Source organism: Acomys russatus, chromosome 16, assembly GCF_903995435.1.
Source record: "Acomys russatus chromosome 16, mAcoRus1.1, whole genome shotgun sequence".
Taxonomy (NCBI): Eukaryota; Metazoa; Chordata; class Mammalia; order Rodentia; family Muridae; genus Acomys; species Acomys russatus.
Window position 1 is genome coordinate 22,259,660 of NC_067152.1, and position 60,948 is coordinate 22,320,607.

The window sequence follows — 60,948 nt, forward strand, 5'->3', positions numbered from 1 at the left end:
TCCCTTGTGTGTGTGTGTGGGAGGTGCTGATGGCCCCAGCAAGGTATGGAGGGTAGGGGCAGAAGACGAGGTTCAGGGCCTGGAAGGCTGTAAGTATGACAGAGATCAAACACCCTGGGAACCACTTCAGGAGCAAGTTCAACTTTACTCAGGGAGAGCAAAGGCCATAGAGCCAAGGGGAGTGTTTCAGGATGGGTGTGCATATGAGTTGGAACCAGGCCCTTTAAGGATGCTTGTTTTGTATTTGGCAGCACACTCCTATCATATGAACCAGAACAAAGACCTAATTATCCTAGCAGGGAACTGTGTCAAGAGCTATATATCAGGTGTCGTTGGGCATCTATGTCTTAAAGACTCTCCAGATGGAGTCAGGCAAACACTGCTGGATGCCCTGCTCAGGGGAGGGAGTCCTACAACCTCAAACAGCAGGGTTCTTCCATCAAGGTTTTCTTTTTCTTTTTTCTGAGACAGGGTGTCTCTGTGTAGCCTTGGCTGTCCTGAACTTGCTTTGTAGACCAGGCTGGCCTCAAACTCACATCAATCCGCCTGCCTCTGCCTCCCGAGTGCTGGGATTACAGGCGTGAGCCACCGCGCCCAAACCTCCAAGGTTTTCTGTTTTGTGGAGTAAGCCAACCCAACCTGGAGCTTCTATTAGAGGTTGCTGTCCTTCAGGGCTGAGCCTGAACACCAGGCATCTCTAGACCTCAGTTTTCCTAATTGTTTCATTCTTACAAAGGCCCTATGAGCTGGTCGTGGTGGCACAAGCCTTTAATCCCAGCACTATGGGGGCACAGGCAGGCTGATCTCTGTGAGCCCCTCCCCAACGACATGGTCCAATGACTCACACAGGATACAGCATATCTCTGTGTCTTCTCTCCTCACCAAGGTTTCACTCTGTAGCCCCCGGCCCCCATACCCCTAACTTGCTATGTAGACCAGAGATCAAAGGCGTTGTCACCATGACTGGCCTGGTTTCTCAAGAGCCACTAGGTCAGGATTATATCCCTTCTGTGTTTATATTTATAAATATTGTATATGAGTGCTCTATTTGCATGCACATCTGTATGCCAGAAGAGGGCATCAGATCACATTATAGATGGTTGTGAGCCACCATGTCGTTGCCAGGAATTGAACTCAGGACCTCTGGAAGGGCAGACAGTGCTCTTTTTTTTTTTTTTTTTTTTCCCCCCGAGACAGGGTTTCTCTGTGTAGCCTTGGCCATCCTGGACTCACTTTGTAGACCAGGCTGGCCTCGAACTCACAGCGATCCGCCTGCCTCTGCCTCCCGAATTCTGGTTTAATGTCTCTCTCTCTCTCTTTTTTTTTTTTTAGTGTGTTTTTTTAGTGTTTTTATTATGTGTTCTGCTTGCATGAATGCCTGCAGGCCAGGAGGAGGCATCAGATCTCATTGTTAGGAACCACCATGTGGTTGCTGGGAATTGAACTCACAATCTCTGGAAGAACAGCCAGTGCTCTTCCCGCCCCCCTCCCCCAAGACAGGCTTTCTCTGTGTAGCCTTGGCTGTCCTGGTTTCGCTTTTGTCGACCAAGCTGGCCTCGAACTCAAGATCCACCTGCCTCTACATCCTGAGTTCTGGGATTCAAGGTGTGCACCACCACAGCAGCTGTTGCTCTTAACCTCTGAGACATCTCTCCAGCCCAATTAATCAATATCTTAATCTCACTGACTGACACCCTCACTGAAACCCTCCTTCTTGCATTCCTCGGTGGCGTTAAAGGATGGTTCCCCTTGTCTTTGCTTGCTGCACTTCTGAGTTAACAGGAAATGGGGGGGGGGTGTCAGTTTTTTCCCACTCACTCTCACTCCATTTGGTGTGGCTTGGAATTCTCAGAGTAGGCCCTGGAGTTAACAGGAGCTTGCTGATCTTTAAATGTGGCTGGTGTCTTACCAGACTCTGTCACTGAATCACTTGCTAGGGACATAGCACCCCAAGGAGGAAATGTTCCACCTTTGTGCTCAGAGACTCTTAATATCACACTGTCATGTGACACTACCCTTGGGGAGATGTGAACAAGCATCTACTCCAATTAGGGATCTAATGACAGACCAAAGTAAGGACACCACCCAAGTCCATTGTAGTGGACCAATTAGTTTTTTTTTTTTTTAAGATTGGTTTATCTGTTTGTTTGTTTGTTTATTTAATTAATGTATATAACCGTTTTACCTGCAGGCCAGAAGAGGGCATCAGATCACATTATAGATGGTTGTGAGCCACCATGTGGTTGCTGGGAATTGAACTCGGGACCTTTGGAAGAGCAGACGGTGCTCTTAACCTCTGAGCCATCTCTCCAGCCCCAAGACCAATGAGTTTTATTGGGGTTACTTACAGAAGTATGGGTGAGGGATTACCACAGGAGCAGATATGACTGGAAAGATAGCTGTACCACAAGAGCTCACCATACCACAAAAGCAGTTAACTTGAAGCCCTTCGCTCAACTTGCAGGCCGCCTGACAGGCTGGAGAGTATGTCTGTTTCAGGGAGCTCAGCTTGAGAGTACAGCTCAGCAGCCCTTACGGCTTATTTATACCTAGGAGGGAGGGGCCTAGTGTGTCTGGTGGGTTTCAGGACCTTCCTGAAGCTTTTGAGTTGAATGGAATGCTTCACACTCCCTTTAGAACATTCCTGCGTTCCTGGAGGAAAGAGGGATTACTGGATCATAGCAAACTCCCTACCAAAACTCCTGGAGAGATGGTTCCAGATCTTGAAGTCAAAAGGACTTGAGCATGCTGATGGTAAGCCTGTCAAGATGGAGGGCACTACAGTTGCTGTGAGAGTGCCTGGAGTTACAGACTGACAGCCACGCCTGGCTTTGTGTTCTGGGAATCTGAGTAGCAAGCACTTTCGCTTCTGCACCATTTCCCCAGCCCCTGATTTGGGTTGGGTTTGGTTTGGGGGTGGAGAGGAGAGCTCATTGTATAGCCCTGGCTGGTGGATCTCAGGAAGTGAAAAATAAAGTGCAAGTGTGTTCAGGGTGTCCAAATTTGCCCCAAGGGTAAACTGGAGTAAATGAAAACTTTTTAAGTTTTTTGAGATAGGGTTTCTCTGTGTGTAGCTTTGGCTACCCTGGAATCACTCTGTAGACCAGGCTGGCCTCAAACTCACAGAGTTCTGCCTACCTCTGGTTCCCAAGTGGTGGTATTAAGGGCATGTACCATTACTTTTCTTTTCTTTTTTTTTTTTTTTTTTTTTTTTTTTTTTTTTTTTTTTTTTTGGTTTTTCGAGACAGGGTTTCAGCCTTGGCCATCCTGGACTCACTTTGTAGACCAGGCTGGCTTTGAACTCACAGCGATCCGCCTGCCTCTGCCTCCCGAGTGCTGGGATTAAAGGCTTGCGCCACCACGCCCGGCTATTTTTTTTTTTTTTCTTTTTTTGGTCTTTTGGTCTTTTCTTTTTAAAAATTTATTATGTATAGTGTTCTGCCACCATGTAATGTCTGCATGCTAGAAGAGGGCACCAGGTCTCCTTATAGATGGTTGTGAGCCATCATGTGGTTGCTAGGAATTGAACTCAGGACCTTTGGAAGAACAGCCAGTGCTCTTAACCTTTGAGCCAACCCTCCAGCCCCTAAATGTAAACTTTAAAGTTAGCATTACTTTTCATGATCTTAAGAAGTTATTTTTATTCTAGAACATTCTATAATATTAATATTTATTTTAAAATCCAATTAAAAATATGAAAACTATAGTGAACAAGTATCTTATTTTTTATTTTATTTTATTTATTTTATTTACTTTTGGTTTTTGGAGACAGGGTTTTCTCTGTGTAGCCTTGGCTGACCTGACTCACTTTGTAGACCAGGCTGGCCTTAAACTTATAGAGATCCGCTTGCCTCTGCCTCCCAGAGTGCTGGCATTACAGGTATGCGACACCACACTTGGCGAACAAGTATCATATTTAAAAATCAAAGTTTCAAAGCTAGGAATGGTGACTCATACCTGATCTCTCAGCACTGACAGATGGAGGCAGGAGGATTGAAGCCAGCCTGTTCTACACAGTAAGTTCTTAGCCAGGCCATCTTGACAAAATAAAATCAGAATTATTTGGTTAACATTTATTCATTCACTCATTCCTTTGTTTATTTACTTTAAACTTATTTTATTTTGTGTGCATATGTATGTGCCTGCGTGTGTGTCCGTGCACCATGTGTATGCAGGAATGTAGACAGTAAGGCGCCTGCGTGTGTGTCTGTGCACCATGTGTGTGCAGGAGTGTTGGAGGTGAGGCGCCTGCGTGTGTGTCCGTGCACCATGTGTGTGCAGGAGTGTTGGAGGTGAGGCGCCTGCGTGTGTGTCCGTGCACCATGTGTGTGCAGGAGTGTTGGAGGTGAGGTGCCTGCGTGTGTGTCCGTGCACCATGTGTGTGCAGGAGTGTTGGAGGTAAGGCGCCTGCGTGTGTGTCCGTGCACCATGTGTGTGCAGGAGTGTTGGAGGTGAGGCGCCTGCGTGTGTGTCCGTGCACCATGTGTGTGCAGGAGTGTTGGAGGTGAGGCGCCTGCGTGTGTGTCCGTGCACCATGTGTGTGCAGGAGTGTTGGAGGTGAGGCGCCTGCGTGTGTGTCCGTGCACCATGTGTGTGCAGGAGTGTTGGAGGTGAGGCGCCTGCGTGTGTGTCCGTGCACCATGTGTGTGCAGGAGTGTTGGAGGTGAGGCGCCTGCGTGTGTGTCCGTGCACCATGTGTGTGCAGGAGCTGTTGGAGGTGAGGCGCCTGCGTGTGTGTCCGTGCACCATGTGTGCCCAGGAGCTGTTGGAGGTGAGGCGCCTGCGTGTGTGTCCGTGCACCATGTGTGTGCAGGAGTGTTGGAGGTGAGGTGCCTGCGTGTGTGTCCGTGCACCATGTGTGTGCAGGAGCTGTTGGAGGTGAGGCGCCTGCGTGTGTGTCCGTGCACCATGTGTGCCCAGGAGTGTTGGAGGTGAGGTGCCTGCGTGTGTGTCCGTGCACCATGTGTGCCCAGGAGTGTTGGAGGTGAGGCGCCTGCGTGTGTGTCCGTGCACCATGTGTGCCCAGGAGTGTTGCAGTAAGATGATGTTTCCAATCCCTTGGAACTGGAGTTGCTGGAGTGAGTTACAGACAGTTGCGACTCATCATGTGGGTGCTGAGAACCAAGTCCTCTGCAAGAGTAGTACTTAGCACTGAGATGTAGCTATTCATTTACAGACAGCCTTCCACATAGGCCATGCTGGCCCTGAACTCTTAATTCCCCTACCTCCACTTCTTGAGTTCTGGGATTACACCTGTCCACATAACATCTGGCTTCTAATAAACATTATTTTAAATCGTCTTTTTGTGTGTTGGCTTGTTTGTTTGTTTTTTCAAGACAGGGTTTCTCTGTGTAGCCTTGGCGGTCCTGGAACTAGTTCTGTAGACCAGGCTGGCCTCGAACTCACAGACATCCGCCTGCTTCTGCCTCCCCAGTGCCTGGGTTACAGGCATGCACTGCCATACCCAGCTTCCTGTCTTTGTGTCTTATTCCCTGCCCTTTGTCCCTCTCAGGCAAATAAATCTTTGTGTTTAAAAACTTGGTCTTGGGAGTGTCTCGAGCCAACTTCGAGGTCCCTACAACAGCTCCAGCTACCAACTAGTTTGTTTCCTGTTCCACTTGTTCGGAGGCTGCTTCTGGTGTCCCTAATGACCAGTCCTACTATTTTTTTTTTTGCTGTCTAAAGCCAATCCATTTATTGGGTTTCCTGTTCCTTGCGCCTTTACGTGGCGCACTGGAGATGATTCTTGAAGTAGTGGAGAGCTAGCTTGAAATGGACCTGAGAATTGGTGTTGGTACGGTATTTGTTATAAGACTTCTCCAAGGCAGCCAGTTCTGGATCATTCGATGGTGTCCGTGGTTGGTGCTGTACAGTCACACCCTTGCACGAGCCCACCAACAGGCTCCCCAGCCCATCAATAAAGAACTCTGCAGAGACAAAAAGGATCTGCAGTCAGCCAGCCAGGCTTCCTCGCCCTTCCCTGAGGAGAACACCTGGTCCCTAGCCTCAGGGAAATCCAGCCACACACTTGGCTCCAGGGAGACCTGGAGTCGCTTCTCAGATTGGAGTGTGGGCATCAGTGTCATTGGGTTCCACTAAACGGGGCTGTGGGCTCTGGAGTGGGAGGGGTAAAAGGGGGAGAGGGAGGGGCAGTCCCTCAGTGCAGTCTTAGGTGGAAAAGACTTTCTGAAAGAAGAATGTGAGGGGGGCAGGCAAGGTAAAGGCTGGAATTGCAGGGAGGGGAGGAAGGAGTGGGGTGTCTTAAATGGGCAGAGGCATCCTAGGGGAGTCACAGAGGTGAAAGGAGGAAGGAAATCCCTGAGGTAGCAAGAAGGGGCTCCCAAGGAGGACCCACTTCCCCACTCCCTGCCTCACCCCTCCAAGCCTCCCACCTGAGTGAGCCACCCGTTGCAGGATGGGATCAAAACCAACTCTCCGGAGTTGTTCCGTGTGAGCCAAGAAGAAGTTTGTAACACCACTGGCCACTGTGCATCCAGGGAAGCCGTCCAGGGCCTGGAACCCTCCCCACCTCTGGTGGAGACAGTCCCCATTCTCGCTTTGTTCCAACAGCAGCTTGAACTGGAACACATTTCCCTGTACGCTGCCGCCCACCTAGTCAGCAAACAGGAACAGAGATCTGAGGTCAGTATTCTTCCCTCAGCTGACTACACTTCAGAGATGCTGTACTCTCTGGATCTAGCCCCCAGAGGATCCTCAGTGGCTCTGCCATGTGGCCACAGCTCTTCCCATATTCCTACTAGGTCCTTTGGAGCATTGAATCCCTATCTCCACATGCAGGCAGGCACACACAGATGTGTATACACATACATACACACTTGCCTTGGTGGCTGAGGCTGGCTTGGAACTCCCACCATTGTGATTCCACAGGCGTTCACCACCCACACAGTGTTTATATCTTTAGGGGTTGGGGTTTTGTTGTTGGCTTTGAAATAGGGGTGTATTCTATAGACCAGGCTATCCTTGAACTCACAGAGATCCTCCTGCCCCTGCCTCCCAAGTGCTGGGATTAAAGGTGTATTTCACCATGTCCAACTGTATTTTTATATTTAAATAAATGTTACGGGGGTGGAGAGTGGTTAAAAGCACTTGTTCCTGCATAGGACTTGAATTCTGTCCCCACCCAGCACCCACATAGCAGCTCACAGCCATCTGTAACTCCAGTTCCAGGGGACCCAACACCATGAGTGCACAGATGTATAGGCAAGCAAAATTAAAATTTTTTTAAAAATCTGTAACAAGAATAAATTAATAAAAAAAAACTTTTTAAATTTTTTTAATCTAAAGAATCTTTTAAGTCTTCTGACCAAACGAGAGCACAGTTCTCTTCAATGTCATACAATCCAAGGACAGAACTACAGGTGATGTGCAAACATGCTGCTTTAAAAATAGAACAACTGAGCCGGGCGTGGTGGCACACACCTTTAATCCCAGCACTCAGGAGGCAGAGGCAGGCGGATCGCTGTGGGTTCAAGCCCAGCCTGGTCTACAAAGCAAGTCCAGGACAGCCAGGGCTACACAGAGAAATCGTGTCTCAAAAAAACACAACAACAACAAAACAAAACCAACTGTAAAGTTTTTAGTGTGGGGTATAAAATGTGCTCAAAGTGAGCAATCAGGGCGTCAGGAGCAGCCGTGTCACTGCTCTCTAGCCTCTCTGTGAGCGCCTCTCCGGCCTTGCCCTTCCCCCTGCTCCTCCCTCAGACACCGCCATGCCTTTTTCTCTTTTTCCACCCTCCCTCAACACCACGGATCACAGCTGGCTGAACTTGGCCGCTGCCCCTTACCACATCCAGCTCAGTTTTCTCCAGGACGTCCACTAGGACCTCAATCTTGGTCTCGTGGTTGAAGAGAAAGTCATCATCCACCCAGAGGACATACTTAGTGGTCACCTGTGAGATGGCCAGGTTCCTACCAGCAAACCAGCCCTGCAGATGGCACGGGATCTGATCAGCAGGCAGGCGGCACCCGGGTTGGGGAGGGGAGTGGGACTCCCTGAATTCTCAGTGGCCAGGCTGCCTCCCACCACGGACAGAGTTGGAATCTGTGGGATTCCATAGTTCAGACAAGGCTGGCAACTGCCGGGTCAAAGGAGTCTGCCTCGGAGAAACATGTTAGGGAGAGCGACTTTCTGGCTCAGAGGCTGAGACAAAGACTGGAACGTCCTTTTTTGGTCCAGTGGCCTCCTTGAATAGACTGCAGTCCTTTCTCACAGTTTCCTTCTACCTGCTGGGAGCTGTTGGTTTGGGGACCATCTGCTATCAATGGTATCTTTCCCTCTTCTATCCTCGGTGGAAGATGGGAGGGAGTGAAGGAGGAAAGGAGCCGGGCAAGGAGGAAGAAACGGAGAGCCTAGCTTGGGCACAATCACAGACTACAAAAGGCTGCCGGTCCCCACACATCACAATCAGATGGCAGCTCCCTGAAGTCACTTCTAAGAACCCCTGTCAATTTCCACATCAAACAGGGATGAAGATGCAATAAACTAACGTTTCATTAATAATGGAAAGAGGCGATCAATCCGATTTCCCTCTGCGTCTGAACTAGAGAGACCCCGATCCCTCTCTCACCACAGGACTCTGCTCCCTAGAGCAGACCATGCAAGCAACTGACTCTGGGTCCCTCCTGTTTTGGGAGCTAGGCATCCCCAGTCTGAGGGGGATGTACCTTCCCAAAGGGCATGCGGTAATACTCCACGTAGTCATCTTTAATTTCCAGCGGCTGCTTGCTGTCATCGGCCACAATCACGGTTAGGTCCGGATAATATTCTCGAATACTCTGAAGCAGGATCTTGAATTTGTGGGGACGGAGAAAAGTCTTGGTGGCAATGGTCACCAGGTTCCTGAGCTTCCGCCCTAGAGAAAAAACATAAAAGTGAGTGCTAGCACCCCACCCCACCCCCACTCCGGATTTGCTTTGTTCAGATGTGGTTCACTTGGTTTTGTTTTTCTACCAGGCTGAGGGATCTGAACCAACTGGGTTCCAGCCACATCATCTGGTGGCTTCTTTATCCTCTGACCTGTCGGCGCTGGAGACCTTGTGCCTTCTGTACACAGGAGGTGCTTAACTGGGGGAGTTTGTGAGCCGCCTGGGAAACAGAGACATCATAAGGTTCCCCAACTGGGTGAACTCTTCTCCTCCTCACTTGCCTTTGCTGCGCCATTTCCTTGCTGTCAGGATTCTTCGTCTTCTGCTTGCCTGTCAACAACCCCTTGTGCCCTGCTTCCATTTTACCTCTAGAAGTTGAGATACCCAGAGCCTTTTCACTAAAGAGGTTCCAGAAGAAAGGTTCCAGAGCCCAGGAAGAGAAGAAATGGTCTAAAGGAATCAAAACCCACCCTTGCCTTCGGTTCTAAGAAGAGCTTCCTAGATGTCTCACAGCCTCTGTCTCAGGAAGGCACGGTTAGAAAGGAGTCTACTTGAAGACCAGAAGACCTGGACTGGGTTGGTCACCATAAAATGCGTGACTTGTAAGACAAACAAGAGACCCACAAGACTTGGTTGAAACATTTGCCACTCAAAGTGCGGCTCCCCACGGGCGTATCCCCTGTGGTAGCATGCCTGCAGTTCTAGCTGCAAAAGATGGGGTCCAGATGATCCCCAGAGTGAGCGGCCCAGGGTACTAGCTGTATTATCAAGCCCTGGCTTGGACTCGCAGACCCTGTTTCTTTCTTCCTTCCTTCCTTTCTTTCTTTCTTTCTTTCTTTCTTCGTTCCTTCCTTCCTTCCTTCCATCCATCCTTCCTTTCTTTTTTTTTCTCTTTATAGATTTATTTATTTATTAGTTATATAGTATTCTGCCCACACACAGAAGAGGGCACCAGATCTCATTATAGATGGTTGTGAGCCACCATGTGGTTGCTGGGAATTGAACTCAGGACCTTTAGAAGAACTGACAGTGCTCTTAACCTCTGAGCCACCTCTCTAGCCCTGGAGACCCTGTTTCAATGAGCGAGGTGGGAGGACCATGCGGATGATTCCAGACATTATTAACCTTGGGCCTCCTTAGGCCGACTGTGCACAGGCACACGTGTTCATGTGCGCCACCTGTACATGCTGGTGCCGACACACAAGCAGACGTGTCCACACAAGAGCATAGCATATGGACACATTAAAATGGGAAGAGGTAAAGAGCAAAAAGCTTGGAAAAGAGAAAATAGTCAGTTTTTCCACTGAAAAGATGCCAAAATGCAAACCTCTGGAGCACAAGCACCGGCTCCTCTTGCAGAGGACTTGGGTTCAGTTCACAGTGACCGCAGTTCCAGGGGCACTGGTGCCCTCTTCCGGCCTCGATGGGCACTAAGTAAGCACATATATGTATGCATATACATATGTGTATGCAAACACACATAAATACATTTCAACTCATTTAAAAGATTCAATACCCTTTCTATTCTGAGAAAGGAAATAAAAAGTTGAAAGCAGACATGGAAATAGAAGGAAGAGGGGAGAGATCTTACCCTGAAACACCTGCCACATGGCAACATGAATGGCATAATGCTAGAATGTTCTTCTTAAATTCGGGAGCAAACAAAACTGCCTGGTACTATTATTCAACACCATGGTGGAGATTGTAGCCAAATATAACATGACAACTATCTTAGTCGCTGTTCTGTTGCTGCGAAGAGACATCATGACCAAGGCAACTTATTAACTGAGGGCTTACTTACAGTTTCAAGGGTTAGTTTATAACCACCATGGCTGGAAGTATGGTAGCAGGCAGGCAGGCATGCTACTGAGGCAGCAGCTGAGGACTTGCATCCTTGCATCCTGATCCACAAGTTGCGGGCTGGGCCTGGCATGGGCTTTTGAAAACTCAAAAGTCCATCCCCAGTGGCCCACCTCCTCCAAGGCCACACCTCCTAATCCACCCTGAAAGTTCCACCATACTGGGAACCAAACAGTCAAATAGATGAGCCTCTGGGGCCCATTCTCACCAAGAAAAAGAAACAGATTGTAAAAACTGGGAGGAGATGGTCCCTGTCGCCATTTGTCAAGGGAGGGCGCATGTTTTTAAAGCCACCAAGAAATAAGTTGGCATTCGTCGCCCCTCCTCACCAATGGCATGCTCCCACTGCATGGACCCTTCTGGGAATGTTACGTGTGACTGTCAGGTTGATTGGACCCGGAATCTTCTAGGCATTTCCAGATGAGTTTAACTGAGGTAGGAAAACCCACCCTGAGTGAGTGTCACTCTTCATGGGCTACAGTCCTGGGCTGCATAAGAAGAAAAGTGGCTGGGTGGTGGTGGTGCACACCTTTAATCCCAGCGCTCAGGAGGCAGAAGCAGGTGGATCTCTGCGAGTTCAAAGCCTGGTCTACAAAGTGATTCCAGGGCTACTATACAGAGAAACCCTGTCTCGAAGGGGGAAAAAAAATCACTCAGGGCTTGGAAGATGGCTTGGTCGATAAAATATCCACTGCACAAGCACAAGGATCTGAGTTCAAATCCCTAGCACCCACATAAAACTAGGCTCAGTAGCCAATGAGATGGGAGATGGAGACAGGAGAGTCATTGGAAGGTCTAGCACCAGGTAACTCAGTATATGCAGTAGCAAACAAAATAAAAGAGGAGACCGCCCCCTCAGTTAAGGCAGAAAGCTAGGACTAACACCTGAGACTGTCCTCTGAACTTCATATTCCCTCTGTGACATGAGTGCATCCATGCACACATGCGCGCGCGCGCGCACACACACACACACACACACATTCACTAATTGCCTATAATCTCAACATTAACAGGGCTGAGTCCAGAGGATGACCAGTCCAGCTTGGCATACGGGAGGATGGAAATCTAACTCCGTTGGCAGAGTGCCTACCTACGAACACACCCAAAGCCGTAGGTTTGATCCTGAGCTTGGTGGTGCCTGCATAGCATTCCAGCACTTGGGGAAACGAGGCAGGATGTTCAGGAGTTCAATAATATTCTCAACTATTTACCTACTTTGAGCTCCTCTTGAGCCACATGAGACCTTGAGTCCACCACCAGTTCTACCGACTACAGACTTCTGAAACCTCCAAGCCCACCCCCCAGTGACATACCTCCTAATCCTTCCCCCAAACAGTTCCTCCAGCCACAGACTAAACATTCGAACACAGGGGTCTGTGGGAGCCCTTGTCATTCGCACCAACACAGCCTCTGAATTTCACCCAGCCTGATGTAGTCCTTGGGCCTCGAAGACAAGAGCCTTACCAGGTCCAGGGTCGTACAACTTGGGTACAACCGGTTGGTTGATGGTCACTGGAAACTTGGCCACTGAGGACTTGGACTCCAAACTCACTGGAAGGAAAAGAAAGGTCAGAGGCCAGGCCGTGTCAGATCTGACCTGACTCTGATGCCCTGAGGAAGCCAATGAGGCCAGCAGCTGCAGGGAGAGAGCCAACTTTTTGTTTGTTTGTTTGTTTTTGTTTTTGTTTTTCGAGACAGGGTTTCTCTGTGTAGCCTTGGCCATCCTGGACTCACTTTGTAGACCAGGCTGGCCTCGAACTCACAGCGATCCACCTGCCTCTGCCTCCCGAGTGCTGGGATGAAAAGGCGTGCGCCACCATGCCCGGCTGAGAGAGCCAACTTTTACAAGGTGTCTTCTGACCTGCATATGCCCACTGTGCTATGTTCATGCCTCTCCCCCAACAAACATGTGAAATGGATTTCTCTCTCTCTCTCTCCCTCTCTCTCTCTCTCTCTCTCTCTCTCTCTTTGGATTTTCAAGACAGAATTTCTCTGTGTAGCCTTGGCTACCCTGGAGGTCACGCTGTAGATCAGGCTGACCTTGAACCTGGAAAGCTGCCTGCCTCTGCCTCCCAAGTGCTGGGATTAACCGTGTGTGCCGCAACCGCCTAGTGTGAATGGATTTTTTTTTCTCTCCAGCAGATTTATTTCTATGCACACACGACTATCTCTATATAATTAACAACATACCAAAAGCATCAATGATATCCTGGTGCTGATTTATACTCCGCTTACTTGGTGTCCGTGTATGTTTGTTGCATCAACACTGCTGCCCTTCACTGTAGATATACCTAAGATGTAATTCCCTGTCATCAGATCCTTGTTTTAGTAACACACAGACATCGTAAACAGGTGTATCAGGCGGCATCTTCTAGAAGTGGAATTGTGAGGTGCTGAAACATAAGAATATTTTGTTCGTTTGTCTGTGAGACAGGGTCTCTCTGTGTAGCCCTGGCTGTCCTAGACTCACTTTGTAGAACAGGCTGGCTTCAAACTCACAGAGATCCACCTCTCTGCCTCCCTGGGATTACAGGCGTGCACCGCTGCTCACAAGGAACATTGAACCCTTTTCAGGGTGTGTCTGTCACATCCTGTTTCCACACAAACTCCTCTGTGTAGCCAGTGCCCAGGCGACAGCTCTCAGCACAGATGAAGGTGGCCAAGATGCCCCAGCCCACACTTCTGCCCAGTCTGTCTGCCTTTAGGTGGCTCAACAGCTGGGGCATGATCTGGAATTCAAATATCCTCTTGGCACCACAAGGGCCATGTGGAATCTCTTTCTCTTGAGGGCTGTTTTCATGGGAAATCCAAATGGATTGAATGCCTCTTCCATACCTGAGACTCCACTCAGGTTCCCAGAGCTATTTCGGATTTAAATTTTTGGAAACATGTGATCTTCCTTGGAAGATGGAATCTTTGCCATGGAACCTACTTCTTCCTCAGGTAGTCCCCACCACGCTTCCTGTAATTTCAGAATCTTCCGTTTCCACGGCCTCGGGCAAGCTCTCATCTCCTGCTGATGTTACAATTTCAAATTCTGGAAACAGGGAGTTGTGGTCTGGAACTCTATGTTCTAAATGGTCTGACTGTGTAGAAGTCTGCTCATGTCCCAGCCACCAAACCCTGCAGAGATGGGCTCCAGACTTAAGCTGGAGGCGCGCACACACTCTACTGTGTCCGAGGCTCCTGTCTCAGAAGGTGGTTCAAATGAGTAAAAGTTATTTTTCCTTCCCAGCTAATTACAAAACACTCGCAGGTGGCTCCTGACAGCAGACGATGCGGTGGGAGGGCCTCCTACACCTGCAGCAGGAAGGCAGTGGATGGCTGGTCACAGCGCCTCCACACCTGTGCTTACTTTCTTGGCCGGCTTCGCCAGGCCCAGCCAAGCCGCCTGCCCACCCACCTTTGCTGGGGAACTGCTTGCTTCCTAACCTCCAGGCCGCCACCTCCTCCGCGAAGCCCAGCTCGTGGTGGCAGTACTGGGGTTCTCATGAATGGAATTTAAATAAATAAATAAAAATAAAAGTTGCTGAATGGGCCGGGCATGGTGGCGCACACCTTTAATCCCAGCACTCAGGAGGCAGAGGCAGGTGGATCGCTGTGAGTTCGAGGCCAGCCTGGTCTACAAAGCAAGTCCAGGACAGCCAAGGCTACTCAGAGAGACCCTGTCTCGAACCCCCCCCCCAAATAAATAAAAGTTGCTGAACGGGCTAAGGCTAAGGCATAGGGCTATACGGCTGTAACGCCGGCATTATGGATGCTGAGGTGTAGGAACTGAGAAATTGAGGCCAGCTCGGGATACACAACAGGATTCTGCCTCAACAAATGGACAAACAAGCAAACAAACAAAGCAAAAGTTAAGCAGAGTATGGTGGCCTGCACCTGTAATCCCAACACTTGGGAGATGAGGGAAGGAGGGATCTGGAGTTCAAGACCAGCCAGCCGCAACCACAGAAGAGTTTGGAATACCCTGGGCTGTGAGAGAGCCTGTCTCAAGAAACAGGGCTAACAGACCGCCCGTCTCGCACACAGGAGTCCTGGCTTGGTTTCCCAGCACCGCATAAGCCTTACTTGGAGCCTCATTGCCTGTAATCCCAGCACACAGGAGGCCACAAGTTCAGAGTCTGAAGTTACCCTAGGCTATCTGAGACCCTGTATCAAGCGAAACAAAACTCCGTCAACAACAGAAAGAAATGAATGGTGTTATGGTTCAGATCGGTGTCCCTAAAGGTCCACAGAGTATAGTATAGGTATTGACCACTGTGGTGCCTTTGGGAGGTGGAGCCCTGAAACACTAGGAGATGTTCAGGCCCCTGTGGGTGAGCCATTAAGGTGACAGCAGGACCTGTCTCCTGTCTCTCCGTTCCTGTTCGCTTCCTGGCTGTGAGGCAGGAGGCCCTTCTGTCTCCTACAGCTGCCTCACCGCAAGCAAAGGGGCCAGTTTGTTGCAGCCTCCAAACATGCGAGCAAGAGGAAAACTTTCCTTTTCCATGTTATCCCAAGGTTAGCTGCAGTGGTAGACAAGACACTGACTTCCTGTGCACACGTGCAAGGCGAACAGGGCCAGTGACCTTTCACTGTTGGGTAGAGAAAATTAAAAAGTAATTGTCTAGGCTTAGAAACTGGCAGACAGGCCAGGTGCAGTGGCGCTCGCCTATAATCCCAGCACTCGGGGAGGCGGAGGCAGGTGGATCTCTGTGAGTTTGAGGCCAGCCTGGTCTACAAAGTGAGTCCAGGACAGCCAGGGTGACATATAGAGGAAACCCTGTCTTCAAAAACAAACAAACAAACAAACAAAACCCAAAAGCCAAAAAAAAGAAAGAAAAGAAAAAAGAAGAAAAGAAGAAAGAGAGGGGCAGGAAAAAAGGAAGGAAGGAAGGAAGCAAGCAAGGAACTGACAGGAAGAATCTTTGGAGCGTGAGCATGCTTGCTTCATGGAGGAGGAAAGTTTTGAGAAGGCTTGGTGCTATTTTCCAGCCTTGCATTTTGCACCCAGAAGACAGCATCTCACCTATGTCCACCTTGTGGAGCTGGTACACTGTGCTGGTGTATGTCACATACTGAAGGATGAAATTCAGGACCTCCCGATGTCTGGTGGAAATGCTTAGCTGCTTCTGGCCTCTGCCCTGCACCACACTGTCTGGGAGGTCAGCAAGGGTGTTGAATGTCCCCAGAGAAGCTCTCAGGGTGACCTGGGGGGTGGTATTGAGAGTACTTACATTATCGTACGGTCACCCCTACCCATCTCTAGAGGCTTTTTTTTTTTTGGTTTTTCGAGACAGGGTTTCTCTGTGTAGCCTTGGCCATCCTGGACTCACTTTGTAGACCAGGCTGGCCTCGAACTCACAGCGATCCGCCTGCCTCTGCCTCCCGAGTGCTGGGATTAAAGGCGTGCGCCACCATGCCCAGCGAGGCTTTTATCCTACCCAGTGAAACTTTATTCCTACCCTCCAAACCCTGAAAGAGTCTAAATGCCACGCATGAAGAAAAATCCATTCACTGGAAGCACAAGGACTCTGGATGGCCAGCAGGGGGCAGAGCTCCCCTCAGGAGCTAAGACAGGGTAAGATACTACAAAATTTCTCTCCTTTACCCCCCAAGACCCAGAGACTCACAGATTTAAAGGACTCATTCTGCAAACATCTCTTTTTTTTTTGTTTTGTTTTTTGTTTTTTGTTGTTTGTTTCTTTGTATGTTTTGAGACAGGGTTTCTCTGTGTAGCCTTGGCTGTCCTGGACTCGCTTTGTAGACCAGGCTGGCCTCGAACTCACATCGATCCTCCTGCCTCTGCCTCCTGAGTCCTGGGATTAAAGGTGTGTGCCACCACGCCCGGCCTCACGGTTTCTTTCTTTCTTTCCTCTTTTTTTTTCCTTCCTTCCTTGTTTGTGTGTGTTTTTTTAAAAAAAAGATTTATTTATTATGCAGTATGCACCAGGTCACATTATAGGTGGTTGTGAGCCACCATGTGGTTGCTGGGAATTGAACTCAGGACCTCTGAAAGAGTAGCCAGTGCTCTTAACCACTGAGCCATATCTTCAGCCTCCTTGTTTATTTTGGGGGGGGGGGTTGTTGTTATTGTTTTGTTTTATTTTTTGAGACAAGGTTTCTCCGTGTAGCTCTGGCTGTCCTTGAACTCACTGGGCAGACCATGCTGGCCAGGAACTCACAGAGATCCCCCTGCCTCTGCCTCCCAAGTGCTGGGATTAAAGGCAAGCGCCACCACTGCCCATCTCTATCTTTGTCTATGGACATTGTTGTTTAAGACTTCTGAAGCCAGGCAGTGGTGGGGCGCACCTTTAATCCTGCACTCAGGAGGCAGAGGCAGGCGGATCTCTGTGAGTTCGAGGCCAGCCTGGTCTACAGAGGGAGTTTCAGGACAGGCAGAGCTACACAGAGAAACCCTGTCTGGGGGCGGGGAGGGGGGCGGAATGACTTCTAGATGATTTCTTCTTTCCCTCCCTTTCAACAAGTTCTCTGAGGTCTCGCTATGTTGCCCAGAGGAACCTTGAGCTCCAAAGAGATGTTTCTGCCTCCTGCCATCACCTCCCTAATACTCCCCAGGACTACAGATGGGGGCCATTTTGCCTTGCTCTGCTGCTACTGCTGCTCTGCTGCTGCTGCTGCTGCCGCCGCCGCCGCCGCCACTGCTGCCACCACCACCACCATTGATTTCTGTTTGTCAATCACTTCTGCTCCTGCCCCCTTTAATGTCTGGTGGGAGTTTTCTAGGACTCGGTTCTGGGTCTTTCTTTCTTATTGTAGTACAGTTTCCTGCCAGAAGACTTTATTCATCATGTAATAGATACTGTCAGCTTTCAGGTGGTCTCTAAATGTTTATCACAGCCCAGTTTGGGGGGACATGTTTTCAGTCCCAGCACTCTGATGTCTGTGAGATTGAGGCTAGCTTAGTTTACATAGTGAAGACCAGTCAGGGTGAGGAAGTGAGACTTTGTCTCAAAAACTAAGAAGACAAAATGTTTTGTCTCTGTCTCATCTCGCTGCCTTCACACTGTGGTGGTTTGAATGACAATAGCTCCTAAAGGCTCATATGTCTGAATACTTGGTCTGCAGTTTGTAGAACTGGGAAGGGTTAGGAGGTGTGGCCTTGTTGGAAGAGGTATGTCACTGGGCCAGGCTTTGAGGCTTCAAAAGCCTCCCACCATCCCCAATGTGCTCTCTGCCACTTGCTTTCAATTTGAGATGCAGCTCTCAGCTGTTCCCGCCACCACACCTTTGCTCTACTGTGATAGAGTCAAACCCTCTGGAACTGTAAGCCCAAATAAATGCTTTTATAAGTTGCCTTGGTCATGGTGTTTCATCACAACAATGGAAAAGAAACTAAGACAGAAATTGGTACCAGGTTCATGGGATATTGATCTGACAGACCTGACCATATTTTACTTATTTTTATTTATCTTTATATTTATTTATTTATTTTTGGTTTTCCGAGGCAGGGTCTCTCTGTGTAGCCTTGTCTGTCCTGGACTCACTTTGTAGACCAGGCTGGCCTCGCACTCACAGCGATCCACCTGCCTCTGCCTCCCAAGTGCTGGGATTAAAGGCGTGCACCACCACGCCCGGCTTAACCTGATCATATTTTTGAAGGGGGACGTTGGACTAGGAAAGCAGTTAAATGCTGTAGGCAGAGCTTAATGGGCATCCTAGTAGGAGCTTGGAAGACAGCAGTGATGGAAGCTGTGTGGACTGTGGAGGCCCAGGTCAAACGACTTCAGAGGGGAACAATGTTAGCAACTGCGCTGGAGACCATCCTTGTGATAAGTTGGTGATGTCTACTTTCTGCCCTCATCCCATGAACTCGCCTGAAGTGAAGTTAAAAAGTAATGGACTAGGGGCTGGAGAGATGGCTCAGAGGTTAAGAGCACTGCCTGCTCTTCCAAAGGTCCTGAGTTCAATTCCCAGCAAAAGCAATGGACTAATTTCTTCAGCAGAGGAGGTTTCAAGACAGTCTAATACTGACCGCGTCATTAGTTATTAGTAATCACTCTTAGGCGGGTCTGCAACGAAAATGAGGGACTGGAGGGGTGGAATGCAAAATGTACAGTTTGAAGAGAAAAAGAGCAAGCCAGCAAGCTGCGTGCTTCCATGGCTTCTGCTTCGGTTCCTGCCTTGACTTTGACGATGACCTATGATGTGACGCCACTAACTGAAATAAGCCCTTGGTTCCCCAAGAATGCTTTTGGTTGTGGTGTTTAGCACAGCAGTAGAAACCCTAACTGAGACACCTGCAAGGAAGGCTTGCATGCAACCTTAAGTTAGTTTTTAAGTAACTAAACCACTGGGCTGGAGATGGCTCAGCTGGACAATCACAGGGACAGAATATTGGAACAAAGTACCGACTGTAAAAGCCTGCAGCTCCAGCTCTGAGAGACCAGGTGGGTCTTCCGGCCTCCGTGCATACCGACCCGAGTTCAATTCTCAGCACCAAAAATACAAAAAAAAGCCAGAACCTGCTAAATCAGTGTGCCACTAATAGCAACTGCTGTTCTAAACCCATCAACTCTTCATTCTCTCCTGCCATGTGGAAGGCACTGGCTTTCTTTCAGTACAGTTCTCAGATGCCCAAAGAGTGGCCATTCTTTTTTTTTTTTTTTTCCAAGACAGGGTTTCTCTGTGTAGCCTTGGCCATCCTGGACTCACTTTGTAAACCAGGCTGAGAGTGGCCATTCTTGTTCCTCCTGCCTGGAGCCCACCTGGGAGCAAGTCCTGCCCATTAATTCTACCTGAAGATGCAGCTGGAAGCAGGCTTCCCTCCATGTCCATCCCCATAAAGACTACTCTTTAGGGTGCGATAGCCAGGCTGCTTTGTGGGAAGTCAACTGGGTTATACCACTCCTGAAAACTCAAGCCAATCAACAGAATTAAATTCACTGAGAAGATGCCGGGCGGTGGTGGCACACACCTTTAATCCCAGGACTCAGGGAGGCAGAGGCAGGTAGATCTCTGTGAGTTCGAGGCCAGCCTGGTCTGCAAAGCGAGTCCAGGACAGCCAATATAACACACAGAGAAACCCTGTCTCAAAAAAAAACAAAAAAACAAAAAACAAACAAACAACAAAATCTCTGAGAAGCAAGTCCATAGGCCAGTGAGGATGAGAAGCATACTGCCATGCCCACATCCTAACAAAGCACAAATTAAGCACATAATGAAAGACACGGCTCAGTGGTACAGAGTTTGCCCAGCATGTGAGACGCCCTTAGCACCTGTGGGAAGGATTGTACACTTTGTCACAAGTGAAAGCAGTCTTGGCGGGCTTTGCCCTTGGACACACCATGGATACTTCCTGAGATTAACCTTGAGATAGACTGGGTGGAGCCATCCTGGGCCTGGAATTCAGGAAGACCTAGGGACTCCACCCAGACTATTGTGTTTCTAATTGACCCTCAATGGGAGGTGGAGACCGCCCCTTGCATGTGAGAGACAGACAGACGAAGAGGAGAGAGTGGCAGAGTCAGACTGGGCTTCAGTGCACATGGATTGGGAAGAGGATCAGCGAACAGGCCTGACCAGCGAGCAGGCCAGAGACACATAGGGACCCGTCCCATGGAACGGATACCCGAAGGTTCACTCTTTTTTCCCTTTAATGTTTTTTCCCTCTTGTGTAAGCTAGTTGGATTGTATAATAAACTTTAATTGTTAAGAAATAGAGCCAACATGCACCATCATATGTAAATGAATCATAGTTAAAGAAAAGGGACGGGGTAGGATGGGAGGGTTTGTGTGGGTGACAGAGGAGAGCTCTGAGGACACAGAGTGGCTTATGTACCCCCACTCCACCTTCTATTCAGCAGCCCCTGGGGGTGTAGGGTGAAGACCTCATTTCTGAGCTGAGGACACGGCACCAAGGGTAAGAACACATGTTGCGTAAATATCAGAACCTGAATTTGGACGCCCAGCTCCCATGTTAAAAAAAAAAAAAAAAAAAGCCAGGCAATCCTAGTAACTGAAAGAAGAAGGCTCATGGAGGGTTGCTGGCTGTCAGGCTAGCCAAAAAACAGAAAGCTCCCCGGTGCCTCAAGGGAATACGGAGTGGGGACAGACACAGAGGAGGACACCAATGTCCTGTGGCCTCCATACTCACGTCTGTGCACATAGCCCACGGCTCACTTCCCAGGGCTCTTTTGCAGGTTCTGAATGGGATTTCACTTCACCTTTCAGACGTCCCCTCCTAAGACCTCAACCCAGAGCCACAGTGTGAGGGGAGGGAAACAGGACATTCCACATTTTTCTTGTCAGAGGCCACATGTGGCAAGAGGTTCCTCCTAAATCAAACAACCAGGAGGTGACTCTGTGCTTTGTGTAGCTTTGGAGCTCATTCCCTGCAGCCATTCCTTGCAAGCTAGAAGACTCCTGTGCAATGCCCCCCACCCCATGGCCCACTTTGCATTTATCTGGTGTTTTCCACTGGATAAATGGCAGGGGTTAAAGGCTGAAATCAGCCATAGTGGTGGAAGCCAGGCAGTGCCAAAAAAATGCTGGCGCGGGACTCTTACCTCATAGACTGGGGCATCTGGTCCTTCATACTGGAGGCCTAGAAGACAGGAGGGGGGGAAGTGTCTGAGTGGATACTGAAGCTCACGGGGACACCTCCCTACCCCTACCCCTACATATCTGGAAAGCCCCACCCAGTGTCCCTTCCTATCTGGTGGTTGACCTGCATAGTTCCCGTTCCCTGGGCTATAGGATGGTTCTGCGGCCTCAAACCTACATGGGTCTAAGGCATCCGGTGGTCATCCTCAGCTTTGGGTTTTGTGAACTCACACAGGCCCTTCCAGATGGTCTTGCTGTTTGAAGAGAAAGCAACAATGGAGGCATAACGAATGATCCAGGGGCCGGAGAGATGGCTCAGAGGTTAAGAGCGCTGACTGCTCTTCCAGAGGTCCTAAGTTCAATTCCCAGCAACCACACGGTGGTCCATAGTCATCTATAATGTGATCTGGTGCCCCCTTCTGGCACACAGGTGTACATGCAGGTGGAATGCTATATACATAATAAACCTTTAAAATACTGCGCGCATAATGGATGATCCTTAGATGAAATAGCACACCTGCCAGGGGATGGGAGGGAGGATGTGATGATGGTTGGTCTTAATTATCAGCCCGAGAGAAGGGCAGCTGGGCATGTCTGTGGAGCAGTGGGAAGACCCAGCCACTGTGAATGGCACCATTCCCTAGGCAGGGGGCTCTGGACTGTGTGACTGGATAAAATAAGCTGGACAGTAATGCGCATACATCCGTTGCCCTCTTCTACTGACTGACTGCATACGTCACATGACACAGCTACGTCAAGCTCCTAATGCCTTCACTTCCCCCACCAAAACAGTCTGTAAACCGGGGCTATACGGAGAAATACACCTTTTACCTTTAAATTGCTTTTGTAGGGGTATTTTACCATAGCAACAGGAAAACGAACGAAGACAAGGGGAAGTTGTTGGCAAATGGGTATAAAGTTTTGGTGTATGTGTAGAGCACACACTGCGGGGTAGAGAGCTTGCTTAGCGTGAACAATGCCTTGGGTTTCATCCCCAGGGCTACGTAGTATGGTGGTGCACACATTCCCAGCACTCCGGTAGTAGAGGAGGGAGAGCGTCAGAGTTCAAGGTCTGCCGGGCGTGGTGGCGCAGGCCTTTGATCCCAGCACTCGGGAGGTAGAGGCAGGCAGATCTTTGTGAGTTCAAGGCCAGCCTGGTCTACAAAGTGAGTCCAGGACAGCCAGGGCTACACAGAGAAACCCTGTCTCGAAAAACAAAACAAAACAAAAAAACCTCATTGGGTCATACTTATTTTTAGTTTAAAAGTTATATCTCACATGTGTACGTGTAGTTTCCCTACATATATATTTGGGTTTTTTTTTTTTTTTTTTTTTTTAAATTAGTTTATTCAATGTATATAACCGCTTTATCTGCATGTACGCCTGCATGCCAGAAGAGGGCATCAGATCACATCATAGATGGTTGTGAATTACCATGAGGTTGCTGGGAATTGAACTCAGGACCTCTGAAAGCAACCGGCACTGAGCCATTTCTCCAGCCCTTTTTTTAAAAAAAAAAAAAATTTTTTTTTTTCCAAGACAGGGTCTCTGTGTAGCTTTGGCTGCCTTGGAACTCACTCTGTAGACCAGGTTGTCCTTGGACTCACAGAGATCCACCTGCCTCTGCCTCCCAAGTGCTGGGATTAAAGGTGTGCAATACCATTGCTTGTCACGTATGTGCATTTTTTTTTAAAAACAAGAAAGCAAAAGGCAGGGTCTAATTGGAAAGAAACATGGTTCATCTGGAGGGAGAGGAGAACTAGGACACCTGGTGGGGATGCAGATGACTGGTACATTACACACATGTGTGAAATAGCCAACCTTTCCGAGCCTGGCCCTAGCTGGCTTTCCAGTTCATATTCCTTTCACTCATCTTCATCACAATCTGATTTGCTACATAAAATCTTTTATTCTCCAAACTCCTTGTTCTTCTAGAATCAGAAGCTTTGATTACTGCCTTGCTACCTCCTGAACGCTCCTCTTTCCTTCACAGTCGGCTTTATCACTCCTTGCTTTATGATATGTCCTCCCTTCCTCCCCTCCCCTCTGTGTGTACATGCAGGCATGTACGTGTGCACACACGCAATCATGCGCAGGCACATGTATACCTGTGTGTGGCGGCCAGAGGTTGATGTCTCTTATTTTATTCTGTGTGTACGGGTGGTTTGCCTGTATGTATGTCTGCGCACCATGTGCAGCATGCCTCTAGCTGCTGGAGGTCAAAAGGCGTCAGACCCTCTGGAACCTGGAACCAGAGTTATGGCATTACACCATGTGAGCCAAAATAAATCCTTTCTCCTCTGAGCTGGTGTTTTTTTTTTTTTTTTTTTTTTTTTTTTGCTTGCGTATTTTATCAGAGTAACAGGGAAAACAAAAATAAGCAACAAATCAAGACGCCCTCCACAGCTTTCAAAGTATTTGTGATGCTACTCCTTGAAACTATTAAATGGATTAAGCAATTTAAAATTACTTCATTAAAAGTTTTTTTTTTTTAAAAAAGCACACACAACAAACAGGCTGGGGAGATAGATGGCGCAGACGCTCAGAGTGCTTCCTACACAACCATAAGGACCTGAGTCTAGGTCCTAGCACCCTAATATCTGTGTGGGTACCCCCACACGTGCCTGTTAGCCTAGCTCTGAGGGGAGCAGAGACAGGAGAATCCTGGGACTTGCTGAGTTGCAGCCTAGCAGGGAAAACATGAACTCCAGAAAACCCACATCAGCAAGGAATAGGCAGAGGTAATAGAGGACACATGACCTGGCCTTCTGGCCTCTCCACACGCATCTATATGTATTGAAGAATAATGTGTATACTCACACGCATACATAAATATTTTACAGATTTTTGTTATAGATGGCTGTGAGCCACCATGTGGTTGCTGGGAATTGAACTCAGGACCTCTGGAAGAACAGTCAGTGCTCTTAACCTCTGAGCCATCCCTCCAGCCCCGTGAAGAACTATTTTTGTCTTGTCTTTATTGTTTGGTTTTGTTTGCTTTAATTTTGTGTGGTATTGGGGTGTGGGGAGTGAAAACAGTCTCACTGTTTTCAGTGTGCCGCTGATCCTCCTGCCTTCTGGATGATTCCTGACTTCTGGATGATTACAGGTATGTGCCACCACATTGAGCTTGGAAAAGAATTTAATTGTTATTTTATCTTACATCTTAGAATTTTTATTTTGTGCAGAAGGAGCGTGTGTGTGTGTGATGGTGGTGGGAGTGTGGAAGGGCACATGTATGCCACTGCTCACGTAGGGAGGCTACAGAGGACAGCCTGAGGATCTGGCCTTCTCTGCATGTGGGGCCTGTGTGTAGAGCTCAGCTAGCAGCCTTGGCACAGGCACCTTTACCTGCCAAGCCACTCCCCCTGCCTACAAAGGAGTGGAACTGGCATAATATTCTTTTCCAAATGCCCTCCCTAAAGGTGAGTTCATCAATGTGTTCTTTTTTTTTTTTTTAAAGATTTATTTATTATTATGTATACAGTGCTCTCCCTGCATGTACACCTGCAGGCCAGAAGAGGGCATAAGATCACATTATAGATGGTTGTGAGCCACCATGTGGTTGCTGGGAATTGAACTCAGGACCTCTGGAAGAGCAGTCAGTGCTCTTAACCTCTGAGCCATCCCTCCAGGCCCCCCCCTTTTTTTTTATAATGATTTTTTTCCCCTGGTTTTTCAAGACAGAATCTCTCTCTCCGTGTAGCCTTGGCTGTCCTAGACTGGCTTTGTAGGCCAGGCTGGCCTTGAACTCACATAGATCCACCTGCCTCTGCCTCCCAAGTTCTGGGATTAAAGGCGTGTGCCACCACACCTGGCTTTTATGATTTATTTTTATTTCGTGTACATTGTTTTTTGTTTTTGTTTTTGTTTTTTGTTGTTTTTTTTTTTGCCTGCATGTGTATCTCTGTATGAGGATATTGGATTCTCCTAAAACTGGAGTTACAGCAAGTATGTGGTAGTAGGAACTGAACCCGGGTCCTCTGAAAGAGAAGCCAGTGCTCTTAACCGCTGAGCCATCTCTCCAGCACCCCATCAGTGAGTTCTTGATGCTGGAGGACCTTGGAAGGTTAATTCCAGATTGTTGACAGGGAGGCTAATACAGAATGAAATCCCACCAAGCTTCCTGCGGTGTGCCAAGTGCACGCAGGCAACCCAGAGCAACTGGCTTCTGCTTCCTCCTTTAGTTTAAGGACCGCAGAGGATCACCTGCAGCCTCTAATACAGATGTACCTACCTGGGATGAGAATTGTGTGCAGGGGCATCACCTCCACACCATGGACCGGGTATCCAAAGGGCAGATTGGGTGGCGCCAGGAGAGGTGGTGGGCGGGGCAGCCCTTTTCTTCAGGAGAAAGCAAGAATGAGAGTTGGTGTACAATAACATACATTTAAGAACCACCCTCATAATCAACATCAAGAACAAGTAAATCGGGAGGCAGAGGCAGGTGGATCGCTGTGAGTTCGAGGCCAGCCTGCTACAAAGTGAGTCCAGGACAGCCAAGGCTACACAGAGAGACCCTGTCTCGAAAAACCAAAAAAAAAAAAAAGAACAAGTAAAATTATTATCTATATATGCATATGATTTCAGATAATAAAAAGTAAACCCCCCCTTTTTTTTCCAATACAGAGTTTCTTTATGTAGCCTTGGCTGTCCTAGAACTCACTCTGTAAACCAGGCTGGCCTTGAACCCACAGAGATCCTCCTGCTTCTGCCTCCTGAGTGCTGGGATTAAAAGTTTATGACACCACTCCTTGGCTAAAAAAAAGTAAATCTTAGTGCAAGAATACTGCCATCCCTGAGACAGGCCCTTTTTATTTGCCTGCTTCCTGAGGTGAAATATGTCCATATCAGAAGCAAGGTACATATTCAGTTAGAGGCAGCCAGCCCTGCATAAGGGGCATTGCTCCAAATCAGCGGTTCTCAACCTGTGCGTCCGGTGACTCTTTCACAGAGATCGGCTAAGACCATTGGAAAGCACAAGACATTTCCACTACAGTTCATAACTAGCAAAATCACAGCTATGAAGTAGCGACAAAAAAAAAGAATTTTATGGTTGGAAGTCACCACAACATGAAGAAGTGTGCTAAATGGTCACAGCATTAGGATGGTTAAGAAGCAATGCTCTGAAACCTCTTGGTTCTTAGTCACAAGCAACTCCATCTTGTTGGTTTGAGACAAGTCTTGCCGTGAGCTGGGACTGTAAACATGTGCTAGCATTCCCAGCATGTACAAAGGCCCCTTTAATAAAAGCCAGCCAGAACCTAATTTATTTTATGTTTCTTTCTTTTTTTTTTTTTTTTGAGACAGGGTTTCTCTGTGTAGCCTTGCCTGTCCTGGACCCGCTTTGTAGGCCAGGCTGGCCTTGAACTCACAGTGATCCACCTGCTTCTGCCTCCACCTCCCAAGTGCTGGGATTAAAGGCCTGTGCCACCACGCTCAGAACCTATTTTAATTCCCTTCTCAACCAACCATTTTGGTATCAATCCTTTGTCATTGAAGGGGGCGGGGGAAGCGGCGAGCCCCTGGGGCTGTAAAACTCAGTGGCAGAGCATTTGCCTGACACGTGCAAGGACCTGGGTTTGATTCCCTGTGCCACAGGAGAAGAACTGGGGTGGCGGCATGGAGTGGGGCTCAGAGGTCCAGTGCTTTGCCTGGCTTGTCAGAGGCCCTGAGTTCAGTCTCCAGCACTGTCAAAAGATAGTGACACACTCTGCATACAGTATGTTCCCAGCATATGGAATCACCGCCTTTCTGTGCTGGCCTTGGCACCTGGTGGCTGAGCCACCATCATCACTGAGCTGTGCCGAACTCTGTGTCCCTCCTTGTCTATCAGCTCTATTTAAATGTTCTATATACACAAAACCCAGGAAATCTTCCTTGGGGCACACAGTACTGCATTGCCTTCCTCTGTTTACTTCCAGCACTTCCTCCCAGGGGCCCCTCAGGAGAGTGAGGTCCAGATTTATTTTTAGGGTTCCTCGCCTCCCCAGCACTTAAGCACTCTCCCCATAGACCCCAAGAGCGCCCCTTCCCCCCGACAGCCTGCATCACCTCCTCTGAAAGTGTTCGAATTCTGCCTGTCTCCTGGCGTTCACAGCTGGGAGGTCATTTTTGTTATAGGCATCCTGAAAATTATATTTTCTTCGCAGTTGGCCAGAGTCACAGTCGCATTGATTTTTAGGGAAGAGCCTAAAACAAGCGAGAGAAGCAGATACACACAGATGGCTGATGGGACAGAGGGCAACTGCGCCCTAATCTTATGGCTCACTCACCCTGAAAAATCTCTTTTACCACATGGCTGTTCTGATTGGGTTGGTACCCTGGACCTTACAGAAATCCCTCACAGAGACAGGATGAGAGAGGTGAGGTGGCAGGATGAAGGGAGGAACTAAAAGACCCTTCTCTCAGCTGGGCAGTGGTGGTGCACGCCTTTAATCCCAGCACTTGGGAGGCAGAGGCAGGCGGATTGCCGTGAGTTCGAGGCCAGCCTGGTCTACAAAGTGAGTCCAGGACAGCCAGGGCTACACAGAGAAACCCTGTGTCAAAAAACAAAAATAAAACTCTTCTCTCTTTCTTTTCCTTTTTTTTTTTTTTTTTTTTTTAAATATTTTTATTTAGTTTTAATTTATGTGCATTGGTGTGAGGGTGTCAGATCTTGGAATTACAGACAGTTGTGAGCTGCCATGTGGGTGCTGGGAATTGAACTCAGGACCTTTGGAAGAGCAGGCAGTGCTCCTAACCACTGAGCCATCTCTCCAGCCCCTTCTTTTCCTTTTTGAGACAGGATCTTTTTTGCTGTTGTTGGTTGGTTGGTTGGTTTTGGTTTTAGAGACAGGGTCTTTTTGTGTAGCCTTGGCTGTCCTGGAACTTGCTTTGTAGACCAGGCTGGCCTCGAACTCACAGAGATCCACCTGCCTCTGCTTCCCAGAGTGCTGAGATTAAAGATATGGGCTGCTACACCCGCCTTGAGACAAGATCTTGTCTGTGTTACCCAGACTGGCCTCAAACTCATGGCAACCCCCACTGCCTTCAGCCTCCTGAGTGCACCACCATGCCCAATAGCCCTCTCTTGAATTAGCCCCTCCACTTTGCTTCTTGAAACCCAGGGACCAGGCATTTCCGTTGGCAGCTGATGCCAGGAAGCAGCATCGATCCAGCGAGGTTGTAAGTTTGCTGAGTGCTGTAGAGAATAGAGCCAGGATCCCACAGACCACGCCTGGTCTCTCAGAGTCACTTTAGGAATCAGCACCTGTTCAGAGTTGTCTACAACACCCAGGGCCTCTCCCTACCGCCCCCCACACCCCCCTCCCCACGAAGAAGCAGAGAAGAGTCACTAGGAAGACTGTGACGAGGCCGGAGCACCTAGTGTCTCACCAGATGCCATCGTAGGTAAACAGGTTCCTCAGACGCTCCTCTGGTAGAAGTTTCAGCGCTTGGCTGACCGGCGCAGGCTGCGGGAACTCTGGCTTAGAGGTGCTGAACACTGCTTGAAAGGACTCACTTCTCAACATAAATACAACAACAGCAAGTCCTAGGACTATGACCGATGACTTTAGGAGCCACAGAAACCTGGAGCTGGCAAAACACACAGAGAGAAGGCAAAATGCATTTTTAAAAAACTTGATCTTGAGGGCTTGGGGAAATAGATAGCTTAGCTACACATGAGGCCCGAATTCAGTCTCCAGGACCCACGTAAAAGCTGGGTATGGACTGGTAGACGGTTCTGTGGGTAAAAAGGCTTCCCGTGCAAACCCGAGGATGAAGTTTCTGGAACTCATGGCAGAAGGGCAGTTCCAATTCCCAAAGATGTCCTCTGACATCCACACCCAAGACATGGCATTCGCACATATACACCACACACACACACACACACACACACACACACACACACACATACACAATAACATTAAATTATTTGGGGGCTTTTGTAGAGTTTTTTTGTTTGTTTCAGACAGGCCCCACCATAGTGCCCTGGCTGGCCTGAAGTTCACTATGTAGACCATGCTAGCTTTGACTTCATAGGGATCTGCCTGCCTCTGCCTCTCATGCTAGGATTAAAGGCATGCACCACTACTCTTGGATTACTAATTATCTTTTTAAAGTTGGGTATGACGTCACATGCTTGTAATCCTAAGGTTAAACAGGAAGACCGTGGAGGACCTCAAAGGGCTTACTGGCCAGCCAGCGTAGCCTAATGATGAGCTCCAGGTCAATAAGTGACTGTCTTTTTTGTTGCTGTTTGGTTGTTTTTGAGACAAGGTTTCTCTGTGTAGCCCAGGCTGTCCTGGAACTTGCTCTGTAGATTGGGCTGGCCTTGAACTCACAGAGATTCCCCCTGCCTCTGCCTCCAGTGCTGGGACTAAAGGCATACACCACAACCGCCTGGCAGAGACACTTGTCTTTTTTTTTTTTTTTTAACATTATTTCTTTATTATTTATTTATACAGTATTCTGCCCACATGTGTGCCAGAGGAGGGCACCAGATCTCATTATAGATGGCTGTGAGCCACCATGTGGTTGCTGGGCATTGAACTCAGAACCTTTGGAAGAGCAGACAGTGCTCTTAACCTCTGAGCCATCTCTCTAGCCTGAGACACTTGTCTTAAAGGTGAAATATTTCTAAGGAAAACAAAGAAGAATCAAGTGACAACAAAAGGACTCAGAAGCATCCCAAATGATGAGAAGGGCAAAGGGGGAAGGGGGCAGGATCACAGCTGAAGCTCAGGTTATCAGTCGGTTTTGTGTTAAAGTAATTAAATGACTCGCAAAAGAGTATTTTGGGGGGGGCTCACTTGCCCCACCCCTACCCCCGCGGTTTAAGAAGTTCAAGTCATTGCAAAGAAGGTCCCAAGGGAGTTCCTCACATCAAAACAAAACAGGACGTTGGGAGAGGGGAATCCAGCCCAGTGGACAGTACCACCTGCAACCAGTGCGGTTCTTTGTGTTTGTGACCTTCACGCCAGGGAACCGACAACAAAACATCTGTTCACTCTAAACACAGAGCGGCAACAGACCAACACGATGATTATACTAAAATCCAACTTGGCGAACTAATGGATTTATTGGGAATGTGGGTGAGAGGTTTCTTATAGAAGGGATAACCCACTGTTTTTTGTTTTGTTTTGTTTTGTTTGTTTTGTTTTTCGAGACAGGGTTTCTCTGTGTGGCCTTGGCTATCCTGGACTCACTTTGTAGACCAGGCTGGCCTCAAACTCACAGCGATCCGCCTGCCTCTGCCTCCCGAGTGCTGGGATTAAAGGCTTGCGCCACCACGCCTGGCTAGAAGGAACAACCCAAAGGGAGCTGCTTTACCAAAACGCTGACCCACCCCAACGAGGGGCTCACAACTCAAGACTACTACAGCACTGCAGAAATTGCAGAAACTGCTTTTCCACGGGGCTCGGGGTCTCCTACGGCTGCTGGAAGAGCACGTAGCCCGTAGCCCAGGAGGCTGCTTACTGTCTTTATAGTCTTAGGGAGGGCGCAGTGTTAGCAAACAGGCGATTCAGCCAGCCTGCCTTGAGGGCCCCAGACTTGTGCAGGATGTAAGGACCCCCCCCCCCCCCCCCCGCCTTCCTGGCTCACTTGCCTGCTGCCTCTACATCTTCTGCAGGCCTTCTCCCTGCCCCCCCACCCCCACGTCCCACGTGCCCCCAATAAACTTCCTTATACCAGATCTGTTGCGTGGCATAATTCCTCAGGGAGTACACCTTGGCATGGGCCCGCCGTAATATCCCCTCGCAGTTCATCATTATAGACCGTAACATGGGTGCGGTGACCTCCGTGGGCTCTTCTGGTATCTGAACACACTGGCTTCCCTTGTCCTGCTACACCTGCCAACACATTCTAGTCCACTCGCTAGGCGCTCCAGCCAACACCAACAAACTGGTGAGTGCTCTAAGCTCTTCTCTGTGTCTGACCATTGTCCTGGATGAGACTTTGTTTTTCCAGCACTTTTCTTTCTGGCTCTCTCCGCTTCTGTAAAATCCTGGTATCGGGTAACCGTGTTTGCTCGTGCTCCTAGCACCAGCCCCTGTCTGAGTAAATGACAGTTTACCAGAACAGTTTGTGCCTTCATCAGTTTGGTCTCTTCGGGGTTCCTTGGGACGCCAGGTTAAGAGCACTGGCTGCTCTTCCAAAGGTCCTGAGCTCAGTTCTCAGCAACCACATGGTGGCTCACAACCATCTGTGATGAGATCTGTTGCCTTCTCCTGGTGTGCAGGCAGAACATTGTATACACAATAAATAAAATAAATCTTTTTAAAAATATATATATATATCAGCAGGGCGGCAGTGACTCACGCCTTTAATCCCAGCACTGGGGAGGCAGAGGCAGGTGGATCGCTGTGAGTTCGAGGCCAGCCTGGTCTACAAAGTGAGTCCAGGATAGCCAAGGCTACACAGAGAAAAAAAAAGATAATACATATCACAGAAACACAAATGTTTTTAAATAGCAACCATGTCAGTCACATGGCTTGCAACTGGCCATGTGTCTTCACCATCTTTAAATGACCACATGGTATAAAGCAACATTTATAAAGCTCCAGCGGGGCTTGGTGGTACACGCCTGTAATCCCACCACTCAGGGAGGCTGAGGCAGGTGGATCTCTTTGAGTTTGAGGTCAGCCTGGTCTATAAAGTGACTTTTAACCATATGCAATAATTTATAAGTCAATAATCTATAACCAAGACATACAGAATATAATAAACTCATACATTTAAGGCCAGTCAGAAATAAACATATAATGGCTAAAAATACTAGCAAAGACATGAATTAGCTTTTGTTAATCTGAATAGACCTTAGTAACCTTGAAATTTCACCATGATATAAAGAATATTTTAAACCAAGGTTGAATCACTTATGCAGTATATTATAAAAGTAACTTTGTACCAAGAAGAGACTTGATTCCCTATGAGCATATACAGGGGGAAGAGGTCCCCCTCAGTCACAGTCATAGGGGAGGGGAGTAAGGGGAAAATGGGAGGGAGGAGGAATGGGAGGATACAAGGGATGGGATAACAATGGAGATGTAATATGAATAAATCAATAAAACATATTTTTAAAAAAGTAACTTTGAATTTCTATCATATAAAAATCTGTACCAACCTAAAACATGAAACTTGTTGCTTTCTTAGTGTAAAAAGAGGGGGCTGGAGAGATGGCTCAGTGGTTAAGAGCACCGTCTGCTCTTCCAAAGGAACAGGGTTCAATTCCCAGCACCCACATGGTGGTTCACAACCATCTGTTATGTGATCTGGTGCCCTTTTCTGGCCTGCAGGTGTACATAATAAATAAATAAATAAATAAATCTTAGTGTAAAAGAAGATGAAGTGATAAGCAGAGAGAGCATTAGGACTAAGAAGTTTTTTGTTTGTTTGGCTGGTTAGTGGTTGGTTTTTTTCAAGACAGGGTTTCTCTGTGTAGCCTTGGCTGTCCTGGACCTCAAACTGTAGACCAGGCTGGCCTCGAACTCACAGAGATCCACCTGCCTCTGCCTCCCAAGTGCTGGGATTAAAGACATGCATCACCACTGCCCGGCTTATGTCTTCACTCTTTATTTTAATATTACAAAAACACAATTGGGAGGTTTTTAACTTCTTCTTTTTTTTTTAATTTGGAGGTTTACAACATTAAAAAGTTAAAAATCATTGTCGTAAAATATTTTTAGGCATCCTGGTGTGGTAGCACACACCTTTGATCCCAGCACTCACAGAGACAGAGGCAGGTGGGTAGCTGTGAGTTCAAGGCCAGCCTGGTTTACATAGTGTAGCCCAGGACAGCCAGAGCTACACAGAGAAACTCTGTCTCAAAAAAAAAAAAAAAAAAAAAAAAATCAAACAAACAAAAAAAATCCCAGAAAACCCAAATCCCAAATCCAATCAACCAAACAAGCAAATATATTTAACTTTGTTTTTGCTAATGTTGTTAAGCTATAATATAGCTTTTAGATTTTTATAAACTATAGAGTTTTTTTTATGAACTAAATTATATGGGAAACTACTATGTTCTATAATGATACACCACACGGAGATAAGAAAGTTTCCAGTCTCTTTATGGACTACGAATATGAATGAAAATGTTTTATTTTGATTCTAGAAGAGCTCCAATTCAGAATATGATTTTTCTGACAATAAACCTAACAAGGATAGCACCTAAGTCTTAGTCTTTAATGATAACTAAAAAATACAAGTTAATATTCAGTCACTTTATAAATGATCAAATCCTCCCTATGTTGAGAAATATAAGCCTCATTCTCCTAGAGCTGCCACCACCCGGTCCAGACATTGTCTAAAACCTTGTCAGAGAACAGGTCGCAGATATAACTCAGATGCTAAGAACTAATGTGATTAGTGACAAGATTAATCTTTTCTTCCCCCTGAGACAGGGTTTCTCTGTGTAGCCCTGGCTGTCCTGGAACTCTCTTTGTAGACCAGGCTGGCCTCGAACTCACAGAGATCTACCTGCCTCTGCCTCCTGAGTGCTGGGATTACAGGTATGCACTACCACGTCCTGCTCACAAGATTAATCTTTATTTAGCCTCCTGTACATGTTTTCAAAGTTAAGCAGAAAGTAAGTAACTAGAAACAAGCAAAGTTTGTTTCTTTAGATCTACTTAAGATGGATGTAATCCTCAAACACTTCTGCAGGATATGGCATTTAAAGTGTTTAATTTTTTTGTTTTGTTTTGTTTTGTTTTTTTCGAGACAGAGTTTCTCTGTGTAGCCTTGGCCACCCTGGACTTACTTTGTAGACCAGGCTGGCCTCGAACTCACAGCGATCTGCCTGCCTCTGCCTCCCAAGTGCTGGGATTAAAGGCATGCGCCACCACGCCCGGCTTAAAGTGTTTAATTTTTAAAAAGCTTTTTTGTAAAATGGGCAGTGGTGGCACACGCCTTTAATCCCAGCACTTGGGTGGGGGGTGGGGGGTCAGAGGCAGATGGATCGCTGTGAGTTCGAGGCCAGCCTGGTCTACAAACTGAGTTTAGGACAGTCAAGGCTTTTTTGTGATAGACATGTCAATTCCTCATAGAATCCCTAATCTCCAAAGACGACGATGGGCACAGAAGACACTCCAGCTGAAACTTGTTTAAATGAGGCAAAGCTGGCCACATTTAAAGCACTGGAAGTGCTTGGTCTGCACTTCCCACTTACTCGGGTAAAATTTATCCTTCTCAGGTCTCTGATGGATTTGAAGACCAGGCTAGTGAAAGATTTATCAGTTTAAGAACAGAAACAAAGGTTTCAGATGCCTTCTCAGTCCTCTCCTAGAGCTGCTACCACTAGATTAGAAAAACCTTGTTACTAGATTAAAAAAAAAAAAAAAAAAGATCACAAGCTAGGTGTGGTGGTGAAGCCTCTAATTCCAGCACTCGGGAGGCAGAGGCAGGTGGATGTCTGTGAGTTCAAGGCCAGCCTGCACTACAAAGTGACTCCAGGGCAGCCAGGGCCCCACAGAGAAACCCTGTTTAAAAAAAAAAAAAAAAAAAAAAAAAAAAAAACAGGTCACAGATGTTATTGTTTTTGGTTTTTTGGAGACAGGGTTTCTCTATGTAGCCTTGGCTATCCTGGACTCACTTTGTAAACCAGGCTGGCCTCGAACTCACAGACATTGCCTGCCTCTGTCTTCACCACTCCCAGCTCTACCGTTCCTTTATCGAAAGGAAGGTGCTTTACAGTGACTGCTCCCAGTAATCTCACCTGTGTCTCTTGGTGAATAATTGGGTTGGAAGAAAATATAAAGTTTATGTAAGGCCTGAGGATACAGAATATTAAGTTATGAGGACCCAAGAGAGTATTTTAGGAGCTAAGAAGGTGTTTTAAGGGTGATAAATGCAAGTGAAAGCCTAGGCAGTGATAAGAAAGTGATTTAAGGTATATACAAGGAAGGAAAAGTGTTTCAGATTTCTTCCTGTTCCTGTGCTACTGCTGGATTAAGGCTTAAAAGTTCAGAGATTTGTCACTGATCAATGGAGCTCTGACTTATTAATCTAATTCTGGGAAAGCATCCCACTGTATGATCTACTGTCATAGTTCTAAGCTCAAGATTTTAAATTTCCTTTGGTTTGTCTTTTAAGTATAGACTTAAAGGTGCTTGTAGTAGATGTAAATATGTTTTTGTTTTTATCCCAAGTGTGGGATGTGAAACAGACTTGTGTAAGAGTGTACAGTGTTTATCCACTGGAAACAGACTTGTGAGAGAACAGGTAATGTTTGTCCACTAGAAGAGGAACCGTCTCTTGTAGGGACATGGTTTTTCCCAACATACTGGTACGGACTCTGAGAGGAGAAGTTTTTTTGGTCTTGGCATCATTTGGTTGTTCATCGCTCCCCTTTAAGATGCTTCTAGAGAGAACTGCTCCAGTGAATGCCTCGCGGTTCTGGCAGCTGCGGTTGCAGTGACCTTTGATGACCTGCTGGTTTGCTGCTTAACAGGTCTGCTGGAATCCTATGCCAGTGGAATCACTCCAAGGAACCGAGTCTAAAAAGGTTTACTTCTCTTGTTCCCATTAACCTTTTTTCTCTCCTAAGATAGGTGGGTTGGAAGGGAGGTATAAGCATTAAAGAGCCCCAAATAAAGTCGATTTAAAAACGTTCAAAGTGGGCTGGAGAGATGGCTCAGAGGTTAAGAGCACTGGCTGCTCTTCCAAAGGTCCTGAGTTCAATTCCCAGCAACCACATGGTGGCTCACAGCCATCTATAATGAGATCTGGTGCCCTCTCTGACTTGCAGGTGTTACATGCAGGCCGAACGCTGTATACGTAATAAATCAATCTTTTAAAAAAAAATAACCTTCAAAGCCTACAGGTGTTTCTCATTGTGCTAAATTTATATACACCTAGTGTTCTTTTTTTTTTTTTTAAAGATTTATTTATTATATATACAGTGTTTTGTCTACAGCTGGTTGTGAGCCACCATGTGGTTGCTGGGAATTGAACTCAGGACCTTTGGAAGAACAGCCAGTGCTCTTAACCTCTGAGCCATCTCTCCAGCCCCACACCTAGTGTTCTTGACAGAGGAAAAAATCCCCTCACTGGTGATGTGTGGCCATAATGAAAATCAAGATTAGGTGAGTTTCTGCCTCTTTTGCTCCACAGAAGGCTTCTGTCTTCCCTGAGCACACCTCAAAGAGCATTCATGCTTTTAACCCAAGATCTTTTTTCCCCCAAGCCTCTGCTATGCTATGACACAAAGACGTGTGCCTCTGCAGCGTGCGTTTCAGCGCAGATTACAAACAATGATAATGCTAATTTGTCTGAAGTTCCTCTTCTTGTAAACTTAAAAGGATTCTTGGGAAATCCACTGGGATCCACCTCTCACAGGTCAAACAGGTTCCAGGTAAGCAACTCTGTCAATCAACACCCTAAGTTGATCCCTACCTTTTGTCTATTTCGGAGGGTGGAATTCCTCCTCTTGTCCCTGGTTTTATGAGTCCCCTTCCCAAACTACCAAGACCATGGGCCTAAAAGTTTCAAAAATATACCTAGGAAAAAAAAATTTCCCTGACCTACTTAACTTTATCTTTATACACACACACACACACACACACACACACACACACACACACACACACATTGTTGTGCCTGGCTCACAAAAACCCCAAAGACCACCAAGGAGCCAATTCTGATGCAAACACACAAGGGTCTTTATTGCTAGCTTATTGCCAGCTTAAGCTGGGCTCACACCATCACTAATGTAGTGGCTCTCAGATGTGAGTCTCCAGCCTAGGGAGGGAGGGATTTTTATGCATTCGTAGCAAGCAAGCAGGCAAGCAAGAGGGTTTCCAGCCTGGCGAGGGTTTCATTGGTTAACATTTGTAGCAAGATGTTGCCCTTTGGATTGTGGTGCAAGTCTGGTACCAAACCACACATGACCAGCTTTTTGGAAGATCTAAAGAATAACTCTTTTAAAGGTCTGAAGAGGCACCTGGATATTCAGCGCCTTCCTGTTTTCCAGCTGATTGGTAATTCTGTATCTCTGCCCCAAGTGTATCTTCTGTGGTTTTTCCTATGTTCAGAGTTCCGGACTAGGTCACCCAAATACAGAAATGGAATTTTTAAGCAAAATGGAGTTTACTTTGGTCTGTCAAGATATATACACATACATACACACATACATATATATATGTATACAGGCACGCAGACAGAGACACACACACACTCTCCTGCCAAGTCCAGGAAACACCTGGGACAGCAGCCAGGACAGCTCCAAAGCAGTTACCCACTGCTGCTGCTGCAGACCAGCCTGGCAGATGGCTTCAGCTAGGTTGTAAACACTCACATGTATCCTAGACAACAGTGAAACAACCAGCCCTCCCAGGACTTGCCAGGACTTTGCCAGGTCTCCAAATTTTCTTAGGGTTCCCAAAGACATTTTCATCCCCCTATCTACAGGAAGCAGCCTAAAGAACACAACGCCCTCATCCCTGCCTCACTATCCTTCCTACTTCCTCATTTTTGTTTTTGTTTTTCGAGTCAGAGTTTCTCTGGGTAGCTTTGGCTGTCCTGGAACCAGGCTGGCCTCGAACTCACAGAGATCCGCCTGCCTCTGCCTTTCAAGTGCTGGGATTAAAGGCGTCCACCATCACCACCACCACCACCTCACCCCACCACTACCTAGTTCCTCATTTTTAATTAAACAAAAAGGGAGGAATGCTAGTGTACAGGCAATTCAACTGGCCTGCCTTCAGGGCCTTAGCAATTGCTCTGTCATCACCTGCCACTGTCCCACCAGGTGCACCGTGTGTGTGTGTGTGTGTGTGTGTGTGTGTGTGCAGGATATAAGGACCCCCAGCACTCCAGCCCTCTGTTCCAGTTTCACCCTCTCCCCCTCTCTCTGTTCTAGGTGCCTCCTTCCCTGCCCCCTACTCTGCCTACATGGCTCCCTCGCTGTCTCTATACATGCTCTAGGCACTCCTTTCCCTCCCCCCCCTCCCCGCCCCGAGTAAACTTCCTCATATCAGATCTGTTGCATGGCTTGTAGTTCCTCAGGGGCACACCATGGCAGGTGGTCAGGGAGGCCAGAAGAGAGGGCCAGTTCCTTGGAACTGGAATTGCAGACAACTGTGAGCTACCTAATGTGGTTCCTCTGCAGAAGTAGCAAGGGCTCTTAACCACTTAGTCATCTGTGCTGCCTCTGACTTTCAATTTTTTAAAATTAATTAAGCCGGGCATGGTGGCGCATGCCTTTAATCCCAGCACTCGGGAGGCAGAGGCAGGCGGATCGCTGTGAGTTCGAGGCCAGCCTGGTCTACAAAGTGAGTCCAGGATGGCCAAGGCTACACAGAGAAACCCTGTCTCGAAAAGCCAAAAAAAAAAATAAATAAATAAATAAAATAAATTAATTAATTATTATGTAAACAGTGTTCTCCCTGCATGTACACCTGCAGGCCAGAAGAAGGCCTCAGATCTCATTATAGATGGTTATGAGCCACCATGTGGTTGCTGGGAATTGAACTCAGGACCTCTGGAAGAGCAGTCAGTGCTCTTAACCTCTGAGCCATCTCTCCAGCCCCAGACTTTCAATTCTTAGCAGACTGAATTTCAAAAAATTACAAAAGAGGCTGGCCTACAATTCTCAAAGCCCTAGCTATCCTTAGCATCATTAATAATAAAATAACAATTACTAATAATAACAACAATACCCACCACATGTGGTTATTCACAGTTTTAATCCTATGCTTCCTATGAAAAATAAGTATGTGCTTTTAACTCTAAGCCATGATGCAGAAATCTTCTTTTTCAGGGCAAGGTCTCACTGTGTAGCTCTGGCCTGGAACTTCCTATGTAGACCAAGCTGGCCCTGAACTCTCAGAGCTACCCTCGCTTCTGCCTCTTGAGTGCTGGGGTCAAGGCATGTCCCACTGCATCCAACCTCCAAATGGAAACTTTAAAGCTCTCCAGAGCAGCCAGGCATGGTGGCACATGCCTATACTCCCAGCACTCAGGAGGCAGAGGCAGAGGCAGAGGCAGAGGCAGGTGGATCGATGCAAGTTCAAGGCCAGCCTGGTCTACAAAGCGACCTGGTCTACAGAGAAGTGCTAAGAGAACCAGGGATGTTAATCACTTAGGGGTGTCTCCTCAGTGGAGGAGATAAAAATCAAACACCTGCATTCCATCCAGAAAGCTGAGAGTGGGGTTTATTTATTTATTTTGATTTTTCGAGACAGGGTTTCTCTGTATAGCCTTGGCTATCCTAGACACACTTTGTAGACCAGGCTAGCCTCGAACTCAAAAAAATCTGCCTGCCTCTTCCTCCCCACCCCCCAGTGCTGGGATTAAAGGCGTGTGCCATCATGCCCGGCGAGAGTGGAGTTTATTAATGACCACTAGACCTGCTATCTGTGAAAGCAGACCTCACCCGAATTCCCCACAATGATTATCCAAGACTCCTTCCCCCTAGACCATTACCCATCCTAAGGGACAATGTCACACGTACTTTGTAAAGAGGATCTCTTGTACTGTAGGAAAGGATCACCTGTCAATAAAAAGCTTCCGGCCTATTAGCTGAGGCAGGAACTTGGAGGTGGGGGTTCCGGGAGAGAGATGAGCTCTGGGATAGAGTCAGAGGCGAAAACCTATGGTCACAAAGGTTTGCAGTACTCTGTGACCTACTGACCTCTACACCATTGCTTAGAGATCTTTCTAGGTTCTAGGCCTTTTAGCTGTAGAACTGCCCTCGTGGTCTCAGGTACTTTGCACAAGAGTTGCTATGTAGTCACTCCATAAGTACCTGGAATTAGCTGATTAAATTGACTGTTGCCTGGAAACATTTTCCCAAATTGTACTGTGTTTTAAATATGCTGGAAGCCAGGTGTAGTGGCGCACGCCTTTAATCCCAGCACTGGGGAGGCAGAGGCAGGAAGATCACTGTGAGTTCGAGGCCAGCCTGGTCTACAAATTGAGTCCAGGACAGCCAAGGCTACACAGGGAAACCCTGTCTCGAAAAACCAATAAATAAATAAATAAATAAATAAATATTCTGGCATTCGGGCCCCACCCCCACCCCTTCCCGTGACTTCATCCAGGTTGATGAAGTCAATCGACACCCAGTTTTCACTGTTGGTTCTTTGTGTGGTTCATTTCTTTCATGAGACTTCCATCTTGTCTTGGTCAGTGTTCTAATTCTGCAAAGAGACACCATGAACAAGGCAACTTTTTTTTTTTTTAATTAAAAAAACTTATTTATTTGTATTTTATGTACATTGGTGCTTTGCCTGCATGTATGTCTGTGTGAGGGTGTCAGATCCCCTGGAACAGGAGATACAGACAGTTGTGAGCTGCCTTGTGGGTGCTGGAACTGAACCCAGGTCCTCTGGAAGAGCAGCCAGCGCTCTTAACCTCTGAGCCATCTCTGCAGCCCCGTGAGCAAGGCAACTCTTATAAGAGAAAGCATTTCATTTATGGCTCGCTTACAGTTTCAGAGGTTCAGTCTATTATCAGCATGGTGGCACGCTGGCAGAAACAGTGCTGGAAAAGTAGCTCAGAGCTATAGCCCGATTCACCAGTGGAGAGACCCTGGACTTAGAATGGGTTTTTGAAACTTCAGAGCCCACCCACAGTGACACATTTTCTCCAACACCACCACCTCCTAATCCTTTAAAATGGTGCCACTCCCTGGTTGAAATCTGTAAGCCTATGAGGGGCATTCTTATTCAAACCACCCCCACACCTCTAAATAAATAAATAGATAAATAAATAAATAAAGGCAGAACATAGTACACTATGAAACATGCTAGAGCTATAATGAGAGGAAAATGTTAATCAAACTTTAAATACATTAATCTCAGCACTCAGGGAGGCAGAGACAGGTGGCTCTCTGTGAATGAGTTCCTGAATACCCAGGGCTACTCAGAAAAAACCCGTTTAAAAAAAAAGCTGGGCAGGAGCCCGGCGGGTATAGTGGCGCACACCTTTAATCCCGGCACTCGGGAGGCAGAGGCAGGCAGATCACTGTGAGTTCGAGGCTAGCCTGGTCTACAAAGGGAGTCCAGGACAGCCAAGGCTACACAGAGAGACCCTGTCTTCAAAACAACAACAAAACAAATCACACACAAACAAACAAAAAATGAGGGATAACTATACTCTAGGCTGAGCTTTTAAAGAGCTAGTGACTTTAAAACACAGTTATTGACTTAGGAATCAGTAAATACATAGAATAAGTCCATGACCAGAAATGCTCAGTATTTTTAAAAAAACAAAACCAAAACTGTGCTGGGCACTGTGGCACATGCCTTTAATCCCAGCACTCTGGAGGCAGAGGCAGGTAGATCTCTGTGAGTCCTGGGACAGCCTGGTCTACAAAGAGAGTTCTAGGACAGCCAGGGCTACACAGAGAAACTCTGTCTAAAAAAAAAAAAGCTGGGCTTGGTGGCGCATGCCTTTATTAATCCCAGCACACGGGAAGCAGAGGCAGGTGGATCACTGTGAGTTTGAGGCTAGCTTGGTCTACAAAGTGAGTCCAGGACAGCCAAGGCTACACAGAGAAACCTGGTCTCAAAAAACAAAACAAAACAAAACAACAAAACAAACAAACAAAAACAAATCTCCTTCGACTATTAAAAACTATGTATTTTACCAAGAAGTGACTTGATACCCTATGAGCATATACAAGGGATGGGATAACCATTGAGATGTAATATGAATAAATTAATTTAAAAAATCTATGTATTTATTAGTTCGGGTGGGGGCAACGTATGTCAATGTGCATATGCTGTGGCTACATATGGAGATTAAAAGACAACTTTTGGAAGTAAGTTCCCTTTTTCCATCATGTGGGACTCGGGGATTAAACCTCAGTTTGTCTCTTTTGGTAGCAAGAACCGTTACATGCTGAGCGGTCTCCATGGCCGGTGGACTTTTTAAACAAAACTAGACTGACCTCAAACTCACTGTCTAGCCAAGACGTCATTGACTTCCTCTCCCTTGGGCCCCCACCTCCTGAACTTCCTGGTCCCTGTGCTTCTATGGCCCAGCCCAAGTGCTGAAACTACATGTGTGCAGCACTGCTTTAGATTTAAATCCCTGGATGTTTGGTCATTTTCGGTTGACCTCAGGGTCCTGTGTATGCCCAGCAAGCACCCTACCACTGAGTTACACTCTCAGCCCTAAGTTCTTAGACTTCTGACTCCCCAAATCTGGCTCCAGCTAGGATAACATCTTATGGCATAACCGTTAGCAGTGATTCTTCTGCTAGGAGAGTATTAATAAAGGTTTAATTTTTACGAGATAAGTAAAAAGATTTCATCCTGTTAAAACAGCACTGCTTACGTGCTTTTATGGAGCCTGATTGGAATATATATATATATATGTGTGTGTGTGTGTGTGTGTGTATATATATATATTTGTTTTGTTTTTTGTTTTTGTTTTTTGAGACAGGGTTTCTCTGTATAGCCTTGGCTGTCCTGGACTCATTCTATAGATCAGGCTGGCCTCGAACTCACAAAGATCCACCTGTCTCTGCCTCACAAATGCTGGGATTAAAGACATACACCACCACACCTGGCTGATTGGACTATATTTAAGAAGCCAGGTGGTGGTAGTGCATGCCTTTAATCCCAGCACTGAGGGAGGCAGAGGCAGGTGGATCACTGAGTTCGAGGACAGCCTCTCTACAAAGTTAAGTCCAGGACAGCCAGGACTACACAAAGAAACCGTGTCTCAAAAAAAAAAAAAAAAAAAACCAACCAACCAAACAAACAAACAAAAAAACAAAAAAGAAAGATCCAAGAAAGGTCCACAGTGTAACTTATAAAGTTATAAAGTCCATGCCAAAATAAGGACCCAGGGTGGAACATGGTGAGCACTGTGTCCTTTCAAGGATCCTTGCCATCAACAACAACTTGCTTTTGTAATGAGCAGGAACTTGGAACAATGGAAGCCTGAGCCCTGGATACTGCTGCCTCTTGTTTAAATACACACTTTTGTTGTTGTTGTTCAAGACAGGGTTTCTCTGTGTAGCCTTGGCTGTCCTGGAACTCACTCTGTAGACCAGGCTGGCCTCGAACTCACAGCGATCAGGCTGCCTCTGCTGGTTCTTATCTTTTTTTAAAAATTTAATTTAATTTAATTTTGTAAAGATAGAGTTTATCTGTGTAGCCCTGGCTGGGATTAAAGGCATGCAGAGAAGAGGCATTGCTTTCCCTGAGTTGCTTTTGTAGAGAAAAGCAACTAATGCACCTCCTCTTACAGTGACTGCTGCTAAAGGAGGGAAAGTCTGCTGGGGCATGCTTTTCCTGTGGTTCCTCCAAACGCTTGAGATAGAACTGGGACCTTCCTCCCCCTCCTCCAATCACAGGAGCCCAGACTGCGCACCATCCTATCACTGATGGCAGTGATCCCCCCCATCCTCTCCTCTCCTACTCGCTACTAAGACAATGGCCAAATGATGAAAAACAAAAATAAACAACTCTCCCTGTAAGCAGTCTGAGGTAAAGTGTGAAAAGATTTCATTATTCTCCTGCTGGCTGTAATGGTGCATGTCTTTACTCCTAGCATTGCCAAGGCAGACACTGAAGGATCTTTCTGGGCAACCCTGCTGAATTAGTGAGACACAACTCCCCCACCCCCAGCGCACCCCACCTAAAATTTTTTTTCTTTTCTTTTCTTTTTTTCTTTTTGGTTTTTTGAGACAGAGTTTCTCTGTGTAGCCTTGGCTGTCCTGGACTCACTTTGTAGTCCAGGCTGGCCTGGAACTCACAGCAATCTGCCTGCCTCTGCCTCCCAAGTGCTGGGATTAAAGGCGTGTGCCACCACCACCACCGCCCGCCCAGTCCCCCCCCCAAAAAAAATTTTAAGTCATTTTTGCTTTTTTTGAGATAATGTCCTGGCTGACTTGGAGCTCTATGTAGATCACAGCGGGCCTTGAACTCAGAGACCAGCCTGCTCTGCCTCCCGAGTGCTGGTATTAAAAAGGCGTGTGCCACCATGCTGAACACCTGTCTGTAAACCTGTCCCCACCTTTAAGGACACTGTAGTGTGACTCCTCTGGGCATATGTTGTAGTGGAGAGTCCATCCTTGGCTGTTAGCCATGGCTGCTTACTGAACAAGGCTGAGGTATCCAGGTTCCCCCTGGAAATGGTTCCCTATCTACACCTGTTAACAGTTGTTAAATAGAAGGAGCCAAGGGAGGGTCACAGGCTGGGCTGCTGGGACTGCAGCCATTTTGCCCTTCTGTTCTTCCAGCTGCAAAGTGGTCTCTGGGCGCTGCTAGCATACATAGGAAGTAGATAGTTGACTAGAAATGGGACTCTGTGGTGTGGCTCCCATGAGGTCATCATCCACAATGGGGTGCAACGTCTGCACCAATGCCGTCGTTTTGAGGTCACCCATGTTGCTGTGAGGAAGACCTCACTCATGCTCTGTCTGTAAGTCCCCAAAACTCATTGGTTTGTTAGGTTGGGCTTTGGTGGCATGCCTATGTAGGCCTGTCGTTGGTGTCTTATTTGGGGTTCAAAGCATTAGTTCACACCTTCCCAGAAGTTAAAGGTGCGAACCACAAAACTTATCTGAAAGAAGGAACAAAGGCCATTGCAGACTTAAAACAGTACCGTGGGTGGCAGATGTGAGAGACAAGATGATGGTGCTAGACATCAGGTCCAAAGTGAGTGCAGATTTTTTATTTTTTTATTTTTCCCTGCAGTTGTAGGCTGGACAGGTCCTGGCAAGCTCGAAGGCTTGCAAAGATGGACCCTTCCCGCATAACCAGCTGTGGGTCCGCCTCCCATTTCTCTGGCAACTCTTAGAAAGGGAAAGGTCGGCTTTGCTCCTGTTTAGGATTTAAAACACCAGATATAAAAGGGTGTGTATGTCAGGATTCCATTGAGCCTCACTAAAAAAAGTTAAAAGAATGAAATTGGAGTTTTATCTTTTAGCCTTGACTGGAGAACTGGTGTTCTGATCTACGTCAAAGATCAGAACATTACATATCATTGTTCTATTCCTTCCCTGGTTTTTAAATGCAACCGGACCTGTCTGTCTAGGAGACGGCCCTCCTACCAGAAGTGATCCATCCAAAGATGTGTTCAGAAAAGGGAATTAGCCTAACCTGTATTCCCTTTATGCCTAAAAGGTGTTGCAGATCTTCACTGCTAAGCCTATGCACTTTTCCAACTCAGGTATTTGTTTGTTTGGTTGGTTGTTTTTGTTTTGTTTTGTTTTTGTTTGGTTTGGTTTTTTTAGACAGGGTTTCTCAGTGTAGCCTTGGTTGTCCTGGATTCACTTTGTAGACCAGGCTGGCCTCGAACTCACAGTGATCTGCCTGCCTCCCAAGCGCTGGGATTAAAGGCGTGTGCCACCACACCTGGCCTTGTTTATTTATTTTGTATGTGGGGTAGTCGACATGCCTCACCCCATGTGAGTCAGAGGAAAACTTTTTTTTTTCTTTCCTTTTTTATTTGTTTGTTTGTTTGTTTAGAGACAGAGTTTCTCAGTGTAGCCTTAGCTGTCCTGGACTCACTTTAGAGACCAGGCTGGCCTCGAACTCATAGAGATCTGGCTGCCTCTGCCTCCTGAGTGCTGGGATTAAAGGTGTGCGCCACCACTACCCAGCTCAGAGGACAGCTTTCAAGAATCAGTTCTCTCTTGCCACCACATGGGTTCATCAGACTTGGGACAAGTGCCTTTACCCACTGAGCCATCTTGCCGGTCCCTCTTCTAAGTTTTAACTTTCCCTTTTTACTCGTTCTAGCTCTCTGGAGACCAGCCATAAGCTAAACCTACTTGTCCAGACACCCTGGACCTTCCCTGAACATCCCATCACCCCATAGCAACTGCCTACCGACCTCCATTGCTGAACATGCCAGATTGAGTCAGTATAACTGGGAGAAGCTTAAGAGCCGGGCGTGGTGGCGCACGCCTTTAATCCCAGCACTCGGGAGGCAGAGGCAGGCGGATCGCTGTGAGTTCGAGGCCAGCCTGGTCTACAAAGTGAGTCCAGGACAGCCAAGACTACACAGAGAAACCCTGTCTCGAAAAACCAAAAAAAAAAAAAAAAAAAAAAAAAAAAAAAAGAGCCGGAACTGCTGAGTGGAGTGGAACCAGCCAGCCAGAATTCAGAAAGAGGTAGAAAGGGTGAGCTTATTCTCCAAGACTAAGAACATTGTGGTCCTAGATTAGATTTTTATGGAGGCTAGAAGCTTCCGGCACTAGGCCTGGGTTAGCAGACAGAGGCAGTAAGCCTCAGAGACAATCGCCTCTCAAGAATGAAAGTTTCTTTTTTTCTTCCTGACAGCTGCTAAGATTTACCTTTCCTGCCCTGGTGATTTTCTCTCAGATGCTAATAAATCAGCCTTTCGTTTCCTCCTGAATCTATTTTAAAATTATTTTATTAGCAAGTCACACAATAAGGAACCCCAGTTTCCTACCTTCAGCTGAAACTTGGGAACATAGGCTGGGGTGGAGGTGGGGTGGGGGCAGGGCTGACTCAGTGACTAAGAGCTCCTGTTGCTCTGGCAGAGGAGCTAAGTGTGTGTGACTCCCAGCAGCCAATCACCTGCAACTCCAGCTCCAAAAGCTCTAGTGCCTCCTTTGGATTCCAGGGACATGTGCACAGACATGCATATACCTAGACACAGACAGATGTGCACACGCGCGCGCGCACACACACACACACACAAAATAAAACAAAAACCTTTAAGATGGCTTCATGGCTAGAACATTTGTTGTCCTCACAGAGGACCCTTATTTGTTCCTCGCTACCCACTTGGTGACTCAGAACTATCTATAACTCCAGTTCCAATAACCTTTTCTGGCCTCCACTGCCACCAGGTGCACATGGGGTTCACCTACATACATGCAGGCAGGCAAAAACACCCATACGCATAAGCATAAATAAACCACTAGGAAACACAGACAATAACCACTGAGCTTCAGGGTTGGCTATGTTCTCTGGACAGAGAATCCATCCAGATGAACAAAATGTCTAAGCCGTGGTGTTGTACTGACAGAGTCCATGGACGGGATTGACCCAGACAGGCAGAGTCCCGCCCGAAGAGCATCGGCAACCTCTAGCTAAAAGGCACAGGAATGAGACAGAAAGTGGATGCTGGAGACTTACTCAAGCTTTAGGCCAATTCTAGCTGTGTTTTCATTAAAATATGTTTCATTCAGGACTGGAGAGATGGCTCAGAAGTTAAGCTTACTAACTGTTCATCCGAAGGTCCTAAGCGCAATTCCTAGCCTCACAACCATCTATAATGAGATCTGATGCCCTCTTCTGGCATGCAGCTGTATATGCAGGCAAAACACTATAATAAACAAATCTTTTAAAATATATGTTTTGTTGGAGGGAAGATACGGTTTTTGGTTTGGTTTGGTTTGGTTTGTGTTGTTGTTTTAGATAGGGTTTCTCTGTGTAACAACCCTGGCTGCCCTAGACTCACTTTGTAGACCAGGCTGGCCTGGAACTCACAGAGACCCACCTGCCTCTGCTTCCCAAGTCCTGAGATTGAAGGAGTGTGCAACCACCACTTGGCTTTCATTAAAAAATATATAAACCTGAGTGTGGCAGGGCATACCTGTAATCAGAGAACTCAAGGGGCTGAGGGTAGAAAGCAAATTCCAGGCCAACCCAGGCTACATAGCAAGTCTTTAAAATGAATGGATGAATGAATTTGTGTTAACCTCTAGTAGGTTGATGATTGAGTTCTTGATTTAGTTTATTGATTGTGGTGCTACATTCAAACCCCCACTCCCAGCCCAGTCACTTTTAATGAATTCTTTTTTGTTGTTGTTTTTGTTTTGGTTTGTTTGTTTGTTTGTTTTCGAGACAGGGTCTCTCTGTGTTAGCCTTGGCTGTTTTGGACTCCTTTTGTAGACCAGGCTGGCCTCGAACTCACAGCAATCTGCCTGCCTCTGCCTCCTGAGTGCTGGGATTAAAGGTGTGTGACCTTTCTAATAAATTCCTAACTATCTTTAAATGGTTTCAACTTTAATTCACAGCTTGTCAAGTAGCAATAAATATACCCCAAGTAAACAAAAGTTTTTTGGGGTTTGTTGTTGTTATTTTATTTGTTTGTTTTTATTTTGAGTCCCTCTATGTAGCTCTGGCTATTCTAAAACTCTATGTAGACCAGACTGGCCTTACACTCACAGAGATCTGCCTGTCTCTGCCTCCTGAGTGTTGGGATTAAAGAAGTGTGCCACCAAGCCCGGCACGTACACACACACACACACACACACACACACACACACACACACACACACACACGATTGGGTGGGGCACACATACCAGGCAAGTATGGAGGTCAGAGGACAACTTTCTGCAGCTGGTTTCTCCTTCCCACCTTTTCGTGGTTCCAGGGAGTAGACCCAGGCCTGTCAGGCTTGTGGTACAAACGCCCTTACCCGCTGAGCCATCTCTCACTGGCCCTTTTGCTGTATTTGATGCGAGGAGTTTTACATTTTTGCATGGAGTTCTTCATCCCAGAGAGAGAAGACTTCCACCTTCGTTTCTCCAGTTACTGCTGTGTTTTAAGGATACAGGGGGGCTTCCCATGAGCAATTAAGTTTCCCCCATAATGTGGAATTTAATCTGAAGAACTCATTTGGGTAATTGGCTCCTGGCATCCACCTGGTTTTCAGTGTTAGGGCTGTCCAAATTGCCAGAAACATGATTAACCTGGATTATAGGGATCTGGTGGTTAGGTAAAAGTCAGAAGGCATCAGGACCTTTGTGAAACCTGTTCTCATCTGCCAAAAGCAGTCACTCCTCTTCCCTCTGGCAGAAGGCACACAGGGCTACCTGTGGCGTCTATCAGCATATCAAAGCTCATGGTACCGGCGGGCTCCCTGACATCACAGGCACCTGTTACACATTTCAAAGTCCATGGTAGCACCCCAGCCCTTCCCACCCTGCACTCCCTGGTTCCCTTCCCCGCAGCTACACGTCCTTCGGATACCTGGCTACTCTCACCATTCTCTCTCTTGCTCGCTCACTCTTTCCAGCCGAGCTCTATTCTCTGCCTCTTACTATCTCCACTGTTCTGCTTTCCCATTTCCCTAACGCTCTCTTCCCTCTGGATTCTTCAGATACCGCTGGCCGCTCTCTCTCTCTCTCTCTCTCTCTCTCTCTCTCTCTCTCTCTCTCTCTCTCTCTCTCTCTCTCTCTCTCCCTCTCCTCCCCTCCCTCCCTCTCTCCTTTCTCTCTCTCTCTCATAACTATAATAAAAACCTTAACCTTTTTATTGAGTGACTTGTCAGAACTTTCTTTCCTGCATCCCCTCACATATACTAGGCTACCTAGATTCTCTGCAAGAATAAGCTTGCAATTGAATCAATTTTATAACATACAAATGTTTTCCTAGATGTTTTAGAGAGTCGAGTTTTGTTCTGTGCTGTTCAACCTGTTTTTAAAAAAAACAAAACAGGGTTTCTCTAGCGTAGGCTGACCTTTGAAGCCTCTACAGTAAAAGGATGATGGCTGAAAGACAATACTAACCAGAGTAGAGGGCACTCTGTGCTCACTGGGCCCAGTAATTTGGAAGTTGAGACCGGAACTATGTTCTACTTGAGGTTTTTTTTTTGTTTTGTTTTGTTTTATTTAAGATTTATTTATTATGTATACAGTGTCTGCCTGCATGTACACTTGCTCACCAGAGGAGGGCACCCGATTATAGATGTTTGTAAGCCATCATGTGGTTGCTGGGAATTGAACTCACGACCTTTGGAAGAGCAACTAGTGCTCTTAACCTCTGAGCCATCTCTCCAGCCCTCTACTTGAGGTTTTAATTGATGCTTAAAAATTTAAATACCATGAAGACAGAAAGATGAGGCCAGCCTGGGCTACAAAGCAAGTTTGAAGTCCCAGACTAGGCCCTAGGGTCAATACCCAGCACCACCAAGAGGAAAAAACAACACACTGTAGACCAGGCTGGCATTGAACTCAGAGATCTGCCTGCCTCTGTTTCCCAAGTGCCAGGATCAAAGGCGTGCACCACCACTAGCCAGCTTTGAAGTATACTATTTTTCATTAAGTATGAATTAGACATCTTAACTCCCCAACATGGAGCCTGTTTGGTAACATAGAGCCCTCATGCAAACTAGACAAGCGCCCTACCACTGAGCTACACACCTGGCCTTCCATAATCCTTTCCTGTTCATAGCCATTTCACCCAATTTCAAAAAATCTTTAAAGAGTATAACTTTTTCATTGCCTTAAAGTGAAAGAAAAACTGGGAAGATGACACAGCTGATAAAAGCACTTGCTGTGGGAGTCTGCTGAACTGAGTTTGACCCCAGAGCCCCCACAAAAAGCCAAATGCAGTAGCTCGCATCTAATTTCTACCACAAAATGGGAAAGGGACTCCTTGAATTCCTGGCCTTGGGAGGCTGAGGTAGGCTGATCTGTGTGAGTTCGAGGCCAGCCTGGTCTACATAGTGAGTTCTAGGACAGCCAGGGCTATGCAGGGAGACCCTGTCTCAAAAACAAAAACAAACAAAACAACAAAACCAACAACAGCAAAATGGGAAGAGAGACTAGGAAGGTCAACAGGAAGATTTTCTGCCAGGTAGCCTGGAGCACACTTCACATTGGCAGAGGCAAAAAGGAGCCTGCCCCAACAAGGTGGAAGGTGAGGTCACCTAAAATTTGTCCTCTGACCTCTACACATGCACCACTGTGAAGATATTCACAAGTACGTACACACACGCACACACATACACATGTACACACACAGGCGCGCGCATGCATGCACACGCACACATGCACACATGCACACACACACTAAGTAAACAGAAAAATAAAAAACACAAGAAAATAATTATTGCTTATTCATTGGTTACCAAAATAATCCTATTCCAAAGAAGAGGGAGGTGTTAAAACTGGCCACAGTGGTAATGTGCTTCTGAGCCTAGTCCTATGGAGGCAGAGGAAGGACCTGGCATTCAAGGTCATTCTGGGATACATGGTTAATTCAAAGCCAGCCTTGGCTCCATGAAACGCCATCTCAAAAATCAGAAAGAGGAAAAGAAGAGGGGGGAAGAGGGTTGGAAAGCTGGCAGGATGGCTAGACACGTCCAGAGGTAAAGATGTTCGCTACCCTGATGACATGAACTTGACCCCCTGCAAACAACAAGGTAGGAGAAAAGTTGCCCCCCCTCCACCTCCTGTGTATGCGCTGCAGACAAAAGCCATCCTCAGAAGTCCACAACTTCACTGAAGTTAATTTGAGCTCATTTAAAGAAATGTGTTGTTCAAGTGAGTCCAGGACAGCCAAGACTACACAGAGAAACCCTGTCTTGAAAAACCAAACCAAAACCAAACCAACCACCCAAACAAACAAACAAACTGTCATTCAAGGGCCAAGGGAGGAAAATGTAATATTGGAACGAAAGTCTTTGCCAGGACACCGGATGTGATGCTGATGTCAAGTGCACCGTTACCACTTCAAGAAGTTGGGACTAGCCGGGCGTGGTGGTGGTGGTGGTGGCGCACGCCTTTAATCCCAGCACTCGGGAGGCAGAGGCAGGCGGATCGCTGTGAGCTCAAGGCCAGCCTGGTCTACAAAGTGAGTCCAGGGCAGCCAAGACTACACAGAGAGACTCTGTCTTGAAAAAAAAAAAAAAAAAGAAGAAGAAGAAGAAGAGGAAGAAGGAAGAAGTTGGGACTTTTGTATTTCCAGGACCTAGTAAGACAGCCAGCACATAGGGGTGGCACCCAATATCTGGCTTTGGTTTTGTTTTTTTATTTTTTTATTTTTTTAAGTGTGTGTATGTGTGTGTGTGTGTGTGTGTGTGTGTGTGTGTGTGAGAGAGAGAGAGAGAGAGAGAGAGAGAGAGAGAGAGAGAGAGAGAGAGAGAGAGAGAGAGAATGTGTAAGTACCTGAGGAGTCCTAAGCAGAGTTTCAGACTCCCTTGGAGCTGCAGTCACAGGCGCTCATGGCCTGCTAGACATCAGCTCTGGGAATCAAACTCGGGGCCTCCGCACTGGCGCTATGTGCTTTTACCTCCTGAACCACCTCTCCAGCCCGCAACATTTGTTAAATGAAATTTTAGTACATGGCCCAAATACCCAAAAACCCATAGAATTGAGCTGAAATCCAACCAGCTCCTTCCAGAATGGTCCTGGGACAACCTCCTCCCTCGGTTTCCCCAACTGTAAAATGGAGATTTCAGCAGGATATTCTTCATAGACGTTGTTAGAAACGCTACTGAAAGATCCGCTCTGCGCTACAGCCCATGCACCCACGTTGGTCTCCTGGTTCCTTCCCACTTTGTGCTCAGGGATTTCTGTACACTTTACAGAGAAATATGATCCCAGAGCCCACTCTTTAGTGCTCCACAGGGTATTAAAATGAACTTTTCTCGCTTTTGGAGACAAAGTCTCATATAGCCCAGGCTGGCCTCGAACTCACAACATAGCAAAAGATGACCCTGAACAGCAGGAATAACTGCAACACACACCACCACACTGGCTTTTGATTTTTTGTTGTTGGTGGTGGTTTTTTCTCAAGATAGGGTTTCTCTGTGTAGCCTTGGCTATCCTGCACTCGCTTTGTAGACCAGGCTGGCCTTGAACTCACAGCGATCCGCCTGCCTCTGCCTCCTTAGTGCTGGGATTAAAGGCACACTGGCTTTAGAAACAGATGTAGTAATTAACATATAATCAGTTTAGTTTATGGGACATTAATCTCTTCCTGCGTCGGTGGGGCGGGTGTGTTGAGGGGAGCTGTCCGTTTTTTAGAGGTAGAATTTCACTGGCTGGAAGAGATGTGTCCCTAAGCCACACTGGCCAGCACCATACAGTAGAAACGGGAAAATAGCAAACAGCATTAAAAATGTAGATCTAAACATATAATTCCAGCTTTTGTTTTGTTTTGTTTTTTTGTTTTTCGAGACAGGGTCTCTCTGTGTAGCCTTGGCTGTCCTGGACTCGCTTTGTAGACCAGGCTGGCCTCGAACTCACAGCGATTCTCCCAGGTGCTGGGATTAAAGGCGTGTGCCACCACACCAGGCCACAATTACAGCTTTTTATAAGTGGAGGAAAGACGAAGTTTGCCCCAACTTGTGCCAGCCTTAAGCTCACTGGCATCATTCCTGTTGGTTAAGTCTGTTAAACATGAGTCCCAGCTTCCGCCTCCTCCCTCATGCAGGAAGGAGGAAGCTACGGGAGTGCGGGTTTTTTGGTTTTTGTTTGTTTGTTTGTTTGTTTTCTTTTTGTTTTTTCCAGAGTTGAGGACCGAACCCAGGGCCTTGCGCTCTACCACTGAGCTAAATCACCAACCCCTTTTCTGTCTTTTTTTTTTTTTTTTAATAGCTACGGGAATGTGGAAGGACACTGAGACTCCTGGAAACCCTCAGCAATGGGCAAAGGCCAAGGTTTGCCATCCTCCCTTCTCTTCCCGTATCCTTTGTGAAACAGGTGAGTGCTTTAAAAAAAAACAACATAAAAATACGGATCTCTGTAAGTTAGAAGCCAGCCCGGTCTACAGTGCAAGTTCCAGGACAGCCAGAGCTGTTACACAGAGAAATCCTGTCTTTAAAAAAAAAAAAAAACTAACAATAAAACAAAAATTAAAATAAAATAAATAAATAACATCATAACATAATATAAAAATCTTAGTGCATAGTCATCAGCAAGCGTCTTACCACTGAGCAACACCCTCGGCCCATTTTAAAGTGTTGAGACATGGTCTACAAAGCGAGTCCAGGACAGTCAAGACTACACAAAGAAACCTTCTCTCGAAAAACCAAAATAAATAAAAATAATAAATAAATAAAGTGTTCAGACAGGATCTCCATCTGGCCTCAGAATTGTAGGCCTATCTCCCAAGTAGTTAGGATTGAGCCCAAGGCTTCCTGGGTGTCAGGCAAGCACTCCACCAACTGAGCTACAACCCCCTTAACTGTACTTCTTTCTTTCATTCTTTCTTTTTCTTCAGAGAAGATAATCTTTGAAGTGTGTAACGCACACAAAACTGCTTTCTAACTCACAACGCTCAGTTCTGATCCTTCCAGGTACTTTTGTAAAAATTAATCAAACACGTATGTCCAAGTACATTTTTTTTCGGCGTTCATTTTTAAGTAACCTTTGAGCCTCTTCAGAGGTCGGTGCTGTGGTGCACTGAGGTACAACCGAGCGAGCGTCTTACTCCAGACCTGACTTTCTGAAATCCTTAGGTCTGCGAGGGCTGCTATGGAACCTTCTGGAAAGAACTCAGGGACCAATGTTCCTGCGCTTGCTTAAGCCCGCATCCTACAGCTGCTCCCCGGGTCGGGTCGGCGCCTCAGGGCTGCTACCTGGGCACCCAGCACCCCCCCTCCCAAAGGCACGACCCACGCACGAACCTGCCCGGGTGTGCTCTTGGCCACCTCCTGGTCGATTTTTTTCCTACGGGGAAAACGGTTCCCGGTTTGGCCGGGCGCAGCGGCGGAGGCAGAGGGCTAAGGGGGGAGGCCGCGGGGGGGGGGGGGGCGGTAAAAGGAGGAGGTTTCTGCAAAGGAAGGTACGCGCCGTGCCGGGCGATTGCTGCCACCCAAGTGAAAACTCCCGGGGCTCCACGGGTCACCTGCCCGCTGTCTGAGCTCTCCGGTGTGCCGCCTCCACACCTGTTCCTCCCCAACATCGCGCCCTCAAGTTCCTCGGGGCCCGGGGACACTTACTAGCTGGAAGTCATCGCCGCTCGCTCTAGCCACCTCTCTGCCGACTGCCTGGCGCAGGTCGGGACCGGAGCAGGAAAAAGCAGCGAGTCCACGGCACGGTACCCGCCCACATCCCACATCCCCCGCCCAGGCGCTGGACCTTGCCTTGCGCCCAGGCTGTGTTCCAATAGTTTTTGCCATCATGTGGGTTGATCCTTTATGACTCTGAAGCTCCAGGGGCCCATTATCCCGGGAACGAGGTGGTCCCAGCGGCGACCACCGCCCCAGCTTTTCCTACTTGAAGACTTGCGAGAGATAGCTCCTAACGCTTAATTTACATGTATAAACTACCGCAGCCCCAAAAGACAGTTCTGCAAATTGAGGCAAGGTGAGGGCAATCATACAGTAAGCAGCGTAAACCGGCTTCGACCCACTTTGGGTGTATTCTACGTTCCTTGGGTTCGGGGCTAAGAATGCAACCCACCTCTGATAAACCCCCCAGGCCAGCCCAGGACATCTCCTTAGTGGGCTGGTCTTTCTGAGGGAGGTAGAGCGCTTAGACTGGAACCAGGTGAAGCTGGTTCATTCATTGCTTTCCCTCATCAGAAACAAATGGCGTCACCCTACTTGTTGTGTTCCCTCTCCGGGGTAGTCCTCTAGGCTGTGGGGGCGGGTCTTAGCACACCTTAGTTAACCTAGGTGCTCAGTTCCGCAACACCCCCCCCCCCCCGCGCGCGCCCCTCTCCTCCACCGCGCGCTTCTCTCCAAATCCTTCCTCTTTCTCCACCTCCCTGGGTCAGCAAGCGTATCCACCCTACAGAGAAACAGTCTCCTAGCTCACTCCTACATCTCCCTGTCACCTCGTCCCCCACCTGCCCTTCCACAGCTTAAATCTCTGTTCTCCCTAATGTAGCCTTTGCCCTACCTCCACCTTTCCCCGCAACGCTCCGCCGCTAACTGTCGTGAAGAGACCCCAGGAAAGTAAAACTGCAGCTGTTTGTAGTCCAAACCCTCTTACAAGAACTTTAGCCGGCCACATGATGCTTTTTTGTTTGTGACGGGAGAAAAAGTGAATTTCCCACGAAATTGTTCCGCATCTGTATTTGTGAAACCCTTTTCGAAATGTGTTGGGGGTGGTTTTCCGGAGGCTCTTCTCTAAGCTTAGAGTTCTACGGTTTGATTTTCGCCCAGCCAACTTGCGGAGGCCAGGCCGCTAGTTTCTCTTAGACGGAGCATTGCGTGCGATCCTCTGCTTACACGTGGTGGTATATATTTCTTTATAGCTTGCTGCGTCCCAAAAAGGAAGAAAGGCTGAAAAGGAAGTAATTCTAAATACCCAAACCAGAAGAAAGATACTGTCAAACATTTCCAAAGCCAGGTAGGTACCCGTGATGGGGCACACCTGTAACCCCAGGAGGATCAGAATTCAAAGTCACTCACCCTTACTGGGAGAGTGAGGGAGCTTGAAGCAGAGAATTCAAATCTGGATTTGCTCTGGGTTAACTGACTCCAATGGGGCGGAACTTTGGTCTTTTCCCTTAATGTGACACCGATTCATGTGACTGAGTTAATCACTGTTGTGTTTAATCCAAGAAATCTCTATTAAAGGAATATTGGGTTCATTCTAATACAACCATAGCAAAATTTTTGTTAGTTCCACTGATATACCTTTCCTCTTAGCGGCTGAGACATCCAAGTCAGACTCCGGAGTGAGCCGTCCCTTTTCCTGCCCAGATCCCAAGTTCTAACTTTCCTTTTATCCTGCCCCTATAAGGCTCCACTGTAGAGAGAGGTCCTGTTTCAGATGCAGGACTAAGGACTGTTGCACAGAAGCCAAAAAGAATCCGGACACCTTGTGGGGTTTCTCACCAAGTCTATTAGTATCAGGTAAAGCTTTTGTTAAAAACCCAAAAGGATTCAAGGCCAGCCTGGTCTACAGAGTGAGTCCAGGACAGCCAAGGCTACACAGAGACACCGTGCCCCAAAACACACACACACACACACACACACACACACACACACCAAAAAACCCTAAAGGAGCTGGAGAGAAGATGGCTCAGTGGTTAAGAGCACTGACTGCTCTTCAAGAGGACCGGGGTTCAATTCCCAGCACCCACATGGCAGCTCACAACTGTCTGTGACTTCAAGATCTGACACCCTCATGCAGATATGCATGCAGGCAAAACACCGATGTGCATAAAAAATAAATAAATAAATTGAAAAAAACTAAACAAAAAGAAGCTGAGTGCGATGGCACGCTCCTTTAATCCCAGCACTCGGAAGGCAGAAGCAGGTGGATCTCTGTAAGTTCAAGGCCAGCCTGGTCTACAAAGCAAGTCCAGGACAGCCAAGGAGACAGACACAGAAAGAAAAAATTGTAGAAAGAGAGAACTTTCGTAGTAGCTGAATAAATAGGGTCTCCTGAAGGAAGGGTACAGGAAGAGGGCAGGAAGGGTTGTTTCCTCCAGGTATATGTGACCATCTCCCCCTACACACACCTCAGGAAGCCGAGGGACCTGAGCTTCACATCCCTGCCACAGAATAAGGAAAACAATAGTAATCTCTACAATAATAATGCTACACCTATGGCCACTCCCTAACAGAAGGCAGGGAGAATGGCAGGACCTGAGATGCCACACGTATCTACTACTCCTTTCTGTGATCAAACTGCAAGTGTTCTTGGGGAGAGCAGCTATGAGGGAGGAAGTTAACTGAAGCAGAGCTCCATGCTTCAGCTCCCATGAGGCAGTCCTCCAGAGCGGAAAGATTTTGTGGTCATGCAGGTAACTCACTCACCTCACACTCTTGGAAACAGGCCCAGTGAACTCATTGGATCTACACACTGAACTTGGGTGCAACCGTTTCTTTGTTCCGTCATTGGCTCTCTACCTGGGGTAACTATGTTAAGTAGCTAGTCAAACATTAGCAGGATTGGAGGCCATTGGCCATGGACCCACCCACCCTTCTGTAGTCAGCTCTCCCACCTCTTATGCCTTGAGACACTGTCTCACTATGTCACACTGACCTCCTGACCTTCCTACCTCTACTTCTGCAAGGGCTGGGATTATAGACCTGTGTCTTCATGCCTAGCTTACGTATATATGTACACCGAATGCGTGTCTGGCGCCCCCAGAGGCCAGAAGAGGGCATTGGATGCCCTGGAGCTGGAGTTACCCGCAGTAGTGAGCTGTCCAACATGGATGCTGGAAGTCATCCTCTTCAAGGTCATCAAGTACTTAAACTGCTGAGCCATGGGCTGGAGAGGTGGCTCAGTGGTCCTGAGTCCAACTTCTAACAACCACATGGTGGCTCACAAGCTTCTATAGTGTGATCTGATGCACTCTTCTGGCCTGCAGGTGTACATGCAGATAGAGCACTCACTCATATACACAAAATAAATAAATCTTTTTAAAAATATACATCCCAGCCAGGTGTGGTGGTGCACGCCTTTAATCCCAGCACTCAGGAGGCAGAGGCAGGTGGATCGCTGTGAGTTCGAGGCCAGCCTGGTCTACAAAGTGAGTCCAGGACAGCCAAGGCTAACACAGAGAGACTCTGTCTTGGAAAAAAAATTTTTTTGCATCCCAGCATTTGTGAGGCAGAGGCAGGTGGATCGGTGTGAGTTCAAGGCCAGCCTGGTCTACAAAGTGAGTCCAAGGCAGCCAGGGCTAACACAGAGAAACCCTGTCTTGAAAAACAAAACAAAACAAAACAAATTGCTGAGCCTTTTCTCTAGCCTCCAACTCCCAAACTCATTCATTTATTGATTGAACCCCCCCCCCCTTTGAGTCCTTCATGTACCCTATCAATCCTTGCCAAGTGGAAAGCTAGCGGAGATTTTCTCCATTTCAGTCAGTAGTCTGTCTTTTCATTGTTTTCCTTTGCTGTGCAGAGTCTTTCTAATTTTATACAATTCTCATTTATTCATCCATGTGATTGTTTCCCTGGGCTACTGCAATACGTCTTGGAAAGTACATCCCCTGCTTACATCTTCTGGATTTTTTCTCAAGCAGCTTTAAAGTTTCAGATTAGCCACTGAGGTCTTTGATAGGTTTGCCTTGAATTTGTTGTGCCAGGGGAGAGATAGGCATCTGGTTTCATTCTTGGGCCTGTGAACGCCCAGTTTTCCAAGCACCATTCGTAGAAAGGCTGTATTTTTCTCCAATATATGTTGTCTTGAGCTGGAGAGATGGCTCAGAGGTTAAGAGCAGCTTAGGCTCTTCCAAAGGTCTTGAGTTCAAATTCCCAGTCAACCACATGGTGGCCTACAACCATCTATAAAGAGCTCTGGAGCCCTTTTCTGGTGTCCTGGTGTACATGCAAGCAGGACACTGTATAGCTAATAAATAAATAAATATGTTGTCTGGCAACTTTAATGAAGTGCAGTGGCTGTGCCTATGTGGCTTTATTTATGGGATGTCTTTTGACTTTGAAACACGGCAGTGTAATCTACACAGATATGTTGGGCTGCACTCATAGCTATTCTAGAACATTTGCAGCCCAAGGTCTGTGTGGTTTGTGTGTGTGGGGGGGGTGGGTGTCAGCATCATGCTGTTCTGTTTTCATGGCTCGGACATATACCTTGAAGTCTGGCGTTGTGATGGCTCTGGCCGCTGCTCTTTTTCTCATTGCTGTGGATGTTCTGGGGGTACATTTGAATTTACACATTAACTCTGCCAATCCATGCACTTGGGGCCTCTTTCCATCTTCGCGTGTGTTGTTCAGTTCCAAACTCTCTCTTTAGTCACGTGTGGGGGTTCACACATGTTCTCTCAGCATTTGGGAAGTGGAGGCAGGAAAGTCAGGAGTTGAACTTTATCCTCAGCTTCATAGTGAGTTCTCACTTCCTTGCTTAGGTTAGGCCTATTACTAGGTGGGTTTTTTTTTTTTGTTTTGTTTTGTTTTTTAACCCTCTTGTGAATGAAAGTGTTGTTCTGATTTCTTTTTCCTTTTTTTCTTTCTTTCTCTTTGGTTTTTCGAGACAGGGTTTCTCTGTGTACCCTTGGCTGTCCTGAACTCACTTTGTAGACCAGGCTGGCCTCGAACTCACAGAGACCCGCCTGCCTCTGCATCCCAAGCGCTGGGATTAAAGGTGTGTGTGCCACCACACACAACTTAAATTTAACTTTTGTCACAGAACATTTATTGTCACAAGAATTTTTTTTTTTTTTTTTTTGTCACAAGATATTTATTGTTTGTGCACTCAAGGCAACTTGAAGAGCAAAGAAAACAGACGCAAAGTAGAAGCAGCCACGCAACAAGGTTTTAGCATGCTGAAAAATCTCAGGTCCAAATCAAGAATGTTGTTCTTTAACAAAAACAGCCTGAATCTTTGTAATGGAACGAGTGGCAAATGAGCCAAACACGCTTCTTCCTAGGAAAAATCCAGCCCAGTGGACTCCATCAAAACCACTACACGGACTATTTATCCTGAGAACGGGACAGTTTAGCTGTCACATGGCAGGACACCGACAACTCCCATCCAACTCCCTGCACAGCACCTTTTCACTGAAAGACCCTGGATGAAGCACCTGATATGCTTGCTTGAAAGTCTTTCAGGGGCTGGAAAGATGGCTCAGAGGTTAAGAGCACTTGTCTGTTCCTCTAAAGATCCTGAGTTCAATTCCCAGCAACCATATGATGTTAATAAATAAATCTTTTTTTTTTTTTTTTTTGGTTTTTTCGAAACAGGGTTTCTCTGTGTAGCCTTGGCCATCCTGGACTCACTTTGTAGACCAGGCTGGCCTCGAACTCACAGCGATCCGCCTGCCTCTGCCTCCCGAGTGCTGGGATTAAAGGCGTGCGCCACCAACCGCCTGGCATAAATCTTTTTTAAAAAGATTTATTTATTATATATACAGTGCTCTGCCTGCGTGTGCACCTACAACACCAGAAGAGGGCACCAGATCACATCACAGATGGTTGTGAGCCACCATGTGGTTGCTGGGAATTGAACTCAGGACCTTTGGAAGAGCAGACAGTGCTCTTAACCTCTCAGCCATCTCTCCAGCTCAATAATAAATAAATCTTAAAGAAAAAAAAAAGTCTTTCAGGACTGACTTCACAATGACCAG

At 47.1% G+C, this 60,948-nt stretch overlaps 1 protein-coding gene and 1 pseudogene across 1 annotated transcript; both read right to left on the minus strand.

The window, feature by feature from the left end:
- Window positions 1–5,674: 5,674 nt before the first annotated feature.
- B4galnt2 (beta-1,4-N-acetyl-galactosaminyltransferase 2) lies at window positions 5,675–54,992 on the minus strand. Its single transcript, XM_051158376.1, has 11 exons — window positions 54,896–54,992; window positions 28,672–28,872; window positions 27,349–27,486; window positions 25,532–25,638; window positions 21,258–21,295; window positions 15,758–15,938; window positions 12,211–12,297; window positions 8,686–8,873; window positions 7,806–7,946; window positions 6,393–6,612; window positions 5,675–5,927 (listed from the first exon to the last, which is right to left on the minus strand). The coding sequence occupies exons 1-11, from the start codon at window positions 54,907–54,909 to the stop codon at window positions 5,722–5,724; spliced, it is 1,521 nt and encodes a 506-aa protein (XP_051014333.1). The 5' UTR covers window positions 54,910–54,992; the 3' UTR covers window positions 5,675–5,721.
- LOC127200160 (programmed cell death protein 2-like) lies at window positions 13,307–15,238 on the minus strand (annotated as a pseudogene).
- Window positions 54,993–60,948: the final 5,956 nt, after the last annotated feature.

What these genes read in the sequence shown, in the direction of transcription:
- B4galnt2 (XM_051158376.1), bottom strand. An exon ending in TTTACCTACGATGGCATCTG is followed by an intron (nt 27,487 to 28,671) that starts GTGAGACACTAG and finishes CGCTTGTTTTAG; the next exon opens with GCTCTTCCCTAAAAATCAAT. An exon ending in ACCGCATGCCCTTTGGGAAG is followed by an intron (nt 7,947 to 8,685) that starts GTACATCCCCCT and finishes TGCCATCTGCAG; the next exon opens with GGCTGGTTTGCTGGTAGGAA.